Below are 72,089 nucleotides of genomic sequence, written 5' to 3' on the forward strand. Positions count from 1 at the left end.
TATATGACCAATTATGTCCGTCCTATACTCCTATTAGTCGAGAGGCACTACCAAAAATGTCTTACGCTAGCTCTTACCAACTTAAAGAGACCAATTAATTCCATTCATCAGTGAAAATTTACTAATTGAGATAAATCTCTAATTAAAGTAAACCTCTACGTTCTTCATATTCGAACAGGGTTTGTACGTAGGAACAACCAAATTCAAAGAACAAAAAACTTGGGGCAAGTTAATTAGTATATCTGTATATAAGCTAGTAATATAACCAACAATATCCAAGACACGTACAAAGCAGTTCAGACCATTCTTGGCTTCTTGCAGCTAGCATCACCTCATTCACCATGGAAAGCCAAACTTAATTTAGATCATGATTTGGAGGTTAATTATCAGAAGATCGAGTTCATTTTATTAGAAATAGCCAGCATTAACCACCAGCTATAGGGCTAATACGAGGCCAGGTACAGACTTATTATCAGAGAGCTTACTCTCCCAAACACTCTGGCAACTACCTGACTGTGATGTAGTTTTCGGTGACGATAACTTGGTAATAGTGACCGAGGTATTGTAGTACTCCCTCACGTGGGTAATTATCCCATCAGTGACGGTCCACGCATGCACCCACGACACGGAATGAACCTCGTCGTATCCCTCAGCCACCACCATTGATTTAAATGCAGCACTCGTCAGTGGAACGAATTTGAACGACGAGTCGTAGGGCGGTGCACCGGTGAGGAGGCGGTTCAAATGCTGGTGAGTTCGGGGGCCGTGGAACCACCACTCTAGGTAGGGCGCGAGAAGGAGGTGAACGACGTCAACGTCTTTGGAGATGAAGGCGTCGTAGAGAACCTTGACAGCTCTCTTGTTTCGAGACTCCAAGTCTCCATTTTCTTGAGGGTTTGCCAGTTCTGGAGCTCGATCTGAGTTGGAGAGGCTTTGTGTTCTGGAAATGGTGGCGCTCAATGTGGAGGCTGGATGGTGTGGAGTTTATATAGAGTAGAAATGCATGTAAGATACCATCATTACCATGTGTGGAATTCGGACGGTTGCATGCAATAATGTATAATTTTATAATGCCAAACCCGAAAGTAACAATTGCAAAGACGAATTGAACTCGGTGGAAATCGACCATAGATTAAATTTTCAATTAAAAGTTGTCTATCAATGTATGTACATGTGTTTTCTTCTCAATTTCTTATCATACACCTTAGCTTATTTTACCAACATGAACTTAATAATCCTCACATATTTGGTTAGCATGCCATCAAGAATTGTTGTCACTCCTCATTTGATATAATCTCATCAAGGGTTCTTATCAGAAAAGGAAAATGTAATATAACGACAGATTTATTAGCGTCATAATCTGACGTGGCATGACATATTAATTGGCAATGTCAATAATTAAAATAATCATAAAATATTATTTTTAATGAAAAAAATAATATTATCCTCGTTAATCTAAAGGCTATGAAATATCATAATAAATATATTTTTGTGATTTTTATGACAATTTATTATATTTTATGGGACATGGAATGTAACATTTGTTATATTCTATGTATACTCTAATCTTAATTAATATCTTATGTTACAATTTTTTTAGGGTAAAAAGTTCATTCGTTAGTACAACCAATTCATATATAGGCATCAGTAGCTCATTACAAGATACTTCCGCTTGCATTTAAGCAAGCCTAATACAAACATCAGCTCTCATCTCTCTAAGATGACAAAAACAACTATACTATCACCCCTCGAAAACACATAATTTTGGCACAAGCAACAATACAGACACACCTCAAAAACATGAACCTACGCATGCATCAGACTTGAGAATTAAAAAAGACTAATTCAAAAACACTGCTAACTCCTCCCCTTTCGGGTTGGAGTTAGGGCTCTCAATACCTGGTGCATCTTCCAGCTGAGATATCAGGTTCTTCCGAGCACCTTGCTTCTTTTTATTTGCTGCCGATTTGATACCCTTCTGTTTCCCAGTACCAGCCATGCCATATGGAAGCGTGTTGCTACCACTGGATCGGCCTCTCTTCTTTGGGCTCGGCTTGTGAGGTTGGGGAGGCAACAATCCCATAGTACGAGCATCAACATTGTGGCATCCTATGTCTAAACTCAATCTAGGCCGTTTCGGAGAGGTCTGCATAGGGGATGTAGAATTTTCCCTCCCCTTCTCTTCCCCGTCAGAGGGGATGATACTTCAACTGGTGCCTCGATCTCACGAATCACCACTTGTTTCCTTTTCTTTTGGGGTACAAGCGGGTTCGATGGGGCTGCAAATTGTGCAAAGCCAGGGATAGGTTTCCGAAGAATTTGGGCAGTAAACACTAGACCAGGGCTTCTAGTGTTCTGAGGGGCGTAGAAGAGCTAGCAATGAGAGCTGCTAGTGCCAGGCCGATATTCATGGCCGCCCTCAGTGCCTGGGGTAGTGACTTCAACGTTCAAAGGTGGGTCAGTGCAAGGGATGCCAACATGAGTAATCAGTCCACATGAAAAGCAACGCCCAAAAATCTTCATACTTGAAAGCTTTCATCTTCTCCACCCCATCATCAAGGCAGAACAACCTTTCATTCAATAAGGGTTAAGCAAACTCGATCTCCACCCTAATCTTCAAAATACCACGGTTGAAACAAGGATGATCATACTCCTTCATCTCTCCCAAAGTGCTACCCACCATACGCATAAGTCGGATAAATCCATACGCCGGCGGAACTTTCAACAAGGTGATCTAATACGAGGACTTCGTCAAGGGAACGTCCTCAATAGCCTCAATTCCATCATACTTTACTAGTGCAATCGGGGCCCGATTAAAACCCCACGGACCACCACGCCAAACCCTAAACCGGTCACTTGGATCCGAAAAAGTGAGCAGAACTCGGTTCCCTTCTTCCGCCTCCACCCTGAAGTTACCATTAAGATTCCATGCCGACCTGAACATGCCCATGAAAGATGATGATTGTACTCACGAGCGGTGAGTAGTTTGCCGACCATGAAAACCTCTTCTTGGTGGAGACCTTTTCCCTGAGAAGGACGGAGATCCACCGCCGTCTTGTTACCACTCGCAAGCGACAGGGTGGAGGCTAGCCTCGCTGCCATTGCATCAACATCTGCCATCGAGAAAGTCGGAAGAATTCTACTCGCCGTTTTGAAAAAGACCCTAAGAAGGTAGGGTTTGAGAGAAGCTGCGCTTTGACAAGTCGATTTCTAATATATCTTATGTTACAACGGTAATAAAAGAAAATTTCCACATTTCTGCTAAGGGAAATTATGTAAACGGTATCTAACATTTGTCAAAATATGCATTTTACTATCTCACGTTCCAAAAACTTTAAAATGGTATCTCAAGTTTCACTTCTCATCCAACATCAATACCTTGGTCCGTTAACTCCATAACGACAGTTTTATTTTGACCTGAAATTTACTAATACACTCTTTACTTTTCTTCAGTCTTCAGTTTCTTAAAATTAAAAAACAAATCAAAATTTATTTTATCCTTATTACGATGACATCAATCCTAGATCGATCATTCTGTAAATTTATCCATGGTAGAGAATCACCACCACCCAAACGTTAGGTGGATCTTAAGAAAACCTTGCATATCAAATTTGATCCAGATTAAAACCATTCATCTAAATCTTGCAATCAATTCCATCAAAAACAAAATGAATATATCTGGAACATTTTCCATAGAGCTCAATCAATCTGCCCTTATTCTAGTTCTTGATCAATATGAATTGAAGAGACTTTGTTAAGTACATTGAGATAACAACTTCACTCGTACAACATGCATTTGAAGATTCTCTTACTTCACTGTGAATTTGTCATTGCTTCTCATCACAATACTACTCCCCCAACTTCTCCCTCTCATGACGACCCCTCCATAGATCGGACCTCGTTTTAGAGCACAATTATCTTCGATTTCGAAGGATCTCAGAGTCGGATCTGGGGAGCTAGTATCGTGCTTGTAACTGGTTGGCAACTCTGAAATTCGGGTGGTGGATATTCATGGAATGAACTTCCATAATTGAATAAACATTGGAATGATTGAATTCGATCCTCATAAAGTGGGATTCCAGGAAAAGCTCAGGCATACATTGAGGAGTTAACAATCTAGGTATTGATGTTGGATTAGAAGTGAAACTTGAGATACTATTTTGAAGTTTTTAAAACGTGGATACCAAATTGCATATTTTGACAAATGTTGGATACTGTTTACATAAATTTCCCTTATGCTAAATATGTTAAGAACTTTTTAAAATTTCATTCATCAGTTTTTCAGTTTTTAAATTTTATTTACATTTTCAAATTATATTAATGGTTATAATTAATGACTATAATTATCGTATATTCTATATCGAATTATTAATTAAATTACAAAAAAATGAAAAAAATATCTTAAAAAATTTATTTAGAACGAAATAGTTTTAATTTGAAATATTTTTCCCACACACACATATATATAGAACGTCTCTGCTACGGACGTTCAAACAGTCTGCACTGTGTGGATTCGATGATTTCGGCCATTGGCGACGCGCAACGATGGCGCCAACCAGCACAGTGCACTCCCATCCTCCCGGTGCTCCTGTCTGTGCTGCAGCTCCGGCCAACGGCGGCCGATATCTTGAAAATTCAAATTTTTCTGGGCACCATGCAGAGATTTCGAAATTCTGGCAGCCGTGGGTAGGTGTTGTAGCTCCGACCAGCACAGACAAGAGCGCCGGGAGGAGGGGAGTGCGATTCTACTGGTCAGCGTCGTCGTTATGCGTTGTCAGTGGCCGGAATCGCCGAATCCGCACTGTGCAGATGTCCGCATCTGAGAATTTATATATATATATATATACACACACATATATATACGTCATTCCACTAAGGGATCCTTTTTTTGGTCTTTTAAAGGGATATGTTACTTGACCAACTTCTCGATCACATTTTCATATTTCTATCGTTAAACATTTGGAGTCTAATTTGTAGGTCAACTCTGTAAAATTTCAGCCAAAATGGAGGTGTTTAAGGCATTCAAACTAGGGATTTAAACTTATAAATATGAACGGTTCATGTTTGACAGATTTGGTGCGTCCATTGTTTTCACAGAGTTTGATACGTTAACGATCACTATTTTGGCTGAAATTTTGCATAAGTGATCTAGACCCTAAAAGTTGAGTGGTGGAGATGTGAAAATGTAATTGAAAAGTTGGTTAATGAGTTATCCCTTTAAAATACCCAAAAAAAGATCCCTCATTAGAAGAGGGTTGTATATATACATATACATATATTTTCTTGGCTGCGGAGGTCCGCACCAATGGTTTTGGTGCGGATTTCCATTTTTGCATAACTTTTCGATCAAATTTCCTCATTTCTACTATCGTATCTAGGTAATAATATGTAGATCATCTCTACAAATTTCAGTCAATTTGGTGATCGTTAAGCCTCTCAAAATTGAAAAACAAATGGACGGATTGAATTCTGTCAAACATGAACAGTTCATGTTTTTAATAGAAAAACGCAATTTTGAGAGCATTAACGATTACCAAATTGGCTGAAATTTTATAGAGATAATATACACAATAATATTATCTAGATACTAGAAGGTGGAGATGAGGAAATTCGATCAAAAAGTTGTGCAAAAATGGAAATTCACATTAAAACCATTGGTGCGGACCTCCGCACCTAAGAAAATATGTATATATATATATATATTAATATATTTCACGCACACACAGTATATATATCAAACATACTTTAATAAATATCAATTTTTAATTATATTTTAGAAGCCTTTATGGTGATGAAAAATGAAATGATTTCAAATATATATTTTAATCTAGAGGCGTTGGATTAATAATAATTTAATTATCTTTTCATTTTAAATTGACATATATGTTGATGAAGGATGAGATTATGGCTAGTCGGCTTGGTAGGTTCTTGTTGGATATGGTTCAGGCCATGTTCGCGGAGCTAATAATGCCAATTAACCAATCATGGTGCAGCTCCTAGCTTTTTGGAGTTCCGCTAGAGGTGTTCATGGAGCTAAATGGTTCGCCTAGCGGCAAAGTGGAGACTTTGGCACCTTGTTTAACGTACCGTTGGTCCTCTTAGAGGAAATGCTGCAATGGTCCAATATCATGAGGTGGACTAAATGTTGGGCCAAAAAACAGATCCACCGGTGATAAATTACCCCAAGCTAAGGATGAGACCTACGTGGGGCCTACCAACCCAGACAAATACATGGGTCAATCCTTGGACCATGAATTAGGTTGGGGTGAGAAATTTGTGGGGCAAATTTAATTGCATGTGCAATATGACCATGCTCACCAAGAAGAAAATTCTCAATTAAGATCTAAATCAATGGTCAAAATGTAAATGTGAATTGTAATTAATCATCGGATTGATCCCATTAGTGTATTGTTAGATAGAGGATTGAGAACTGATTTGGGTAAATAGTGGATTAATCCGAGTTGAGAATTAATCAAACCCACCTAAAATGAATGCTCTTTATGGGTTTGAAGGTTTTAGCTGCTCTTTCTCTAGCTAAAAAGGTGGAGGGTCTCTGTCCATCTATTTGGTTACCGTGTTTCAAATATAAATTTTGTTGTTACTTTTTATTTGGGCTTATAGACTTTTCCGGCACCGGAAAAAGTGAAACTTAAAGTGCTTCAATATATTGAAAATGTGGGTGTACTTTTAGTTCGTGAGTTTAAATTAAATTAGATTTTTGAGTCGTAAATTATTTATCAGGCATTTTTGTGGGTCGTCCTTGTACTATTTGCTGAACTTGTTAATCTTCGTTTCCGATATAGCTACCTTTTTTAGTGTCTTTTCATTTACGTCTATTTGTTTCCTATTGGAACTTCATTAGGTCCAAAGGACAATGGTCATCCTGACTAATACCTGAATTATTATAGTTGATTGTTAATTGCAAAGATAGAATTGAGATGACCTAATGGTACGTTTTTGAAAATAAATAAAATACAGTAATGTCGAGGTCTCAAGTTCTATTCTTAGAAACATGCATGTTTTTAAGAAGAATAAAGTATTAGGAATACACATACAGTAAATCGTTAGAAGCTTACATATTTTTAAAAGACCATTATTCGATATTACAAATTATATATTTGTAGTATGTAGCTGAGAAATTTTTCAGTGCTATCGTAAAACCACGTGATAATGCATAATGGTCTACCTTTTTAATCATAATTTGATACGTAAGATTTAATTAAAAAACTTATATTTCAATTATTTTGTTAAAGACTATTTTAGAAAGAACTAAAACCATATATCTTACACTCTAATACTCTAAACCTTAAAACCCTACACCATAAACTCTAAATCTAAAATCTTATTTCAAAATTATCAATACCCATAAAGGTCATTTCACAAATAATAAAAATATGTTAAATTATAATTTTGATGTAATAAATTTACGTGTTAAAATATAACAGGTCAAGAGTACCACTATACATTGTCGAGTGTTACTATGGTAGCATATATATGAAGTATCTAATAAAGTAATACTACTAGCTATTAATTACAAAGATGTTGTACCAAGTATCCTGAGTTGCCTCTCTTATAACGCACTAATAGTTGATCGCTATCTTCTTGCGATATATAGTTTTGATCGACCACTTCTTTTACTTATGAACATCGATAGTTGATCGCCCTTTCTTTAATCTGTTTAGGGAGGGCCGGGAACTATTGTTATGGATGTGGGATGGAAAACCAGAAGCTATCTCGAACCCACTATAAATGATAATGGTGATTGCACTCCTTCAATGGAATCATATATATTATTTACTTATATAAAGTTAAGTATTAATTAACCATCGGTTAATCTTAGGGTGAGTACTATATATGAACAAAATATATACATTACACACCACTAATTTGTCATTGTCTCCCATTTTCTTCATCTTACATGCAGCTTAATTACTTTTTCCACACAAATCTGATGCACGCCTAAGCTTTGCGATTGTATTGTTTATATATTCGAATTTACTTAGATCTTATTATCTGCTGGATTTACCTGAGCTACTACTAATTAGTGGTAGCTAACGTCGATTAGTCCTACCCCCCTTGTATATATATTTTTTGAAAGGCCCTTTTGTATATTTATGTTAGCAAATGACAACCAACGAAGACTTAACTGAATCTTTGTCAATTTGCGCCACGCTAAAGGGGCATAAACAATCACCCCATCTTCCTAAAATGGAACAATTAGTATATGGTGTAATCCACCGGTCACATTTATGAACTTCGAAGCTATACATGTTCTCACTGTGGGTGAAACAAATGACCCAAAACAACACAAGGACCCCTATAGACCAAATCATTACACATAAAACAAACAAAAAATTTGTTACAACTAAAAGGTGCTAGATAGCAGCTTATTGTTGCACGCTTTACCCTCCGATCACGAAACAACGTTTAACAAAATTTTATATGTTTGTAGACGTCATAATATAAAATTAAACACGAAGTAATGTGTTACATACGTACTAGATTAAAATAAAGAAACAACTATACATTGAGACTCTTATAAGAATTGAAACCTTGCTATCCTGACTTCCGACTCGGATCACACACACCTCATTATATTAGAGACATCGTCCCTCCTACAAGAGCACCACTTATAAAGTAATTAAGTGTAATACAAATATGCTACTTATCGTTGTCTCTTTCCCCAAGATTTACAGTACATAGGCCCAATCGAACTGGGCCACAATAACAGGCAGCAAAATACAGGTGTACCGCAGATCCAATTTCAAAACTCAAATAGAGGCCCAAACTATTTTACGAAATTCCATTTCTACCCCTCTCTCTGCAGCTAATTCGGTAGCCTCTCTTCTCCTCCCCAAAAACCCAGTGAGAGAGAGTGAAGAGAGAGAGAGAGAGAGAGAGAGAGAGAGAGAGAGAGAGAGAGAGAGATGTTGCGCGCGATTCTCGGGAGGGCAATAGCGACGGGCCCAAGGTCCGGCGGCCCATGGAGGCTGACGTCGGCGGGGAGCTACTCGTCGTCCAAGGATACCAAGTCGACGACAAAGAGGGTCAGGAAGATCACCAGAACCACAAAAGTCGAGACCGCCTCCTCCGCCAACGCAGACGACGAGTCGTACGACGGCCCCGACGCGGATTCCTTTGACGACAAAGACCGCGCTCGGCGGCTCCAGGCCGATGAATGCGATCCCTCGCTGGATGTGGGGCCCAATGGCCGGCCATTGTTCACTTCCACTCCGACGCTGGCTCAGCTCACCGCCATGGACACCTGCTCCTACTTCAAGTTCAAGTACAAACTCTAAACCCTAAACCCTAATTAGCGATGATTAGATGTGCTTGGATTTTGAAAACTGTGTGTTTTTATTTAAAGGAAGGAGGAATTGAACAAGGTGCTGCCGGAGGGTTTGCCGTCGGGGATGAAGAAGGAGTTCCAGGATGCAATGCAGAGCGCCGTGCTTGTTCGCCAGAGCTTTCTCGATCTCCGGGATAATTTCCGGCGAGTTGTGGACCCGCCGTTGGGATCAGCTAGTAGCAAAGGTGTGTGGATTTTCGGTTTGCTTAGTTGAAATGTGGCTCGATATTTAAATTGCATATATATGAAATGTATCATTTTTTTTTCATTGTAGTTTCGAGTATATTTGAATATCATCATGGAAGGTGTAGATGTCTATTAATCACTGATAATTATCATGGTGCTAAGCTAGAAAGCTAGAAATGAATGTGTTGATCCCCGGCCGCTGGCTATGTTTTCTACTTATATAAGTTCATTGGGGCCATAGTTGCCTTCAATTAACTCATAATTGGTAACTTTACATTTTTTATTTTACAATTATTGAATCATACTCCAACTGGACCTTGCTTGTGTTCGTTATTCTTTGTAGGAATGCTATTGGACGAATATATGATGGGTCACATGTAAAATGCATTATCCTTGATTTCATTTTTTACAGGATCGAAAGTTAAAAAACAGATTCTCTTAGATGGTCCAGTAAGCTGTGGAAAGAGTACGGCTCTTGCGATGCTAGTTCAATGGGCTCGTGAGGAAGGTTGGTTGGTTCTGTATGTTTCCAGAGGCAAGGACTGGACTCATGGTGGTTTTTTCTATAAAAACCCACAAACAGGTCTCTGGGATACACCTGTTCAAGCTGAAAATATTCTCCAGGCAAGATTTTAAAGCTTTTCTCAATTATCTGTAATGTACTATTGACTTAAATTTGGATCAATAATCCGTGTGGCATTGACTTCATGAACTCTGTCTGTGTGAAAAAAAGAGTCACTGTCTACATGGTTGTATAATAATCAATAAACCTCCGTCTATCAAACTGTTCTTGAATCATGTGCTCCTCAACATTTCCGTGGATTTATATTTATCTTGTGTCATTTCATTCCAGGATTTCCTCAAATTTAATGAATCCCATTTGAAACAATTGTGGTGCCAAATATCTGATCCTATTCAATTGGGAGAGGGAGCTGGTGTTGGATGGATGAAAGATGGAATTGATTCCATGGCAATGCCTGAAGGTTCAAGTCTGTATGACCTGGTTGATACTGGCATCAAGAACACTCATGCAGCTGTTGGAGTGGTAGTTCGTTTGAGGAAGGAGTTATCTCTAGTGAAGGACATTCCTGTTCTTATTGCAATTGATCAGGTGAGAAACATTACCAGGTCAAATAATGCCTAGTTCGTTGTCTAAATTTGTTTCTAGAGCTTTATCATAACTTTATGTTCCTTATCTGCAGTTTAATAACTGGTTTACGTTCAGTGAGTATGAAGAGGCAGTCACTGTCCGTTCGACACGACCAATACATGCCAAAGAACTCGCTACAGTATGATCCCTCTGTTTGTCTCAGGATTATGTTAACACTTGTAATTCTTAACTTTTAAACTGAAAAAGAATATACATGAATAGTTAAGCTTATGGTAAGGTTAGGATTATGTCTTCAAAAATCTCTTGCCTTGAAACACTGGTCTTATCTGGTTACTTTAAATTTGAGTACACAAGTTGGTAATTAGTTCAGGTGAAGGCACATGTTCATTTGAGACTTATGTAACACACATGTGATGAAATTCAAGTTTTACATTGTAAGGTTAGGATTATGTCTTCAATAATCTCTATTTCCTTGAAACTCTGGTCTTATCTCGGTACTTTAAATTATGAGTGTAAAAGTTGATATTTAGTTCGGATGAAGGTGTTCATTTTAAGTTTTATAGTAAGGTTAGGATTATCTCTCTTGCCTTGAGATGCTGGTCTTATCTCGTTACTTTTAATTTTTTGAGCTACAAGTTGGTATTTAGTTAGGCTTAAGTTGCATGTTCATCTGAGACTTATGCACACATATGATAAAATTTTGCAGGTGAAGGCTTTTAGATCTATGATTCATGATGACATGATGGTTGGTGCCTTTTCTCATTCAACAGCAGTAGGAAAACTTCGTCAAGACTTGCCAGATGTGCCCTCCGATTGTCGCATGAACTTTCCTCGTTACACTTTAGATGAAGCAGCAGCTGTTTGCCATTACTACCTCAGGTATGTTACCGACTACTCGCCTATTTTGCAATGCAATGTCACTGGTATATCAGATAAGGGCTTATCTTACATGATTAATAGTGGATTCTAGATGAGCACTTCGTTAGCTTAAAGCAATCTTCTTTGAATCTCTTGCCTACCGGTTTTTTCCCCATTGTTATACTGTGTCATGCAAATTTATGGGAAAAACGTTAGCATAGGAAGCCAGCAACGACATAGAATAATGAACCAATCTTTGGTCAGTACTTTCATAGTTTCTCTAATTCCTGGTGTCAGTAGACTTCCAGATAATCATTTTTATCGTCTGCTTTTTGTTATGGCAGACGAAGGCTTATATGCCGTGAAGCTTTCTCAGATGAGAATTGTAAGAGAATATACTACTTGTCTAATGGAAATGGAGCAGAAATGAGATGGCTAGCCACTTTCATGCGAGAACAGTGACATGTAGAAGAAATTCTGTAACACAGTATCAGAAGAAGACTACAGTTGAAGAGCTGCTTGATTGCCTCATTGCCTCTTGATTTTGATCTCATTCAGTCCTATCGTCACTGTCTGTCCTTGAGTTTATCCACTAGGATCATACCAGAATCACCTGTTTTTCGTCTTTGAACTTGTAGTTAGATCCATTTTCATAGAGGCCAAGAAGATAAGTTTCTGAAGACATTGTACCATAAGGCATAACTAGATCAGGTCACATTTTTGTATTTTTCGTTGTGGAAGAAACTCCAACACTGTATGAAAGGTTTTTTGTGCCAAGAAGATAAGTTTCTGAAGACATTGTACCATAAGGCATAACTAGATCAGGTCACATTTTTGTATTTTTCGTTGTGGAAGAAACTCCAACACTGTATGAAAGGTTTTTTGTGCCTCTTGCACGGTTTCACTTTTGATATGGTATTGGCATTTTTCATTCAGATGTTTGAATCTGAGCAACTAAAAAAAAACAGCGTGATATCTTAAAAAATATATGCACCCTTTTTTTGCAGAAATGAAACTGGCTCGGTATGGCATTATAAATTCATGGGCTGGTTCGTTAAAAATATAATTTTATATTATTTATATAAATATTTAAATAATTATAATATTGAGAATGAAATATTAGACATTTTAAATATAAAATTTTTGATTAATTACATTATTTTAATCATAGTATTTGACATATATAATATTTTAGAAATAAGATTATTAAATGTGTTGTAATATTTTATTTATTTTATTATTCTAAACAGTTATATAAAACAAATATTATAATTACACAATTTTAATATGTTAATTGTCTTATAATACTAATAGGCCAGGCCAGCCCGCTTCTTGGCTTGGCACGAGAGACCTGACATGGACTTGGACCGTGGGCCGAGCTTGATATTTAAGTAAATAGGCGGTCTGAACATTACACGGACAAGATTTTGGCCCGCTTAAAATGAGTTGGGCCGGTCCAGTCCGTTTGTCACCTCTGTATCAGAGTATCTCCGGTTAAATTTAGCAATCCCTTACATGAGCTATCTTTTAGTAAGAATTGCTAATATATTAATAAAAATAAAAATATTAAAAAAAAATTGGCTTTAGTTAAACCTAGGAGAGAGAATTGACAAATTTATCAACTCTGCTAGAAATGCTCATTGACTCAATCGATCAAATATTTTTGGACATCATAAACCAATCAGCAATAAGAACCAGCAATAAAATTATACGAGTTCGTCTCATTTTTAATGTCAAGCTCTCAAACTTTGAGGACATAAAACATAAGAGATCAACATTGAATTATTGATAGCGAAAACTAGGAATTAGTGATTACTAATACTTAATTTATACAAGAGCAGTTCACCAGTGAGATCGTTTAGGATGCCGACATCATTCCATTCTATTGATATGTAGTTCTTAACTAAAAGCTCTAAACTAATATTAGCATGTTAGTGAGAATCTTTTAAATCTCAAAAATTTCAGACTATTTGTATCATCAGACCTCTGAAGCTGAGACACCCCTCATTGCTTTCAAAATTTTGCTGCACTTGGTAGCGAACATTCAAAAGAGTGAAGACTTTCTCCAAACAAATTGTCAGAGTTGGCTACTGATGATGATCAAAACCTATTAACATTTTCTGCACGACAATAGACGTCTGAAATCTGGTGGTATCTCTTACTATGACTATCCTTTCCCTCAAGTGAATATGCTTCTAGCCTACTACAGATTTGATTCCCCTGGTTAAAATGGAGACTGGCACAATGGGCAAGTTGATTTGTGAGAAGTTGAGAACCACTTATATAGGCAGGCCGAATGGAACTTGTGCTTGCAGGTCTTGCATGCAAGACGAGGAAGGGCGTGGTTGACAGTATGGATGACACTGTAACATATAGGACACTCCTCAACACCTTCAAATTCCTTGTCAAAGTTGCGCTTCCATATCCTAATAGCTTCTGCTAAGGCTCCATTCTGCATTTAATCAAATACGAGATTATCCACATTGTCATTTTATTCCTTCACAGCAAACCAATAACCATGTCATTTTATTTCTCATCCTATGCTTAAGGAAATAACATGATCATCCATTGCTCCTTCCCCAAACACCCAAACCCTCCATAAAAAATCGTTGAAACAAATTTAAAATACTTCAAATTAATCAGCCCATGGCCATTGCTGCTCTTGTCTACATATATTCTTATCACAAATATATTTCACATAAGCATGAAAGAGATACTAGTTTTTTTACCTTCTGAAGTCGAGCAAAAAATGGACACTGACCAATAAAGATAAAGATTAAATTTCATTTACCTGATTCCGGACGAATAATGTCATAGACATTGACCATTTTCTCTGCTTCGCTTCACTAATACCTAAACTCCTTGTACAGTCAACATCAACGGGACGTAATGGGTAAGATGAAGGAAGACGGATTACTAGATTCATTGCAGTTTCATCCTTTGTATAAGTAGCAACAACCTCATTTGCCGATCTGCTTACAGCAATGGTGAAGTTTTCATCGGCGATTTCATCCTTTTTAATCTGCACCAGAATATTGAAATTCTGGGTTAAATTAACATCTTAATGATTACAGTATTGTTCAGAAAAGAAAGTGTAAATAGGATTGTATTATAGTTTATGATGGTGGGTACTTAATAGCTTCAGCATCTCAGAAACAACGCAGAATTGCTGATGCAAACGCGTCCGTATTAGGCTACACATACCTGGCTTAATTCACCGGCGATGAGATGTGGGCTGCACCATGCCCTGGTGAAAGATTCAATTCCTGATAATATAGAGCGGTCACGTAAATCGTTGGACCATTGTCTAACATAGGCGGGAAGAATGTGGAGCATCCGACCAAAAATCGCTCCAGCAAGCGAAGACATTCTCAGCGGTTCAACAGGCCAGAGAGATTGTATAGAAAACAATAGTGAACCAGTTCTGATGGAACGTGTTGCTGAAGCTGCAGCTTCTGCTATACCAGCAGGAGTCTCTTCGTCTTTCTTCTTGAGAATCCACTGTTCCAGAGAAATGTGCTGGAAGAGGCAATCCAATATTACGGAATTAGCAGAATCTTGTAGATACTGGACCAGTCTCCCCCTTGCAGGTGATGATGATGGTAATGACCCTAAATGTGATAACAACAAGGACCATGCAAGGAAAACATGTACCTGAAATTTTGAAAATGAATTAATTTCCAACTATGAGAAGTAAATACCAAACAACAGATATAATAGAATAAAATGCAAGCAGGAACCAATAATTTTCGTTACTAATTGAAAAAACATTTACCCTTTGATCTGCCAGCAAATCCATCTCAAGAACATTACTAGGTAACTTTTCGATCATGCAAGATATTTCAGCTCTCAAATGAATATCTGTTTCTGTTGACATGTCAAGAGGGGATGAAACCTCTTCATTGTTATTGACACCATCCAAGTAACTTTTGTCTTTTTCAACAATAGCCAGGCGCAAAACAAGTTCAGTTGAAAGAATAAAGTAAGCAGCAAACTGCAACAACGGAACTGATTTGGCAGAAAACAGGATAGCATATAAAGAGCTAATGGGTCCTTTGCTTAGCCCCCAGAATTCTACTGACTTCACAGCTCTATCTATGGCATCTGTTGATGAGTTGACAACACTTGAGGCCACCAACTCCCAGAAATAGGAATGTTCAAATCGGGAAGAGGATATAATCAATGCAGCCTCATGACAATAGGAGCTTGCAATGGCTTCGGCAATACCCGTACAGAAAAACAATCGAAGGATGCCTTCTAAAATTCTATTTTTGATGGGGTCCCATCTTTCTGTTCTAACAGGATTCAAGTTATCAGCATCCTCTGCCTGTTGGCGACCAAAAGGACCACATGACAGAGAAAATGATAAAAGGGCATTTTTGGCAATATCCAGAGGAAAGGTATCCAAAATGAAAGCAATTTTGCCAAGGCCATTAATGACAGCATCCAAATTATCAGAGGTAGAGCTGTTAGTGATAGTTTCGTTGACATTTTCAGCAATTTCCTCCATCATTACAACAACAGTCTGCAGCCAGCGTCTTATCTGAGATAACACAAACTCCCAGTCGTCTTCATTAAATTCTTTCCAGCAATAACCAACTGAAACGACCATAAGCTTTGATAGCAAAACTTGCACAACTGGAAGCTGATTAATCACAGCTGATGATCCAACACCATGTCTCTGCTTCCGGAATAATTCAAGTAGGAGCTTTCTCTCTACCAAGCTAATCTTTCTCTCCAACTTTGGTGTTTGTATGTTTTGCACTGCACTAAAGGGATAACAAGAGATAACCAGCTGCATCCAATCTCCCATATCTACAAGAAATCGAAAGATATTAATACAGCAAAAATCACAACCCCAATCACTCTATAAACAAGTATGTGGGCCCCTACCATTTGATGCCCGAGATCCGGTACTGTTTATAAAAAATTTATATCTTTTTTTTTTTAACTTAACAAACCGCTCAAATAATAACCTTGCAACTCCAAAACTAAAAGGTTTAACAGAAATAATTCCTAATTAATGAAATTATAATTACATCCATTTACCTTCTCCTGTTTTCCACATGATCAAAGGCAGAAATGTTTGAGCTTTTTTAAGCCAGCCTTCAATAACGTCTTGTACATGATCTCCCCCAGAAGAATCATGTTGAGCATCTCCAGAAAAGTCATTATATCTGATGCTTCTTTGACTTAATGGTTGAATAAGTACATTAACAATCACTGGAAGAATCCTCAAACAATTCACATTTGTTGCTTCTCCAAGATAAAGCTTATTTACAAGCAGTGCAAACAGCTCCATAGCTTTCTCGGAACCCCATATTTTAGCATTGAACAAAGCTAAAAGAAAAGCTACAAGAGCTCTTAAGAATGGTTCTTCAATATCCTCCACTTCATCACTTGAAGCAGGATTTAAATAGACAAAATTCTGTGCAGCACATCCTCCTTGAACAAGTGTGCCATCTAGTAGAATGTTAAAAATAGAATCTAGCAGGCTGTCCTGAGAAGAGAAATTTTTACTCTGGGCATACGCAATTAATGAAGGTAAGAAAGAAGCTACAGCACTTCCTCCTGGCCACTTCCACGAGCATAATATTTCGGCAGCAAGCCAGGATCGAGTCAGGTTTTCATTTCTTGCTTCCTCAGGCAGAGGGAGCGTATACCTAACATAACTGGCAATAACTCTATCAATCCCAATTTCTGATATCATCTTGTCAATAAATGAAATAAACTTCTGATGTCCGAAGTCCTGCATTTTGTCATATATTTGTAATGTGTAAGCCTCACTACAAATCCACTGAAGATCATATAATCCATCAAAATTTGATGAAACAATTCTAACACAATTTCAAGTGCACTCTTTGAATAAACATGACAAAAAAGCTATCTCACTGTCAGCAATAAAGCATCAACTAGTCTCAATCGTAAGTTAGTGGGCTAACTTTTCTGAACCTGTCTGGTGTATATTTTTACCACATTTATCATAAAACTTTTCTCAGCAGTGGCCTGGTTGTGAATTGTACATATACATGCATATTATTTTAGGGTTACTTAAAATCTCTCATTTCTTACTGTGCACCTAGGAAGCCCAGAGTTTGGGATGAAACAATGATCACCATGCGTGCAAGGTACGCATCAACACAAATAGCATTAGAAGAGCACGGACACCGACATCGACACCGACACGGTGAGACACGGAAAATCTAAAAAACCTAGATTCTGACACGGCGTCGACACGGCAACTTATATATAATTTAATATATTTATTAATGTATAAAAGAAATATATAACACATGAAATAATGTCAAATTAAATATTCAAGTTCATTCCATTGCATAACAATTCAAAAGAAATAAATCTAAGGAAAGAAGAAAGGGAAAACGATGGGGCCGAAACAAAACTTGGGTTATTTCTGTTTTTTTTTTAGTTTTTTTTTTAATCTAAAATGATGATGTGGTGTGTCAGAGAAGTGTCGGGGAGTGTCGGACACTTCGACACTCCAGCCTTAGAAATGTCGGAGCTACATTTAGAACAGACCCTAACCAAAAAAGAGTGGACATCAAGCTAACATTTCTTTCCTTATTGTGCCCCAAATTTCTCCTTGGGTTGGGGTTATTCAATAATCTAATGTGTGCACAAGAGTTATTAGTAGAAGTAGAAGCGATCATATTTAACAAAGTAAAGCGAGTGAACATTCAGCTGACCAACTATAACCCAACAAGCCACGAGAGATACAGACATGAAAACATGAACCAGAGACACAACAATGCCAATTTGATATTACCAGTTTACCACTCACCTGGATAGAGCAGTCCTTAGAAACTATTCTCCCTGCCCTGCTAAAATCTGGAACTATCCACAAGGGCCATTTTTCACCTTGGCAGAGAAGTTGGTCCAGCAGATTTTGTTCCTCATAGGGATCCTGAGAGAGACAGTCAAGAATTTCAAGCATCCACAAGCAGCACAGTGATGTGAACTTCTCTGTGTCTAATTCCTCTTCATTGAAGATGGCAGATCTCATGCACTGAATCAAATTTTTTCCAAGTGCCTTTCGATTGTGTAAGCTGAGCGTTTTCCAGAATTGATTACCTATCTTACACCTAAATGCATGAAAAGATTCCCCAAATCCCAGCCTGGCTTTCAATTTTTCCTTTGATTTATCATGCGCCTCATCTATCATTGTCAGTTCCAGAAACTCCCAATCAATCAGAAAAATTGCAGCTAAAATAGCTGATGTCAGCCCACTTTGTTCACCAAGTGTCTTCAATGAATATAAGCTGCCATCAAGTACTTCAAGAGCAAATTTAGCCATCTGGGACATGCTCATTGAATTTTCAAATTTTGATCCAATAGTGTTTGGCCCAGCAGTCAATAGATTGGGTGTCAATAGAGAACCTGCATAGCCAACCCAAGTAAAAGAGGATGCCAGAATAAAAGAAAGTAACTTCTTGAAAATCTCTTCAAATATCAGGACCAGTGTATTCCTTGACACCAGGGAATTTTGATTGCTCTTTGTTGAACCACCAACAACAGAACTGCAGGTAAGAAAAAAAGGAGGACATGAACACAATACTTAGGTTGAAAGCATTCAAATGTACATTTCTGTCTGTTATATGAAATAACCTAAATAACCAATTGACTTCTCCCAGTCCATAGAAGGCAGCGGCCTTGGAATCTCATAATTTGAAATACATAGAAATCAACTTCATTATGTTGTCCAGATAATAGTTAGCTGCCCAATCATAGTATATAGTCAACCCAATAGAAGCACAGACTAATTAACTAGATTTAAATAGGAAAAAACTCGGACAGAAACTACAAATTTCATTCATACCACAAGAATTGAGGACTAGAAGCTCCGAAAGGAGGAGAGGATTGAGCAACAGCAACAGCAGTTGATTCTAGAAGCTCGTGATGCCAATAATCAGGGTTGCCCATTTTTGTGCATATAGAAAGTCCTACCTTTGCTTTTGTGATTTTATCTCTTGCTTTCTCCACAAGCATTGCTAAGATAGTTATCCAGTCACAGTCTAAAGAGCAGGGTGCAGAACCAGAATGCTCCCGGATAGTAGCATATCTGATAACACTGTCCCACTGCTCAGAGAAATATTCATCATCAAGCAAGGCAAGTAACAAGTCAAGACGGGCACTTAAAGAGATACTGTTCCCAGTGAGACACCATGGAACAAAAGTTTCCTTGAACATTTGCAGGAATGTGTTATCCTCTAATGCTGTATCACCCTGATGTGGAGAAGTATTATGAATAAGTTCCTGCACTATCTTGTGTGGCCCAAAAACAGAAACAGCCACTGCTAGAATCTTGACACAGCTTGGTGAATCCTGGTATTAAGAAAATAAAAATTGAAGGCCAAATATCAAACGTCACAAAAACACTGTAGACAAATTTGCAAGTATATAGTACATTCTTTGTTGGCTAAACAGGTAAATTAAGGAAGTTCACATTTGGTTAACTTCAACACCTCTTTATTTTTCTATTTGCCATTATGAGCTCTTGCTGTTTGACAGGGAAATGAAACTATTAAAAAAGTATATTCAACCAGTTCCAGGCAGACATAGCAGTGGAAGTTGATGGCATTTAGTTGTTAGAAAATGGAGAGATCCCATGTAATTCTATTACTCCAAAGGCCCACACTCATAACTGAACCAATCAGAATATAGTCCGATGCCACAGATACATGCATCAATTACCGTAACAATTGAATGATCTCCAAGAAACATTAAAATCCCCAGAGATAACAGCACTGAAATATAGTTCTATATCAAAACCAATAGACATTTTCATGGCAACTTACACGTGATCTCATCAGTGCAAAGGAATTAGCCAACATTGGTCCAACTAGCAAAGCCAAAGGCCAATCTCCACCATTCTGCATAGAATGTTCTGCAAGTAATGATATAAACTGAATAACTCGCTCTGCAAACTCACTCTCTCTTTCCAGGTTACTAGCATGCTGAACGAAATTCTGACAGTTCTCCTGAAATTCTGCAGCGAAAGCTGAGAGCAAATCCTGCTCCAGCAAATGAATGCCTGAAAGAGCCCCAACAATGCAGTTTGCCAACTCACTAAAGTAGCTCATTGGGTACATGATATTCAAAGATTCAACTGTCTTCTTGTTGGATGCTAAATCACTTTCACGTGAATCTACTGATGATCCAGGGGACATTTTTTCCTTCTTTCTTGAGCTACTAGAGGAAATGTAGTCTTGCCACAAAAGCTTTACCAGAACATTTTTTACAAGAGTTGCTCGAAAAACACTGATGGAATCCACCCCATTGCAATATCTGGTACCAAAAAGAGAGAGATTTATAACCAGCTACATTAAAAACATCAAAGCCACATCAGCTGAAAATCTACAGAACAGAAAAGCAGCTGAGTACAAAAGAGTATAGTGAACCATGACAAAAGTAAACTTAAACTCACCTTGAGGCATTATGCAATGCCCAAAGAAAGCATTCTTGAAACGCATGGAAAAATGCTTCTCTATCTGCATTTAAGGAATGGGAAGGATTCCTTCCTGCCCAGAGGTTCTTGAAAAATTCAAGAAAAAATGTTTCTGCAACTATTGCTTTAGATGGCACAGTGTGTAAGAATAGAACCAAAGATGGATAAGAAACCCGTTGAGATCCAAAGCACCTATTTCTAAGGAAATCCCAAAGCCGATTCAGTACAGTTTTCTGTACATTGACAAAAGTCCAACTTTCAGGAAATTTATTAGAAAACAGTAAAATTGCATCCCACATTGATGAATGACAAGCAGGATCCTTCTCCTGAAATCCACCTAATAGTGCAGCAGCAAGAGTTTTCAGATTTCCTTCATTAAAGGCTTGAGAGACATTTTTTATATAACTACTCAATACAGAATATGTGGCTGAACGGATAGCAGGACTTGGGGATTTCAAGAAGTCTAAGAAATATCTATGAGCAGTAAACAACTTGTCAGCACATGATATAGCAGTTTCCCTAGCCTTCAAAGCATGTTTTGGTTGAGCAACTATGTTATCGGTGCCTGAACTTTCTACTTGTAAGCAAACCAAGACATCAAGAAGTGTGGCCAATGCTAGCAATGATGACGATATCACCTGCAAGCAAATGTGATGGAATAAACATTAAATTTGAGAGGTGCACATGTCAAATATATGGCTATTTGAGGTTTACAACGATGATGTAGATGAAGTGACATATTCTAAATCGTTACCTGCTGATGCATCTCTTGTAATTCATCCAGAGCAGTTCCTTTATCGGACATACTTTGTGGTGTAAGCCTCAGATTTTCTTCCAGATATATAAAAACCTCGGCCGTGCATAAGATTAAAGCATCTAATCTCTTTTCTGGAGCTGAAAAGACAGCCTGTTGAAAGTCAAAACATGAGTTCATATGAAAATGCGAAGGTGAAAAGGAGTTAAATCATAGAATAATCAAAAATAGTTTTTGAACTTACAAAAAGAAGAACATAACAATTGTGAAGATAAACTATTATAAAAATGCTAGCAATATTCAAAATTCAAGCCCCCAGCATACTGAAGCTTAACCCCCCCCCCCCCCCCCCCCCCCCGGGTGGGTTGTTTTACTACTACATTTTGAGGATAATGGGTTCCATTCAATATAATGCCAGACACTTATGGATTCTGACCTTTTTATCATGAGCTACACTCACGTTTCTGTTCTTTTGTTGAGATAGGGACAAGATTTCACAAGTTTCTGAAATTAAAGTTGGTGTGGGAATGTATAGACTTACTAAGGCCAGTTTCTGATATTCAGTACTGTAATTAGTATAAGAATGTACTTGCACACAAACCTGGAAAGATCGCTTTGCAGCTTGAGAAACTTCAGAGACTGGGTCAAATTGAGAAAACCACCATGGTCCCATCAAAGATTTGAGCTGTGGAGCTAAATCTCTCCTAAACAAATATAAATCAATGTCAGAGCATGTAGACTACACCAGAAAATGAATGTTCATATTCAGTTAACAATTAGCCTACATAGAGATTTGCCAGCCAAAACTAAAGAGTATAGATCGCCAATTAGGAATGGAATCTTATCACCCTTAGCCATGAGGAGATACAGAATCTAAATCAATTTTTGTTTCACAAACAAAGGATGATTTTATTAAAAAGAGAGCCGGAGTAACTTATCCAAGATACAAGTCGGCATATAAACCACAATAAATAAAAGCACATTAGAGAGTTTTCCTTTAAATTAATAGAATGACGGACAGCATGCCCAATAGAAAAATAAAACATATATGTGAGAGTACACAAGAGTTCAAACCCAACAGCGGTGACAAGACTGCTCATTGTGTCATGTGTTGCTCGCCGCACATCCCTATTGTAGTCCACCACAAGCCTTTTGTATTCAAATCCCTACAGAAGAAAGAGCTGCATGAGTCTCAAATAACTGAAACAAGTGTGATGACATCAAAATATGTTATTTTCAAGCAATCAAGAAAAGAGAAGAAGAAGAAAAACAAAGAGAGACGAAAAATTCTCTTGCATTATCATTATGAGATGAGAAACAATACCCATTGTGGGATGGCTGGAATTATGTCCTTTGTGGACTTTTCCTTCAGCAGTGCGGATAGAGATGCCAGAGCTTTAAGCTATTAACCAATGCAAATTTAGTGAATATTACAATTGCACATGATGGAGCCTGATGTCAAGAACCTTTTTTCAGGCACAAGTGTTTACCTTGGTGGTAGGATCTTTCCTTGCAAGCCTCTTCAAATGTAGAGCCAGATCACTATCCACCTCCTGCACGACCCACACGCGAAGATTCCTAAGGTCAAGAAGCTAACTTTGCACCGACTCCTTTTAACAAAAACTATGAAATTCAGTATCATTGGTGATTGCTGGATATTTGTTTTAAAACTTGTGTACAACAAACTATGAGCACTTCAAACAACAATTCAAATACAGTCACTGCCCTAGCAATTTATTCTAAAATATTTTCACTGTTTACTTAGATTACTTTTTAACTTGTTGCATTGTTGGTGAATCCACCACCTTTCCCAAATGATTCCACAGAAACCTGAGCCAATTCTCACCAAATCGGTAATCGCTAATCCTCAATTAAACTCTATATACAATCAGTATGAGCTAAAATTCCAACCACACTGTAAAGGAAACCTCATTTAACACAAAAGACTAGAGCAACTACAAAGCACATTCATCACTAGTAAAGCAACACCATAACATAAACCCTAGCAATTGATTCGAAATCAAACTCTGGTCCCTTCCATTCACATACATCAAAACCCTGGCCAAAATCCAACACTCTCCTCAAAGCCAAAAATCGAAAGCTTTAAAAGAAATGGAAAACCCTACCAAATAAGGCCTAGAATCATCACCGCCGGAGGGAGAAGCGTCGAGGCGGGAGCCGCCGACGTAGCCACCGAAGCCAACCGAGGCAGTAGAACCGGACGGCAACAGCGACGCCGCCAAACTACATGAGAGTTGCTCCACAATCAGAGACGTCCAAAACGACGCAGTATCGTGAAGACAATTAAGATGGAGAGACGAGAATCAGTACCTGCTACTGGAAGGACGGGCCTTGCTCCTAGCTCCTTCTCCCTTCTGCTTCCCCATGTTGTTCGAGAAAATCGAAACGACGTAGTTTTGGAGGAGCGAGTTGCAGAGCAGAGAGCGAGAGAGAGAGAGAGGTTTTCTTCTTCTTTTGAACGGAAGCTGACGGAGTTGATCGTCTTTCTTACAATCGGATAATCTGGTGGGGGAGGGTGTACGATATGTGAGGGGGTTGCGCGCGTAGATGAATGGTAACTGGAGGGTATTTTTATGTCAAATGCGACCGCCTTTGAAGCTGCGTGGCACAGCATGAATGGGAGTTTTGTAAATGTAACTTTTACTACAGATTCTAACCACAGCACAAATCAAGCAAGCAAGCAACCTCAGTAAAATTCACCTCTAACTTCTTAAAAGAATGAGTCAAGTAAAGTGAAGTGAGGTCGATTATAAACCATCAACAAGGTTTATACAAACAATTACACGCTCAAATGCAAGTCAATATATTACCCAACGCAGACAGAAGCTGAGTAATTGAAGACGAAGAGGGAGCGGCGCTGCCTTTGAAGATTTGAGCCGAGGTTCCTCTTTCTCTTTTCTATTTCTCGGCTTTTATACCTTACATATGGGTATAAAATGTCTTTTCCCAATGTTGTCAGAGCGTATTCACTTGCTTCCGGTGCGTTTTTGACCGGTTTTGACACGCTTCTTGACGTTTTCTTCTGTCCATATGAAGGAACATTTCAAGATGTGGAGGTGACTATGCTGGATATGCCGGAAGACCTGCCGGTGGTGATCAAGTACATTATAGAAAAGACAATATTGCCCCTCTATTTTCAGTTGAAATTGTTTTAAGCCGGGTAGGCAAAACCCAGTTGCTTATATTTTACCGTTCTGATTCGAATGATGGTAATTCTGACGCTTTAGTCGTATATTGTGAGTTGTGAGAGAACATTACGCATAGGTAGTTACAATGGTCTAAATATCGTTTTCGGTATCGTATCGGTTGAGAGGTAAAACGATATATCGGGGGATATATCGGTTTTATCGGATTTGCTTATTTTCAATAAAATTTATAAAATTATACTTCAATATGTACCAAATAAACTAAAAAAACGGTACTAAGTAAACTAAAGAAAATAAATACTTGCTTTAATGACAATTAAAGTACACGAACGACATCTAATAATAAAAATAGGTATTTAAGAATGATTATTTAGACTTGAAATTCATCATATATATTTTAAAATTTATATAAATTAAAAATATATATGAAAAAATGAAAAAAAAAATATAAGTTTTTTTAAAAAGAGGAAATAAATATTAAAAAATTAAATAAAAATTAAAAAAATAATAAAAAATCAAAGTTTGACCGATATTTGACCGTTGACCATCATTTTTGCGTTGACCGATAAATTTTGACCGATATGCTCTTATCGTATCGGATTCGAAATATCGGCGATATCGCCGATATTTCGAACATAGGGTAGTTATGTATGCACGTTTTCGGCTTACAATGGCTTTTCCAAATTGGCAATTGCCATTCCAAAATTCCAAATTGAATGCACTTATGAGAACATTACGCGTACGTAGTTATATAGAGAGAGTGAGAGATGCATGAGAGCACAACAAATGCAGCCCGCCTACTCCCCGCATAGTGTCCGCATAAATCCCGCCCAGCTCCCAACTAGTATACCATCAAACCCGCCTAGATCCCGCCGCCTTGCCCTATCTAGCGTCCGCGTGCCAAACCGGTTTATTTGAATATGTTACGTGACACTGATCTAACCAAAGCACGGTGAGCCATTAAGCTAAGTGAAGGTATTGGAGTCGCAGTTACATGTTTAACCTATTATTCTATCAGTAACCACTATAGGTGGTTGAATTGGCAATAGATTATTTTATTTTAGGTTTAGAAATCTCATGTCCAGGTTTAGATATGCTGATGCGCTGATTGAAGTTCAATTCTCAATTTAATCTTGGTGGTTAAGAAAGAGGGATTGGTCAGCTCTTTGTTGATTGAAGTTCAATTCTTAATTTAATCTTGGTGGTTTAGATATCCTTTCTATCAATTAAGTTGTACATAATTAAACCCGTCATCCTCAACTTTAAGGAATGCTAGCTGCTCCTCTCTTCCTGATTATTGATAATTTTAAGATTTAGAACAACTTTCATTTGATTCCAAAACTGTTCGATCTTTCATTGAGTCTTAATCAATATTGAATACCTAAATGCCTTTGGTACGTTTGAATATTTGGGATCCGGGAGTTATTGGCTGTGTTTGGTAAAGCTTTTTACCTCCGGTGATTATAAATTAAGCTAAGAAAAGTGTTTGGTAAATCAGCTTCTCACTTGCTGTTTTTAAAAGCCAGTGCTTTTTAGTTCGAAAAGTAGAAGCTGCCCTTATCCTCCTTTTAGAAGCAGAAGCCGCGGTGCCTACTGTAGCGGAGGACACTGTAGTTTAATGAAATTTTCGTAATCCCGATGGGTACCCTCATCTCTTTCAACCAATTACAACGAATTACCACAGAAACCTTTCAATCCTCTCACCCAAGCCTGCTCTCACTTTGTTCGTCAATCTCCCCATCTCTCTCTCTCTCTCTCTCTCTCTCTCTCACACACTTTGAACAACATCTCAGCCCTCTCCCTTATGTTCATCAAGCAATATCGGTATGGCATTGAGGATCCAAGAATCAGTAACACATCTTTGATTTGGGGTAAGTCTATTAACAATTTCAGTTTCAGATTTCTGCAATTTTGTTGTAAATATGGTTTCAAATTTATTCTGGGTGGCTCCAATTTTGTTTATGATTCGTATCAGAACATGGTTCAAATCTCATACCTAGATATGTTTGATTATACACATGGACATCTTATTTTTAATCACTCCTTTTAGATATTATGTGGCTCAAACCCAAAAGGGAGTATCATGATTTGGGTAAATGTTATTTTTTGTTCATAGTATCAGTTTGATTATTCTGCAAATGTTTAGGACATGAAGTTCATAACTAGCTATATGGAATTCAAGACTAAAGTTTACTACCTCTAGTAAACTTCTACTGGGGGTATTAAACTTGAAAAACAGTATTTCTAAAGGCCATAACACACCTTAAAATGGAGAAAAATCACCTTAGATGCAAAAAAATAAAATTTACTGGGGGTAGTAAAAATTTACTAAAGTTTACTATCTCTAGTAAACTTCTACTGGGGGTATTAAACTTGAAAAACAGTATTTCTAAAGGCCATAACACACCTTAAAACTGAGAAAAATCAACTTAGATGCAAAAAAATAAAGTTTACTGGGGGTAGTAAAAATTTTACTAAAGTTTACTAGAGGTAGTAAACTTCTACTGGGGGTATTAAACTTGAAAAACAGTATTTCTAAAGGCCATAACACACCTTAAAACAGAAAAAAATCAACTTAGATGCAAAAAAATAAAATTTATTGGGGGTAGTAAAAATTTTACTAAAGTTTACTAGAGGTAGTAAACTTCTACTGGAGTTGCTCTTATATCAACAACTATTCCAATTTACTTTTACTTACCCACATTAACTAGTAACTGACACATCATGTGACTGTATTTCATGTCACTTCCTTTTGCTATCTCATTAGCAATTTACCCTGATGCCTGCATCTGTAGTATTGATTTAGGCCTTACATAATAAAAGGTATGAAACTACTTGATGAATGCTTTCCATGATTGTCACCTTCTTGCTGTGGCCACCACAACACTTCCAACAATATCATGGCCGAGAACCAAGAAATAAAAGAGAACTATTTAACCAAGCACACTCTTCACTTAGAGGAGTTATAGAACGCTCATTTGGAGTTTGGAAAAAAAAATGGAAGATTTTAAAAGACATGCAAGGATATTCATTCGAGAAACAAGTAAAGATTGTCATCGCTACTATGACACTTCATAATTATATCCGAAGATATGCACATCGTGATAGACATTTTGTCCGAGGCGAAGAAAGGGAAGGTGGTGGAGATGAAGAAGAAGAAGAAGATGATGATGATGAACAAAATCATCATGGCGCACAAGAAATTGATATATTAAGAGACATGATTGCTCAAAGTTTGATGAATGCACGTGATTGAGTATTTATGTATTGACATGATCATAATCAAAACCAAATTATCAATATCAGAGTATATTGGTTTAAGATAATTTTAAAATTATCCAATATTAATATGCCATATATTTTCAGGCATTGTTTTAAACTAAAATTAACTAAAAATTATCTTAAATGTCCAAATTAGTCATTTAACAATTAAAAGCATAAGCCAGCTTGAGTTTACCAAACGTTCTGCCACTACTTCTGCCACTAAAAGTCACTTATAAAAGCCAGTTTACCAAACACTTAGCTACTTTACTTATCAGCTACTTATTTTCAGAAATAAGTATAAGTCAGCTTATCTAATAAGCTCAGCTGCACCAAACACAGCCATTAGTTGTTAAATTCAAATCATATACGAGTAGTTCTAATGTGTACTTGGGAGGCAAAATTTTACCACTTATTACGGCAAAGAGATCAGTTGAGGGATTAACGACTCATGAAGGAAATCGGATTTAAGACGGATAGGCCGGTATATGAGCATGCTCCCTAACTTGGAATTGGCTCCTATTAGCCAAAAAAGCATCTTGCATGTCTAAATTATAATGTTCCTCAAATTTTATATTATTTTTTTGTAAAAATTAACCCACATATATGTGCATCGTATTCTCTAACTAATTCAACAAACTTCTTCTCGATCAGAATCATGAAATTTACGTTTTATAAGAATCTGGCAAAAAAGATAATAATAATGTACATTTTGGATCATCGGTTGACAGTGCCATCTTCCAAGACCAATTAAGAAGTGGAATTCTAACTTGTGATGGTAGTCATCCAAGACAATTTGATAGCATTAAGTTTGAACGCTTCGATACATTTTCTACTCATTTTTTCTCCAAGTAAGAATGTTTCGTAAAACTAGCACAAATCTCTATACGATTTATTTTATATACTAGTCGTCTTGGCGTGTGTGGAAAGGCTGTGTTCGTGCGTCTTTTTTTTCTTTTTCGATTGTCATAATTCACATAGAGGTTCGAGAAACTTGTTCCATGTTTGAATAGTGATTAGGATTTAGGAGTAAGGATTTAGGAGTAAGGATTTAGATGTGGACTTTCGGTATTCAATCAACTTATCTGAGCAAAATTTTCACTACCCCTCCAATTCTATCAAACAAATTGGCTTGATTTGATGAAATAGCTAGGGGACCCTTGTTATTTACAGTATAGCTATCCTCTCTTTCAATGCATTGCACAGCTTGGGCAAACTTTTGTGTGCCGATTCACGAATGAGGTCTCGCTCTTTCTTTTAAATTCTAATTTGATAGGCAGGAGGATTATCTCTTTTATCTTTCATTTTTTCAATTTTGGTGAATGTTGTTTATTAATTGTTTCTGATGTAAGATGGGAGCACTCCATTTTACTGCATTTTTTTCCATCTATGGCTACACCCCTAAACCTAATTGTTGATCTGGATTTGGGTCAAACTTTGGTGTATCGTACATTTACCTCTAGTCCAGAAGTATTTATTCCCATTCTTTCAACATTGAAGTAGAATAATGGGATTCATGTTTCTGTTTTCTTTGTGGCATGATAAATGGAATGGGAAAAGCTAATTGAATAGAGCTAATTTTGTAACGACCCCAAAATTTCAAGCTTAAAAACTCAAAATTTTAAAGTCGTTAAACACAAAACAATTTCAATGAAATCGAAATCATTTAAAATGCACAGCGGATCATTACTGAGTTCTCAATATAACTCAAAAAACCAATTATCACAACCCAAATTTATAAGTCAACATTACATAAAATGGAAATGTAATAATCCTCATAACTCTCACAAAACTCACAAATCGAACCACACCAATTTTCCCACAAAATTCCACGCAAGAAACCTCACCACAAGCTGGATACGAACAACTTCGAGTCTCCGGAGTCGTCACTCAAACTCCCCTAATCAACACCTGCGGAATTATCCCCTACACCATTGGATTGGTGCACCGGGATTGTAAACACAAACCCGGTAAGCTTATAGCTCGTACGAGTAAAATCAAAATATAATTCGCATATCAAAATATACGAAAAATCACAATCAACAAATATAAATGCCCTCATGAGTTAATGGACAGCCCATCTGGTTGTCCCAAAGAAATATGAAATGAAACGCTCATGAGAAAATTAAGTAGCCCTTCTGGTTACCCAAATGCATTTATAATACGGGTACCAAGAACGCTGGTACACATCTGTTACCCCTCTCGTAATACACCGCCGATATTGGATAGTCACCCGCTACCCAACATCCAAAACAATCTGAGTACCCATGAGCAGATAATCACCCGTTACCTCACATGCAGTACTAAGGCAGACAGACTAGAGCTCTAACTGTATCGTAACTTTCGCCCGGCCAAAGGCTAGGTTTCGACTTGCCAAACACGTACAATAATCTCACATCATATTGTACCAAACATCAGGTCCGAAGACAATTCACATTTTAACAATCTCAATGTTAAAAATCACGTACAATAATCTCACATCATATTGTACAAATCAAAATCACAATAAAATCATAACAATATATTATATAGCAAACTATATATATATACGTATTTATTTACCATTTGTACGATATATATATATAATTCATTATATCTTATACATGTCATAATTTATAAACACGTCCGAAGACAAAACGTTTAACAATCTCAATATTAAACTCACATGCTTGTCATCGAAATGACCTATTTCAAATGAATTCAATACAGTATATAATATAGCAAATTATATATATATATACTTTTTACCATTTATACAATATATATATATTCCACTATATTGTATACTTGTCGTATTTCAATATTTAAAACTCTTGCAAAAATCTTAAAATCACCGCAAGGGTGGATTCATAAATATGTGAGATTTTACTCACCTTATCGAGTCGAGCGTAATCCCACAATTTTCTGAAGATAATTCATTTTCTCGCTTTATAGATCACCTTGAAAAGATAAGAAAAGAATTTAGAAACGTTTCGTAAACCTTTAAATGCCGAAACAGTAATAATCGGTTACTGTTCAGCAATTTTCGGTTTTACGAATTTATTGTTCACAGTTACTATTCATGATTACTATTCACTATCACTATTCACAGTACTATTCACGTATTAATGTACAAATACATAATCAATACGTATCGTTGTACGAGTACATACTGTTTACGTATTTCTGTACGTATAATTACTATTCAGAAATACATTCTGTCTCAGTAACTAATAATTACTGATTTATCCTTCTGAATTTACTTTTTACATTTACTGAATGTAATTTATATTTACATTTACCGTACGTAAATAAAATTTACTTTTACATTTACCGTACGTAAAAATAAATTACAAAATTACCCTTCTCGGAATCACTGTTCACGCCGCCACACGTGGCGGCGCGTGGGGCACACGCGCCGTCACCAATCAAGGCGCGTATGACGCCACCACCGCCCCAAAAGTCTCCCTCATCTCGTCCTCCTCCTTCCTACGGTCGCAGACCACCTCCTACTCCTCCCACGCTCCCCCGACGGCATCTCCCCCAAATCCTCTCTCATCCGATCCCTCCAAATTGAAACCAAACCACCACAAATCAACAACAAGGCATCACAATAACCTAATTAAGCTAACCCTCACCTTAATCACGCTTTTGAATCGTCGGATTGTCACCGGTGAGCTCGAGAAGTCGTCGGTGGAATCGCTGGATCTTGGCGTCGTTGGTGGAGCTCCGGCGCTACGTGGTTGGGCGTGTTGACCTCGGGGTCGACTAAGGAGGGCCGTGCGGTGCTCCAGGGACCGGCGGTGAGGAAAACGGCGGCTCGGAGGCGGAGCTCGTGGTGCGAAGCAGAGGGAGGCTCGGGGAGAGAGGAGGAGGTCTCGGTGGCGAGCTAGCACGTCGCAAGCTCGGGGGTAGGAGAGGAAGGTCACGCGATCCTTCTGGGCATGGCGGTGCAGGCCACGGAGGGCTGGCGGGCAAGATCACCGACTAGGTAGTTCGGAGGGAGAGAGAGCTCGAAAGAGGAGAGAGAGCTCGAGGGAGGCGCGTGGGTGAGGGAGAGAGAATAGGGTTTCTGAAAATGGAAACCCTATTCTGATTAATTTCCTTTTTATACCCCTTTCTAAATCGGAAACTAACTTCTATCGTTAATAACTTCCACGCCCGATGTCCGATTAGAACGCGTCACATACTCACGAACTCGTATCGATGAGCTCTACAACTTTCGTGAAGAAAGTTGTCGCAACCGAGCGACGAAATAAAAGTCGATATATACATTGCGGTAACGTTACGTTTTTTAAAATAAACGTTCTGAGAACGTTTCCGTTTCCGTTTTGTAACATCGCAAACAATCCCATTCGATTTAATTGAATTTCACAAAATCAATCAAATATCGTTTTGAAAATTAGGGTTATTACAATTTTTTTTTCATGGAGCTTTTAAAATTGCGTATTAGCACTGAAAATGTAGCCTTTCCACTGTTAACTAATGGGTTGGAGAAGACAAATAGTAAAGTCTTTAGCCGTTAACATTGTTGGGTTGGAGATGGCATGAGAAACCATTTTGCACAAACTCAAACCAAAACCAAATGAGCTGACAATCACCTTAATATTTGCTGAAATCATCTCGTCTGGGATCTCTGTTGCTAATATCAAATTAAACTTTTAATGGTGTTATCTTTGATAACAAGACTGTTGTTGGTTTTATTACAGTAGCTTCTAAAAATCTTGGTAAAACTAATGTTTTATGTGATGAGGCTTTTGTATTCATGGTCGTTAAAAGATACAAGTAGATGGAGATTCTAAGTCTAATGAGTGGTTCTATCCTATGTATGTATAATTTCAAAAAAAAAAAATTCTATGTATGTATAAATTTACCCATATTGGGTAATTGGGCTGGATCTCTAGTTCATTTGGTCCAAAAAATCAAGAAGCTAGTCCCAGATTTACTGAAGAAAAAAACTTAATATATAACCCCGAGACTTGTTAGGGTAAATAATAAACAAGACAAAATGGCAACCGCCGAGAAAGTCGAACAAGAACTACCTGGGAGATCATCCGCGAGATTCTAGCCTGGCTGCCGGTCAAGTCCTTATGCCGATTCAGGTGTGTCCAGAAGTCTTGGAATTATTTAACCTACGACCCTCGCTTTATCAAATTTCACTATGACAAAGCCACCGAGCACGACAATGTGCTCTGCCAAAGACGAAGAGTCTTCGTTTGTAATATGTGGATGCTTTGCTCTGTTAATCTTGATGAGGGTCTCAAGCATATTAATCTCGATGACCATTCTGGGTATCGGTTTTTAGTAGACAGTACATATCTTCGGGATTTCATGGGTTTGGCGATTCATTGCAATGGCTTGTTGTTCGGCTGGTCTTGCTATCATGAGTTTATGTTGTTTAACCCTGTTATCAATCAGACCAAGATTTTGCCTATGCCTCCGACGTATGATAGTTTGACTCTTGAGCTGTGTGGGTTTGGATTTGATGTGTCTGCAATGGATTACAAGGTGGTTCATGGGCATTTCTGTGATGATGGACTTAGGTTCAGTCTTTATTCATTGATATCAGGTTCTTGGCGAGTCATTGAAACAATGTATCCTTACATACATCGAACACCGGCTGTGGAGGGGAGAATAGTGAATGGAGGAGTACATTGGATGGTTGGAAATGTGAAAGATGGATCATCATCCATGGTTATTATATCTTTTGGTTTAGCGGATGAGGATGTTAGTGAGATTTTAATGCCGCCGGATTTTAATGTTTATGAAGATGAAGAGGAGTATTATCTCAGTGTCTTTGAAGGATGCATATGTGTGGGCAAAAGGGATGCCCTGGCTTTTTGGGTCATGAGAGAGTATGGAGTGGTCAATTCCTGGACTAAAATAAGAATGAACATACCATTTTATGAGGGGTTACATTCCGGTTTTGTGAAGAAAAATCATCATCTGTTGCTGTTTCAAGTGGGTTCGCAACTGCAGTTGGTCATGTACAATTTTGATAAGAAAAGATCTCGCAATCTATCCGTTCATGGAGTTCGCGAGGTTTGTTCTGCTGGAATTTACTTGGAGAGCCTTGTGTCACCCAATAAATATAGCATCACTCAATAATTTAGCATTGCAGCTGCAATGCAGCTGGAATAGGTAAGACACAAATCCACTGAAGCTCTTTCTAGAGATGATTACTTTTATTTATTGAGATTTTGCTAGAAATCCTTTTTGTTTATTGAATATCCTTGTATTGCAGGAGCAAGTATATTTCTACCCGAGGACATCTTTAGCTGTAGTGATGCGAGCATGTGAAAGGCTTTTCTCATGTTTTGGTTCAAATTCAGGTGCACCTGAACTTCAGTTGTCATCTTTTGGTTTATAGCTAGAGTCTAGCTCTAAAAAACAATTTTTCTAACTTAGTTACCAAGTGCTACTCTAAGTACTAGTTTAGTTCATCATTGAACCTTTATCTTAAAAAAAATGGTCATGTTGCTGTTGCATTTAGAAATACCATTAGTATTTAAAAGTTTCTTTCAGTGCTTAAATTCCCTTGTTTAGATTTAGAGTTGCTTTGTTAGTTTCTGAGTTGTTGGATATGCTAGCAGCAAAGTATTTTTGAGTATTATGATGGTATGTATTCACAGATGTATATAGTAATGCTTTTAATAGATATTCCACTGCCTAAGTTGATTTGATTTATCCTTAAATCGGATTTTATATTTGCTTGGGATTTATCCTTTAATGTCAAGCTATGAAGCAAGTGGATCCTAGTGGAATTGTGATCCAGTACACTTGTGCTCTGTTTGGATAGGGTGGTTTGGAGTAAGGATTTTCATTTAACCATTCTGTATCCAAATTTGCTTTTTTTTTAAAAAAGAGTTAAATAAGGGTTCTGTAGTCATTTCAAATTTCAGCATCCTCTCTTTTCAGAACTGAGAATCTTGGTCTCTTTCCTCATCTACCCTAAATCCTAAACTTGAGCAAACTTTTCTGCCCCTATTCATGGAGTTTTTTTCACTCTTCTTTCAATCTGATCGGCAGGATAATTTCTATCTCCTTTATCTTTTCAATTTTGGTATATTTCTTGTTTATTCATTGTTTCTGATTTAGAAGATGGGAGTATTCCGCTGTGACCATATTTCTTTCATCTATGGCTACAGGCCTAAACCCAAATGTTGGCCTGGATTTGGCTGGTGTATCGTATATCTAGCTCTCGTCAAGTTTACAATACTCTAGTCTGGGAATGAATATTGTGATATGAGTTTCTAGTTAGTGATATTTGATCCTTTCAACACTCACGGTGACATATTGAATTTGAAAAGCTAATCGAATGATATTGAACGGATGTATTCAGTGGTTGATCGTCCATGGTTATCATATCTGTTGTTTTAGCAGAGGTTACAGTACGTTGTTTATGTATGAATATGGTATCACTTGATTCACTTCTGCATTCTGCTCATTTAAGCAGTTTCGTAGGAGTCATTTGACTGTTGGATTGAATGGAAATAATGTCATTGTTCCTGATTTGAATACATCAACAATTGGTTTGTAATTGTTTCTTGACAATTAAGAAACATTTTTGCACAAGCTGGATTAATAGCAAATGAACTGAACATGATCACCTTCGTATTCCCTCCAACTCGGCTCATTTGTCTCCCTATTCCTCCCCTTTCCTCTCTCTCTCTCTCTCTCTCTCTCCTCGATGCCTTCTAGAATAGAACAACAGAAGGCCAATTTCGATCCGTCGAAATGAATTTGCTGCTCCTTATCAATCATATCATCACTTCTCAAGGTTTTGGTATGCGCCGTACAAGAAGAATAATGGTTTTGGAAAAGGCCATTAGACATAGTCATAGGTACAGGTGGCAAACGGGCCGGCCCGATCTATTTTATGCGGACTAAAACCGTACTCGGGCCGACTCATTTATTTATCGTGCCGGGTTCGGACTGGTCCATTTGCTTAAATATCAAGCCTGACCCGGGCCATGACCCATGCCTATGTCGAGCCGGACCTGGGCCTGTGCCGGGCCAAAAAGCGGGCCGGCACGACCCATTAGTATTATAAGACACAATTACAATAAAAATATATTATGTAATTAGAATATTTATTTTATATAGCTATTTAAAATAGTAAAAATAAATAAAAATACTACAACATATTATATAATTTTTTTAAAACGTTATGTATGTCAAAACAATGACGTTTTCTTCACTATTTTGATAATATTTGTGAAATATTGTAGTTACAATAATAAAAAAAATCAAGAAATTTTAATTTAAAAGTTCTAATATTTAAATCTAATAATGATAATTGTTTAAATATATATAAATCATATAAATAATATAAAATTATGTGTTTAACGGGCCGTCCCATGAATTTATCGTGTCAGGACCGTGCCGGGCTCAAAATGGACAAGGTCCGGCCAATTACAATAACGGGTTCGTGCCGGGCTGACTTTTAACGGCCCGAGCTCGGGTTTTCGGCCCATTTGCCACCTCTAGTCGCAGGAAATAACACTGAATTTGAAAGAGGACCATGCTTCCTCCCAGACCAATGCGTTTCATGAAGCAAGGCCCATGAGTTTTCTTAGCTGAAATCCAAACCCGAGATTGGAATTTTGTGTTTTGTATATGAAGTCCAAGCAGATCATACGATTGCTTGTTGTAAATTTGTTAATAGAGAAGCCGAGTCCCTCTCTCTTTATTACCCTGACAGGGAACTTGAATGTAACAAATTTAAGGTTTCTGGTTGAAATCTAGTGTTACATGATGGAAAATTATGCTCGAATATTGGTGATGTACAACTTTTAATTTACTCTTTCCTTTATTTCAAAACTTTTAATTTATAGATCATTACTAAATCTGGTTTTGATAGCTGGGATATCTACTTGGAGATCGAGTTTCGTTTGTCTACTCATTGTCCATTTTCATGAGGCAGAGATAAAAGCAGGTGAGAATATCAGCTTTACAATTACTTCTTGTTTTAAATTTGATGGATACATTGGAAATTATAGGGAGGAATTGGAAATAATCATTTAGTCTGCTGCATGGACTAAATAAAGATATCAGATCTGATTTGTTTGCCTCTGTTGGCTGTAGCACGCCTCTGTCGCCTCACGGCTGTAAGCACGCCTCTAACGTATGTAGAATGCATGTTCATCTTTTCATTTGCTGATCCCAATTAATCAGCAAGTTTCTACAAATTAAGACACATCGATTTGTTTAATGGTCGATCATGAAAAATTATTCAATGAACCGAGATGCAAGTAAATCAAATCAATATGCAATCGCAGCTGCTTGTTTAATCACTAACTATTCGTATGACATTAATAATTGAGAGGATGAGTAAAGATGAAGTTGTAAAATTATAAATGAAAAGAAAAATAACAGATTCTACAATTTGAGCATGATATGCAACAATAGAAATTGCAAGATCACAAGGCCACAAATAAAAGGCGTCTACAAGACCTAACGACTAAGGCGTCAAAAAACACTAATGAGGTTGAAATATTAACAACGTACATGACTGACACGCTATTATTAGTGCAAGTGCATTTTAATGTTTGGAATTCGCTCTCTTATTTTATAATTTCCTTATATATAACAATCTCAGAACTGAGATATCTTCAATCATTAATTATATTTTCAAAGGTGAAATCCATGCCTTCGCACCTATGGATTGAATCTCAGTTTTGAGATTTTTCATTAAATATATTTGCAGAATTGCAGTAGATCACGCAGCATCATAGAATCGGTATTGTGTGTATCAAAATATGCCAGTCTATGGAAATAGAATGCAGTGTGAATATGCAAAGCATTAGAATAAGTCGTGAGGGATAACTGTACTAAACTACACCTCATGAATCTGCCAAATCAGCTCATTTTCTTTAGCTTATAAATGACCACAGACTCTAGAGTCAGACCTATAAGGATCATTAAAATTGACAAGCACAAATAGTATAAGATTATATGGCAGCTGATTGTTATGGTTACCTGTATTTTTATATCTAAGGTACCTGTTTGTAGCTACTTTCAGGTTTATAATGTTGTAGAAATTGGCAAGAAGCAAACTCTACCACTAATTATCCCGAAGAAAAATACCTTCATACATGGCCATGCCAATATCCACCAAACGAGGTTGGTTGGGGCTACTTAGGCCAGCTTTCCCCAACTCGATCGATAAGCTTTAACCTAGGGCGCGCAGTAGATTTGAAATCTGCATTTCTCGATCGTAATGACATGATTAAAATCATTATCTATATTTCTATATGTCCGTTGTCATAAGATTCCTTAATTATATCCGTAGTATCGATCTCTTATGACATGTAAATTATAATCAAAACATATCTCACAAAAAGTCATAAACAAGAATCATACAGCATGAGTTGTGATTAGGGGTGAGCATCTTCGTCCATGAAGATCCTCTTAGAATAACTTGAACCGTATGTCCGTATCTCATGAAAGGAAGAGTACCATGCCACTCTTGAACTTGTAGTGTTTCTATCTATACTCCACTCTTCAGATTGTATTTCTATCTTATGACATACAAACGATAATCATCATTTGACTTAATATCAAAATATGGGGACTAAAAGAGAGTACTAAAGAAATTTCATACACCATAATTCCTGAATAGGCATGAGGAGTGCCATGAATGGCAAACTATTTTATAATAACATGTATTGTACATGTCATTATATCATGAAAGAAATGTAGGTTTTAACATATGTTTCTCATATGTAGTTATTAACATATCTTGGTCTTAAAGGAAATTGGTGTTGTACGTCATGAAATAAAATGCATACTGTTTAATTTGTTACGTGGTATGTAATTATGCATGCGTCATGACTCATGAGTATGAACCATAATATCGCATGAACCTAACTTCAGAAAGGTAATTAACTTATGACCATGAATAGGTTACATAGGTCATAGGCGGCCCCGCATGCATTCGTGGTCGTAAGCAGTTCGAACTTCCTGATAACAAGAGCCATTTCCAAGTTATGTGAGACAACGTACAATTACTTCTGGCTCAGAAATTCTATGAAAAAATTACATGCATACGGCCGGAAAAGGTTTTAGGTATCACTGTGGCAAAATGTAATGTACTCAACGTGGGTGATTTCTCGATGCCAAATTATCAATATGTCTTCCAAATTTTGAAATATTGAATCGACTCACGCAACTAAATTTGTATCGTGGATGAGATCAGATGACTAACACCAACATAACATCATATTTCATCTCCATTTGATCAAGATCAGAGGGATGAGGTCATATATATAAATATAAATATATATATATATATATATATATATATTTCAATGAACATACATGCATTAACATGGGCAAGCTATATCTTTTTCCATCTGTCTTTATTAATCGATTATCAGATCATTCAGAATTTCAGATGGTCCTAGAGTGTGAGTATACATAATACAAGCAATCTAGCTTGCATATGAAATCTATGGTATATATAGCTCTGAGATATAGGCTCTGAGGTTGGCCTTGCTCTAATTCATTCATTATTTTTATTACCTCATAAGTCGTATATAAAAGACTCCTTGCCCTGAAGGAAGAGATAATCGCAAAGCCACTAGTTTGTTACACGGCGTATTCTAAAGCCGTATACAATATTCTTAATTGTCCATAATATCCATGCCATCTTAAACTCCCAATCAATTTCAAAGACCATAGTGGAAAAAGGAGCACATTAATCAACTACTTAGCATCTAATGACATCAGAACATTGAATTTCAATAATATCAGTTGCATAAAGGCGATTTGATGTAATTGTGGTGGTGTATATAGAACCACATTGTATATGCACAACCACTACAATCTACATATATGGGATGGGAACATGCAAACTCAGTTGTTGCAAATGACAATTTATTGCAGTTTTTGGAAGAAAATTACTGATGATACTATACCTCGAATTTTCGGCTTCGAATCGTATAAATTCTTATAAATTATTAAACTTAGAAAATTTAATAAATCGCATTTTTCCGCTTTCTCGACGATGTCAAACGAAACCAAACCATCTTCGGAAATTTAAATTGGAAAAACGTTACGTTTTTGTGACGTGAGAATTGACTTTTATTTCGTCGCTCATCTCCGAAAACTTCATTCACGAAAGTTGTAGAGCTTGTCGATACGAATTCGTGGATACGTCACGCGTTCTAATCAGACGTCGTATGCAGAAGTTATTATCGACAGAAGTTGGTTTCTGAATTTGGAAATTGTATAAAAGGGAAGTTTTTGGAAACCCTAGTTTCTAAATTTAGAAACCGGCTCTTCTCTCTCTCTCACACCCCGCATCCTTCTCTCCTCTCCCCCGATTCTCTCCCATCGCCTCACCTCTCTCAATGGCGATCTCCCTCCACCGGCCACCGTGCACGACACCTCCGGTGTCGTTGGAACCGCACGTCCATGACGCGTCGACCGGTGGTGACGGCGACTCACCCCAGGCGGAGCTCCAGCAGCGCCCGAAGAAGCACAACGTCGGCTCCGTCGATCTCGACATCGCCTGCGTCGCAGGAACTCGGGGTCACGACTGCAAGTCCTCCCTCCTCCTCCTCGACACGATTCCACCGGCGGTGAGGCTCGAATCGAGCTGCAGCAGCTCTGATCTCCTCTCCTTGATCTGAGACCTTGCGGCAGTTTCCGGCCAGTTTTGGACGAGCTGAGGTACGGTTGTGATCTCCTCCTCATGCTCTTCACTTTTCATGTTGGATGTTTGTTGTTTTGTTAGGTTTTGGCCGGAGGTGGTGGAGTGGCGCGTGTCGCCGTCTGTGGCGGCGCGTGAGAGAGTTTGGAGTGGTGCAGAGGCGGCATTAGGCCGTGGAAGGGAGGAGGAGAGGAGAGGAGTGGGTTTGGGTGGTCATAGGTAGGCCACACGCGCGATTGGAGGTGGCGCGTGAACAATAAAATTTGTATAAGTAATTTATGTACAGTAAATAGTAAAAGTAATTTATGTACAGTAAAAATGTAAAAGTAATTTTTGTATAGTAAAATGTAAAAGTAATTTCTGTACAGTAAATTGTAAAAGTGATTTCTGAGCAGCAATTATAAAAGTAATTTTCTGTTTAGTAAATTGGTGATTAGTATTTACATGAACAGTAATACGTGAACAATATTTGCGTGAACAGTAATCCATGAACAGTATGTATATGAACAATATTTACGTAAACTATGGGCGGCGCGTGGCTGCCGGAGGGAGGCGCGTGAACCCCACGCGCCGCCACGTAAATTATAAAAGTAATTTCTAAGCGGTAAATTATAAAAGTAATTTATGAACGGTAACTCGTAAAAGTAATTTCTGATTAATAAATCGGTGAATAGTATTTATGTGAACAGTAATTACGTAAAAACCGTAATTTGCTGAACAAAAACATTGGTACTGATTCGACATATGAGGTTTTACGTAACGTTTCTAACCAGTTTATTGTACAATGAGGTGACCGACAAAACAAGTGAAAGATTTGCTTTCGGTATTGTGGAAATTACGCTCAGGAAAAATAAGGTGAGTAAATCTCACTATGACGAGTCTACCCTTGGTAGTGATTCATATTTACATTTTATTTAAAAGACCGAACTATGACATGTATATGATATAGTGGGTTGTGTATGTGTATAAATGGTAAATACGATACATATATATGTGTTGCTATATTATATACTGTCACATTCTTATTTCCAAATGAGTTTTATTATAGCACCAATATTTATTTTATTGAGCAAGAGTCGCTTGGTTGTTGTACAATAACATGTGAGGATTGTATTGTACGTGGTTTTAACTTTGAGTCATGTCAAAACGTTTTTCTGTCTTCGGACGTGTTGGCAGTATCGGAACCAAGCCTTAGTCGGGTGACAATTACGATTCAGTTAGAGCTCTAGTCTGTCTGCCGGTGTACTGCATGAGGGGTAACAAATGGGTTACTTGGGTCTCATAAGTACCCATATTTTTGTGATATTGGGTAACATATGAGTTGCCTAGTATCTGACGGCGTACTGCATGAGGGGTAACAGATGAGTACCTGGGTCTCATGAGTACCCGATTATAAATGTAATTTGGGTAAACAGATGGGTTGCCCAATGTCTCATGAATACACATATTTTCAGATATTATTGGACATCCAGATGGGCTGTCATGTGTCTTATAAGTGCATTTATATTTAAATGTCATATGTATCTTCTTTTGTTCACTATCTGTGTTATACTGTTGATTTACTCATACGAGCTGCAAAGCTTACCAAGTTTGTGTTTACAATTCCGGTGCACATATTCGATGGTGTAGGGGATAGTTCTGCAGGTGTGGATTAGCAGAATTGGAGGGTTTCTCTGAAGATTTTCGAAGATATTATTCTATTTGTGGTGAGGATTGAGAGGATTTTACATTTCCATTTATTATAATGCTTGAATTATAAACTGGTTTTGTAATAATCAAATCGACTGAGAAGTACTATGAACTCAGTTACGATACGCTGTAACTATAAGATAATTTTAATATATTTGAGATTGTTTTAGAGTTTTTCATGGCTTCGATTTCGAGTTTATCAGTTGAAATTTCGAAGTTGTGACAAATACATTAGGTTGAATATCAAAACGTTAAGCATATAAGAAGTATTGGTAATTTCAGCAATTGTTCAAATATTATGGGAAGTAATGTTGGCTTGAACCAAAGAGAAAATGCTTTACGTTCCTAGGTAATTGCTCATGATATAAAACAACCCCCTTAATTAGTTCTGGTAGAGAAAGGAAACCAACCACCTTAGTTACATGTCACTTTAACTCGGAAGGATCAATAGTGAGATATACATTAACGATCTTGTGGTGATTGTCTCTTTCTGCTTTTGCCAGCATTTCAGACCTTGTACTCATTTCACACAACACTCCACGCACTCCTAAACCTTATATATACACCTACCTTTCCATTGCAGATACTACAACACAAACAAATCAATTTTTGGCTCCTAGTTTAGGAACCAACCTTGGCTTCTAGTTTACCATGTCTTCCTCATCAAAATCTTTCCAATGGTTGAGCCTTGTGGGCATCATATGGCTTCAATCCATAAACGGAACAAACACCACCTTCCCTGCTTACTCATCCCAACTCAAGAACACTCTCTCATTGTCCCAACTACAAATCAACAATCTCGTCTTCGCCTCCGACGCAGGGAAACTCTTTGGTTGGTTTTCCGGCATTGCTGCTTTTTACCTTCCCCTTTGGCTAGTCCTCATGATCGGCTCACTTCTGGGGTTGATTGGCTACGGCATCCAGTTTCTGTTCGTAACAGGCCAAATCGCATCTCCAGCATATTGGCAAATATTCCTGCTCACCATGGTGGCCGGAAATAGTGTTTGTTGGATCAACACCGTTTGCTATGTTGTTTGCATTCGAAACTTTCCATTTCACCAACAAGTTGCTGTGGGACTAACAACAAGTTACCAAGGGCTGAGTGCAAAAATCTACACAGATATAGTTAGTGCTGCTTTTTCTTCTTCACCTCATAAGAGAGTTCAGGCCTATCTCCTTCTAAACTCTCTCATGCCTTTACTAGCCTGTGTTGTAGTGGCACCATTGGTGACAGAAATTGATGTGCTTACAGGGAAGTCAAGAAACATAGCAACGGGGTTCAACTTGATGTTCCTTATAACCATCGCCACCGGAATCTATGCCGTCATCACCAGTTTAGGATCAATGATCGGCCTAGACAGAATGATAGGTACCGGGGTGTTCCTACTCATCCCCTTGGTAATCCCAATTGTGGAAATCATCAAAGAAATTATATCAAGACGGTGGAGCCTAGACAGAGAGAAAAGAGTGTACAATGTCAGCATAGATGATCATAAAGGCCTTGAGAGCATAGAAAGTGGTGTGGTGAAAGTCGAAGAAGGAGAGGAAAATACTCAAATTAGTACGGTGCAGGTACTTAATGAGGTCGATGAAGTACCAGTTCAGCAAGTGTTTGGTGTTAGAGAGGAGATTGGAGTGAAGTTGATGGTGAGAAGGATAGATTTCTGGTTATATTTCCTAGTGTACTTTTTCAGTGCAACAATTGGGCTTGTGTTCCTAAACACCTTGGGACAGATAGCAGAGTCAAGAGGTTCATCCAAAACTTCTTCCCTGGTTTCTTTATCTTCTTCATTCGGGTTCTTTGGTCGTCTCATGCCTTCACTTCTGGATTATTTCTTCTCTAGGTAACAATTCCAGTCCCTATTTTCAGCAAAAAAAAAAAAATTTAGTTTACATTTTTGAGTCTTGGAAAGTGTGTGTGTGTGTGTGTGTGTGTGTGTGTATTGTCGTGCATACTAGAGTGGAATGAACCACATACTTTGCTTGCTAGATAAATTGTTTGAAACTAGTTACTTATCACTTTCTCCTTTCTCCTCCTTACAGAAGCAAGTATATGATTTCAAGGCCCGCATTCATGGCTACATTAGCTGCACCGATAGCAGGAGTTTTCTTCTTGCTTCTCGACCCAGCTAACGTCTCGCTTATCATCAGCACTGCTATCATAGGAGTGTGCACTGGAGCAATCACTTCTATTGCCGTCTCCATAACCACAGAGTTGTTCGGTACCAAGAAGTTCTCAATAAATCACAATGTGGTGGTTTCAAATATTTCAATCGGGTCGTTTGTTTTTGGCTACACATCTGCTCTTCTTTATCGCAAGGAAGGCAATGAAGGTGGTAGGTGTGTGGGAATGGCTTGTTACAGAAGCACCTTCATTATCTGGGGTAGTCTTTGTACGTTGGGGACTGTTCTAGCTTTAATGCTATATGCTAGAACAAGAAAGTTCTACTCCAAAAGATCATAGAAGAGTGGAGTATTTATTTATTTTGGGTCGAGGAGAGTTGAGTACGTACAGTGTTTTTTTCCCCATCTGTTTCAAAAGAGCTTATAGATGTAGGTATTGTTGCAATCAATCAAGAAAGGGAGTATACATTATACATGGTAGTTATGGTATAGAAGAGTGACTTGTTAGTGGATCATTGATCTTGTTCCTTGAGTCATACGGTAGGTATATACTAAAACACCATTACTTTTTACGAAATAAATTTTGCACCAGCTCTTTTTCCATATTATTTTCTCAACAATTTATATTTGTGTTATTTCCTAATTAATGATAATCATCAACTGTATTTTCTCTTTTCAATTAGGTTGATTGTACTTAATTCATATATGCTCAAGGGTCATCTTGCCCCTTTAAGAACATAAAAATTTTGAAGTTTTAATTTCCAAGACATATTATATGTACGTAGGTTGGTACTTATTTATAACACGAAAGATGTATGTGAATACTATGATTCACAGTCGATTTCATACTTCGAACGGGCGTGATCATGAAAAGAGGATGCCTGCTTGATCTTCAGTATTAACGATTTTCCCCCAACCAGATCAACATCTTCATGCACGCCAATGATAGACACAAACCTTTTCAACTTCTGCCCATATTGCATAAAAATGTATACACTTAGGTTTTGGGTCTTTAAAACTTAGGGGGAATACAGTTCGTATCCTACGTACCAGAAATGCACATACCGTATCCAGCTATATATCCAATATATGAGGAAAAGATGCATGGAACTCTATCTACCAAGTTATGCATGTGTTCAAATTTCTTGATGCTCACTCAACACTCAAACAAAACAAACAAGAAAAGATGCACGAAATTTCTTTCTTCTAGAAAATTGAAAGGTTAATTTCCAACATATTCTCTTGAAATTTAACTTATAATTACATGTATTTCTTTTGAAAACAAATTTGCCATCCAGCTTTAATATGTCTACCATGTGCTCACCTCCTATCTTGATGTCACATGACAATTTATTTCTCTTCTCTAACCATGGTTAACCCTTTTATATTTTACCTTTGCAATTTTTTATTTCAATTTTATAAAGAAAATGAGTTAGCCACAACTTGGTTTCAATTTTTAGTTTGCTTAATTTTTCATCATTTCAATCAGTCTTCTTCAGTAACAAATCATGAAATTGTGTAGTTAAACAATACTTTAACAAGTTTTGGTTGCTTAAATCAGTCCTTAATTCCTTATGCATGGGTTCGACTTGGTTTTGTCATGCATGTTTTCTAGATGGACAAATTCATACGTGATGCAATTCTGTTTTGATATATTCTACTACACAATACGTACATTTTGTTTGGTCTTTCTGTCTTCCATTTTCTGCTAGCCTAACTTTTTTTATTTGTCGGGTGAGTACATGTCTCGACAGATAAATTTAAATTACTTAGAATTTTTGTACGTATCGGAGTATGGTTCAATTCTAAGGTTCTTGGTTGGAAATCCCAAAAGGGGTAAAAAAACAAGGAGAGAGAGAGATGACAATGCCGCTGCATCTCAGAAATGACTGAGTATACTCAAGTACAATATTGGCATCATAAACTTCTACCGACAAATCGCCAATGCATTAATCTGAACTTTGAATCACGACTCACGATCGGCACGTGTGCCATATGTTCTTGCCTGCGATTTGACCCATCTTCCTGGACATAGCGAAAGCAATGCAATACTAATAACTAAGCTATCTATTTCAATAGATTTAGTTGAGCATCAATGCATGCACATACTACACTATTCGTTTACTCAAAGCTACACTTCCAGTGGGATCCATTCAAGATGTAAACGTATTGACAACATCAGCATTTGATCATATATATTGCTTTCACTCTGAGAATTTGAGGTTGAAATTTTCCGCTATTAATTTCTTTAATTATTCTCTTAGTTTTCTTTAGTGGTGATCCCTACGTTTAACTGACATGTGATGACATATTTTTACGTGCGTACTGTTGCGGGTATCGTTAGTACTTAATTATAACCCCATCTCATAAATCTTTGATAATTTCACACATGTATATATCTACTGGAAGAAACAAAGTGCATGCAGTTATAATGATTCGATCAGACGATCGGTAATGATAAACAGTTAAACACACATGAAAAAAATGGAAATTAGGAAGTTAACAGGAGGGAGAGGGAAGAACGTACAGCATAAGTCAGTAACGAAACCCTAGCATATCCGAACATTTGGAGAGTAGCAATTCCATTCGATCGCCGAAAAGTGAAATTAACAATTGGTCCTCAGACCTGAAATTAAGCATGTAGCACGCGAGATGAGGACGTGTAGTCCAAGACCGTTTCATTCCATGCTCCTCATAAAATCATGATGACCACTCTCCTCTTTCCTGATCAAAGACTCGCGATATAATTTATACTAACAAAAGTTATCTTCATTATCACCAAAATTATCAATTTGTCAATACACGGTTGAAAATTGAATCAAGATCGAAAGAACCAGGGGTATGTACGTAGATGAACAGAGATTCTATAACTCGATATGATTATAAGACATTTGGTAGATCGAGCACATCTTCATTCAAGCATCATCATATTAGAAAGCGCACACTCACAAATTAAGGAGAGAATATTCCATGGCTTTACTACACACCTGAATCGGCATACATACATCACCGGCAACCATGAAGACTCTGACCGGCCCGATGATCTCCTTCGGAACATTTGGTCGCCTCTCAGTGTCATGATCTGAAAATTTCGAGTATGAAACTCTAATTTCGAAATCATGAAAAACGCTAAAACAAATCTCAATAAATCGAAATCGTTTTAATGTCACAGTGGATCATTACTGAGTTCACAATACAACTCAGACAAACCAATTATTACAAACCAAATTTATAATTCAACATTACATCAAATAGAAATGTAATAATCCTCACAAATTCTCACACAAATCCACAATAAATCCTCACCACAAGATGGAAAATGAACGACTTCGAATCTTCAGAGTTGTCCTTCGATTTCCACTAATCGACACCTGCGGAATTATCCCCTACACCATCGAATAGGTGCACCGGGATTGTAAACACAAACCCGATAAGCTTTACAACTCGTATGAGTAAAATAACAAATACCACTCGCATATCAACATATACGAAAACCACAAATCAACAAAGTATAAATGCACTCATGACAAATTAGACGGCCCATCTGGTTGTCTAATAATGTGAAAATATATGAACTCATGAGAATTGGGCAACCCCTCTGTTTACCCAAATGCATTTATAATACAGGTACTCATGAGCGCTGGTACACCTCTGTTACCCCTCATGTAGTACACCGCCGATATTGGACAACCATCTGTCATCCAATATCAAAAATATATGGGTACTCATAAGCCGATAACCCATATGTTACCTCATATGCAGTACCCCGGCAAACAGACTAGAGCTCTAACTGTATCCTAACTTTCGCCCGGCCAAAGGCTAGGTTCCGACATGCCAAACACGTCTGAAGACAAAACTCGTCCGAAGACATTAATTACGTCCGAAGACATAAATCCCGTCCTAAGACAAAAACTCGTCCGAAGACAAAACACGTCCGTAGACAAAATCACGTCCGAAGACAAATCACGTCCGAAGACAAAAACGTTTTAACAATCTCCATGTTAAAACCACACACAATAATCATCATGTCATATTGTACAAATCAAATCACATGCTCGATATATAATCTCGTCATCAAAATGACATATTCACAACGAAATCATAACCGTACATAATATAAAAAACTATATATATGTACCTATTTACCATTTATACAAATATATATATTCCACTATATCATATACATGTCATATTTCATTCTTTAAAATTCTGCATAATCTTGAATCTCCGCAAGGGTAGATTCGTAAATATGTGAGATTTTACTCACCTTATAAGCTTGAGCGTAATTCCACAATTCCGAATGTAAATCATTTTTTTGAATTGTTGATCACCTTGAAAGGATAAGAAAAGAGTTTAGAATCGTTACGTAAACCTTAAATGCCGAAACAGTAATAATGTGTTATAGTTCAGCAATTTATGGTTTTACAGAAGTACTGTTCACAGAGTTACTATTCACGTATTTACTGTACAAATACACAGCATTACGTATTCATGTACGTACACATACTGTTCACGTATTTTTGTACGTATGCATACTATTCAAATGTAAATACTGTCTCAGTAAATAATAATTACTGATTTACCCTTCTGAATTTACTTTTTACATTTACTGAAAATAAATTACATTTGTATTTACCGTACGTAAAATAAATTTACACTTACAGTACGTAAATCCATTTTTACATTCACCGTCGTAAAAATAAATTTTTACAAATTTACTGTTTCAAAAACAGTGTTCACGTGCCGCCGCCGCCCCAAAACCCCTCATTTCTTCCCCCTCTTCCTCTCCACGGTCTCACGCCGCCCCTAACCACCTCCACGCGTCCACACGCGCCGCCTAAGGCGGCGGTAACCCCTCTCATCCAATCCTCCTCCGATCTCCAAAAATCCAACCCAAATTCATCCAAAATCAACACACAAGTGACACAACATCAATCGCATCAATTTCATACCTAGATGTCACGGCGGAGCCCTTGAATCATCGTTGGAGGTGTTTGAGGTGCCGGCGGCGTCGATTGAGCAGCGGTGAAGGCGCGCGGCGAATCGAGGCTCAACCCTTGTCGTTGAGGCTCCAGAGATGAGGAGGGGTGGAGGCGAGCTTGCCTCGAGCACGACGGAGGAATTCTTCGAGCATCGATCTGTCGCGTGGGAGGTTGCGACGGCGAGGTGAGGTGCACCGGGCTCGGGGTCGACTGCGGAGGTCCCTATGGTGCTCTGGAAGCTGGCGGTGAGAGGCACGGCGGCCTGGAGGCGGAGATCGCCGGCGTGGTTTCGAGAGTGAGGGAGAGAGACAATCGGGGAGAGCGAACGAGAGAGGAGAGATAGAGAGAGAGAAAAGGGGGCGGGTGAAGGGTTTCCAGAAATGGAAACCATAATCCCTAAAATTTTCTATTTATACTCTTTTCCAAAATCGGAAACTACTTCCGTCATTAATAACTTTCACGTACGACGTTCGATTCGAACGCGTGACGCGTCCGCGAACTCGTATCGACGCGCTCTACAACTTTCGTGAAGGAAATTTTCACAAACGATCGACGGTGTAAACGTTCCGAGAACGTAACGTTTTCCTAAATAAACGTTCCGAGAACGTTTTAAACTGTCGTGAACCACCAATTGTCGTGTTAAATGAATTTCACAAACTTTATAAATTGAAATCAACTCGATAAATGGTTCCGAAAAGTTTGGATTATTACACTCGGTGTCCTTTGTTCCGCCATACTCCAAAACCTAGCAGGATCAAATTATTATAAAATTTGTGCGGATCGTAGGGTTCGAGTCCAACTTAAGCCCAAGACTTGGTATTGGTCCAGCTTTATAAATTGATTTTTTTTTGCCGGTAAGTTGCCAACTTCAATTAGTTCAATAGAAGATATTCAGGTTAATCGTTGCATCGACGAACACGGCGTCGCCGGCGACACAGGAGCTCGGGGCCACGACGACGAGTCTACCTCCTTCCCCCTAGGCACGATTCCACCGGCGGTGAGGTTCGGATCGAGCCGCTTCAGCTCCGATCTCCTTTCCCCGATCCGAGATCTTGCAGCGGCGATTGCGACGGTTTCCGGTCGGCTTTGGACATGCTGAAGGTATGGTTGTGTCTCTCTCCTTGTGATCTACATTTTTCATGTTGAAAGTTTGTTGATTTGAGGAGCTTTGGTCGGAGGTGGTGGTGGAGTGCGTGCCACCGTCTGTGGCGGCGCGTGGGAGTAGCAGAGGGTGGCAGGGGACCGGTTAACGACTGTGGGCAGTGTAGGAAGTGAAATGTGGGAGTTTTGAGGGCTTCGTGTGAGGTCACACTCACCAGTTTGGGCAGCGTTTTAACGGTAATAAGTCGACGTCGGTGAATTTTACGTATCATTTTTCTAAGCAGTTTATCATGCTATTAGGTGACCGACAAAACGAGTGAGTGAATTACTTTCAGTGTCGTGGAAGTTACACGCATGAGATAAGGTGAGTAATCTCACTATGACGAGTCTACCCTTGACGGTGATTCATATTTACGTTTTCTTAAAAAGATTGAACTATGACATGTATATAATACAGTGGGTTGTGTATTTGCATAAAATGGTAAATACGGTACATGTATATGGGTTGCTGTATTATATATTATTACGTTTTTATTTCCAAATGAGTTTGTACTGTGGCAACTATATTTATATTGTTGAGCAAGAGTGGATTGGTTGTTGTACAATAAACATGTGTTGATTGTTATATTGTACACGGTTTTAACATTGAGTCTTGTTAAAACGTTTTCTGGTCTTCGGACGTTGTTGGCAGTAATTGGAACTGAGCCTTGGCCGGGTGTCGTTTACGATGCAGTTAGAGCTCTAGTCTGTCTGCTGGCGTACTGCATGAGGGGTAACAGATGGGTTGCATGGGTCTCATGAGTATCCATGTTTTTTGTTGATATTGGGTAACATATGGGTTGCCTAGTATCTGTCGGTGTACTACATGAGATGTAACAAATGAGTAACTGGGTCTCATGAGTACCTGTTTTTTAAATGTAATTTGGGTAAACAGATGGGTTGCCCAATGTTTCATGAGTACACATATTTTCCGATATTATTGGACGACCAGATTGGCCGTCAGTGTCTTATGAGTACAAATATCTTTAAATGTCATCAGTCAATTCTTTGTATGCGATGTGTGTTATACTGTTGGTTTACTCATACGAGTTACAAAGCTTACCGGGTTTGTGTTTACAATCTCGGTGCACATATTCGATGGTGTAGGGGATAGTTCTGCAGGTGTGGATTAACAGAATTGGAGGGCTTACTCTGAAGATTGTTGAAGTTTATTTCTTTTATTTGTAGTGAGGATTGTGAGAATTTTACATTTCTATTTATTATAATACTTGAATTATAAACTGGTTATGTATTAATCAAGTCGGCTGAGTCGTACAATGAACTCAGTTTCGATACGCTGTTACTATAAGATGATTTCAATATATTTAAAATTGTTTTAGAGTTTTCACGACTTCGATTTTCGAGTTTTATTATTCGAAATTTCGGGGCTGTAACAGATGGACACAAGAAACACAGTACATGCAATTCCTACACTGCATACTAACTGTCCACCTCGAACATCAAATAAGTAAGCCATTTCTAATTCAGGGAGAGAACCTAATTAAAATTTCTGCAAACTAACAATCTGGGATATCTACAAAGACGTTATACAGTTCTGAAATTTCAATGTCCAACTGGCTGCATTTCGTCATATCAAAGATGAACAGAACAATGAAAAGACTGATGAATACAACAAGAGCAGCAAATTCTTGTCGTGAAGCAAATTTCCTCCCCTGTACAAAGATAGAAAATGAGACAACAATTAATCTTCCTCAGTCAATTCCATTGTCGGCATAAGCAAGAACACAAGAAAGGAGTCATGCACATAGAAATGTAACAAATCATCTAGCTAGTTTGGATGCAAATGTTATCCTTTTTTTTTTTGAAGGAAAGCAAATATTATCCTTAATGATGAACAAAAATATGATTACACTTTTATTAGGAAAGGACATAATACAGGAGAGAAAAAACACACCTACCATTTCCTTAACAAATTAATTAGAGAATGAATGTATCACTCACAATTTATCAGTGGAAACGAAGCACAAAACCAAAGAAAAATCCCAGTTATGACTTAATTGGGACTCTATAAAGTCCTTACAAAGCCAATGTCACAATCAAAAGCACCCAAAATCAGATATTGTATGATACAACCAGAAAACGAATGCAAAAAATACTTAATTTTGAAACTCATATAGTATTCTTTCCATCCTAAATTGATATTATCTGTCATGGAAACAGCAGAACAGAACAACAAATGAGACCAAAGAAAAAGACTAACAGACCATGAGGGAAGTATACCGGTGCGACTCTATCACCGTGAATCCGCTCAAGCTGACTTGATGCAGAACTATGTGGTTGGAGCATGCAGCTTCCTCTGATCAGGTTCTACCTGATCGAACAACTCATCACCATATCCCTGTTGGTGGAATAATTTTTGACCATCTTCACCCTGGTCAGAAAACCCATTGGAAAATGACATTTGAGACCACTTTTCCAGAACGCCTTTCTTCCTTATATGGTCATCACTATGACGCCGTATGTCCGAAGAAGTATCGCCCACTGCACACAAGTCATCTTTATACACCAAACTATGTGTCTTGTACAAGGAACGACAAAACTCTCCACTAACAACGTCTTACGATCGATTCGTAAGTTTCTACTTCCCATCACTAATAAACTGGTGGAAACCTTATATGTCAAGAGCACTTGCAGACAGTATGTTGACACGTAGATCAGGAATGTGTCTCACATCCTTCAATGTCATATGGTAAGCTAGATTAGTCTCGATGTAAATATCTCTTATTCCTGAAATCTTGGAGTAGCTTGTATTGTCCATCTTTAACATCTCAAAGCCGCGTGCCTTGTATGTACAAAAGAGCTTCAAGTTGGAACTAACATAACAACTTACACCCGTATCCACGAACCAATCATGACTCTTGTGACCCACATGTAGACATTCTTTTAAAGTAAGAAGCTCATCCGAAACATTTGAAATACAAGCAGTATAGCCATTATCTTCATCTTGGTACTTGCATTTCTTCTTATTTTATTTCCACTTTCGACACACCGCTTCATGTGGCATTTCTCGCCACAATAGTGACAATCGACACTAAACTTTTGACCCGAATTCTTGCCTTTACCCTTCACATAATGGGCCCTTGCATGCTCATTGTTTGTACCAACACTTTTCCTTCTTTGTTATTTGTTAAGCATGTTATCCTTAACGGTATCCATAGACAATACACCATTAGACGCAAAATTACTCAAGGTCACTACGAAAGTTATCAAATATTCGGCAAAGTTCCTAGCAGCATCAATGCGAGTAGCTCATCATCAACCTTCATACCCATTGTCGACAACTGGTTGGTCAATCACATTCTGGAAATTGTTCAAGTGCACAACCACACTAGTACCATCATTAAACTTTATGTTGACCATCTCTTTGATAAGGAATGCTTTCTTCGCTGCGGTCTTCTTCTAAAAAAAATGACTCTAATAGCTTCTAGAGTGCTTCCGCGTCAGTTTCTTTCGACACATAGTGAAAGACGTTATCATCAACTCATTGCCTTATTGTACCAACTTTCGCCACTTCTCATTAGTCATATTGGTTGGCTTTGCAGCCATACCCTCTATGGCCTCATGTATATCCCTACAATACATGATATCCTCCATTTTTGGCTTCCAAGTCACCCAATTCTTGTGGGTGAGTTTGACCATTGTGCCTTTCCCATCATCATCCATTCTGACAACAATGATTTCAGCTTAACCCAACCTTCAACCAGGCTCTGATCCCACTTGTTGTGAATCGGTCAACAAGTTAGTCAGAGAAACAGAACAAGCACAACAAACCAAGAGAAACAACTACAAAGAAAACCAGTTTATAATTCAAGCATTATAACAAATGGAAATATAAAATCCTCTCAATCCTCACCACAAATAGAAATAATAATCTTCGAAAATCTTCAGAGAAGCCCTCCAATTCTGTTAATCCACACCTACAGAACTATCACTTACACCATCGAATAGGTGCACCGGGATTGTAAACACAAACCCGGTAAGCATTGCAGCTCGTTTGAGTAAATCAATAGTATAACACACATAGTGAACAAAAGAAGATACATATGATATTTAAATATAAATGCACTTATAAGACACATGATGGCCTATCTGGATGTTCAATAATATTTGAAAATATGTGTACTCATGAGACATTGGGCAACTCATCTGTTTACCCAAATTACATTTATAATACGGGTACTCATGAGACCCAAGTACTCATCTATTACCCTTCATGCAGTACGCCGTCTGATACTGGGTAACCCATATGTTACCTAATATCACAAAAGTGTGGGTACTCATGACACCCAGATAACCCACATATTACCCCTCATGCAGTCAATGGTCTAAATAGCGGTTATCGGCATCATATCGGTTTTGTAAAATAAGGATATAACGGGGATATATCGAGATATAATATATCGGATTATATCGGATTTATCGTTTTTGTTAATTTTTGATTTAAATTTAATATATTTATAAACATATACTTCAAAATATTCAAAATATACCAAATAATATTAACTACTAAGTACTAATTGAACAAAAATAAATGCACAAAAGATTGATTGAGATATTGATTATGTATTCATGCATTATAAACTCTCTCATCATCAGAATCAAAATCAAACTCATATTCTCCATTATCTTCATCCTCATTTTCTAAGATAAAATCATCTTCATAAATCACCTTCTGCCTATTTACGTTGAAATTCCTTAAAACGACATCGTCTTTTTAAAAAAAAATCACCGAAAAAAAAGTAACAAGAAAAAAAAGTCAAACTGAATAAAAAGGTCAACAAAAAAATTATCGAAAAAAAAGTCACCGAAAAAAAGTCCATCGAAAAAAAAAGTCTACCGAAATATCGGGTCAAACCGATATATTGACCGATATATCGTATGTTGACCCGATATTTTGAGTTGACCGATATATTGAGGCGATATGACATTTATCTTATCGGTTTCTAAATATCACTGATATATCGCCGATATATCCCGATATTTAGAACACTGCATGCAGTACACCGACAGACAGACTAGAGCTCTAACTGCATCATAACTGTCACCCGACCAAGGCCTAGTTCCGATACTGCCATCACGTCCGAAGACAGAATTTTTTTTATATGACTCAAAGTTAAAACCACGTACAATACAATCCGCACATGTTATTGTACAACAACCAAGAGACTCTTGCTTAAATAAAATAAATATTGGTGCTATAATAAAACTCATTTGGAAATAAAAACGTGACAGTATATACTATATAATATAACAACTCATATATATATATATATATATATATATCGTATTTACCATTTATACACATAAACAACTCACTATATCATATACGTGTCATAGTTCGGTCTTTTAAATAAAACGTAAATATGAATCACCGCCAATGGTAGACTCGTCATAGTGAGATTTACTCACCTTATTTTTCTTGAGCATAATTTCCACAATATCGAAAGCAAATCCTTCACTTGTTTTGTCGATCACCTAGTTGTATAATAAACTGGTTAGAAACGTTGCGTAAAACCTCAGATGCCGAATCAGTACCACTGTTTATTGTTCAGAAATTACTGTTCACGTAAATATTGTTACGTATTACTGTTCATATAAATACTAATCATCGATTTATTAAACAGAAATGACTTTTACATTTACTCCTCAGAAATCACTTTTACAATTTACTGTACATAAATTACTTTTACATTTTATTGTACACAAATGACTTTTACAATTTACTGTACAGAAATTAATTTTACATTTTACTGTCATAAATTACTTTTACTATTGTACTGTACATAAAATTATTTTTACCATTTTACTGTACATAAATTACTTTTACAAAATTAATGTTCAAATTTTACTGTTCACATGGCGGCGTGTGGGGTTCACGCGCCACCCTCTGGTAGCTGCGCGTGGCGCTCACGAACTGTCGTGGGTGCGAGTGGTGCTCACGCGCTACCTCAAATCGAGTGCGTCGCTTGCCCACGGCCACCCAAATCCCACTCCTCTCCTCTCCTTCTCCCGTCCATGGCCTAATGCCGCCTCTGCACCACCCTAATCGCCCTCACGCGCCGCCCTAGGCGACGACACGAGCTCTCTCTCCTCCTTCTCTAAAACTCCTCAAATCACCAAACAATCTACACACAACATGTACATCACACGATTTAAAACATTTCCATACCTATATTGGACCCTAGAACTGCCGGGAAGTCGCCGGAGAAGCTTGAGATGCCGACGGCGGTCAAATTTGTGAAGGATGAGGTGGCGGTGCGATTTGAGCTCCAAATTGCTTGCAGATGACACCAGTGGTGAGGATCGGCGATGATGAGCTAGCCCCGTGCTCTGGTCTCACCAGCGAATAAGCTTGGACGACAGTGGAATTTGCAGGATCTTTGGATCGTCGATCGAGTCCCTGGGTTGGTGTTCAGACCGTGCGGTGCCTTTGGGGCCGGCGGTGAAGGCCACAGTGGCTGAAGACGAGAGATCGCCTGAGGCGATTTTGAGAGAGAGAAGGGTCAGGGTCGAGTGGGAAGAGACAGAGAGAGAGAGAGAGAGAATGTTTCTGTTTTTGGAAACTAGGGTTTCCAAAAATCTCCTTTTATACCATTTTTCAAAATCGGAAACTAACTTCTGTCGACAATAACTTCCACATACGACGTCCGATTAAGGTGCATGATGTGTCCACAAACTCGTATCGATGAGCTCTACAACTTTTGTGAAGGAAGTTTTCGAAGACGAGCGACGGAGTAAAAGTCGACTACCGTGTCGCGGAAACGTAATGTTTTAAATTTTAAATTTCCGAAGACGGTTCCGTGTCGTGTGACATCGTCGAGAAGGCGAAAAATGCGATTTATTCAATTTTCCAAGTTTAATAATTTCCATGAATTCATACAATTCGAACCCGAAAATTCGGGATATTACATCAATGATGCCAAAATAATTGCGCGAAACAAGGCTCTCCAAGTAGATCGCAGCATAACCAACTTTCTGAACTCCACTAATTGAGAGATCGCGGAAGGTGTCCTCATCAAAATTGAGCAGAATCAACTTGTTTTCAGTCGATGCTTCCAAATGCAATAGATCATAATGCTTCTTCCTGAAACCCAAGTGTACCCATTGACAAGGCCGGATGGAGATCCTTATTTTAGTCCAAGACTCTCTAACACCATATTCATCCATGACCCAAACCTCTCGCCCACCATATTCCTCCGGATCCATGAATAGAACCTCAACATTTTTCCTCAGTATAATACACAGGCAGTCTCTGAAGATACTAAAAAAAACAAGATTCTACCCTTTGGATATTTAAATAAGGCGGTAATGGAATCTCCCGCACTTCCTCATCTTCCAAGACAAAGGATAACAGAACCATAGAGGACAGATCTCTATGGTTTCTATAAACTAACCAATGAATACCTCCATTCAAAACTCTCCCCTTTTTATCAAACGTTAATCTTTGATAGGGATATCCCTTCTCAATTACTCGCCAAGAACCCGTTTTCAATAAATTGACACTAAACATAAGTTCCTCGTTAGAGCAAACGATCGGCCGTCCGGGTCATAATTCAGCCAAAAGTCTAATTTTAGGTATTGAGCCCAAGCTCAGTTTTAAGTATAGAGCCCAAGCTAAGTTTATCGGATTAAAATCATTATATTTAACTTTGCATGATCAAAACATAAATAATATACAAATCAAACATATATGATTCTACACTAATTTAGTCTCCTTTATAGGGAGTGACTAAGTATTTGTTGAACCATTTATAAGCTCGGTCCCTACACACTCCCTTCACCATTTTATTAAGAATCTAGTCCCATAGAGTTTAGAGAGAGAGAGAGATAGAGTTGTGTATAAGACTTGAGTTTGGGATCAATGGCCTCTTCTGCAAATTTGTTGACTTTTCTTAAGATCTCTATTACTATGTTACATGTTTATATTGTTGTATGTTGTGTCTATATTTCTTGTATGTTCAGTTGATATAAATCAAATGATCCTATTGTACTAAGATGGAATTTACGACCCAACATTTTCTTTTAGTTGCCAACAAAATCAAAATAGATAAATTCAGACTTTCAGGTATGAACATCTTGGCACGTGGTGGTTCGCAATTAAACTAGTGTTAAACAGCGACAAATGTGGCTCGTGGAGTTAACTAACTGTACTGATAATGTCACAACTTAGCCACGTCATAGGTGTTGGGTTTTAATAACAAAATGTCTCATTACAATTATGTATTATCCACACACTTATAAACTCTATTTTATTTTTCACTTCTTACATGTGAGATCTATCCAATAATTGATATGGTAGAAATTCGGTAGAGGCCCCCGAATTTGTGGCAAGAAGGCTTCAGCCTGCTTCGAAATTGAATTTGAAAGAGGCCATTCTGGATTGTGTTTTGGAAATGAGTATAAGTTATACTGTACCTGGTACAAATATGTCTTCTTGGACAATATATATGGATTCCAAATATTCATGATCAGGGTGTAAATGAGTCGAAGGACGTATACGTTCCTCAGTTTATTCATTAGTGAGCTATCTCTCCTGGTGTTTGTGAAAGATGTTCAACTACCACAGTAGCACTAGTTATATAATTCTTGCACATAGAAAGATCGATGATCAGTTCTTGAAGGCCGGCAGTTCCAAAAATCAGTGGCACGCCTAAAACGGCTGCTTCAATTGGCACCCATGAGGCCAAGACTCGTTAGGCCACCAGTACCTGTCATGCTTCAATCATATACTATTCATGTATAGCTAAATGGCCAACCAAAGTTCTTGTTTTTGGTGTTTATCTTATACGTTGGAACTAATTCTTTGAATACATAAAAAATTGTACGCAGTGCATTTCCCTTGCGCGTAACTTTATGCATGTTGTTAATTTATTACGCATCGCATATTTGCATGTGAATGTACTTTCCCCCTTATATATATATATATATATATATATATATATATATATATATACATCTTAATACAGTCTCTATCTAGAGTGAAACTTCATTCTGGAATTTCAGAGTGAAGTTTCAATTTTGACACACTTTTCGGTCAAATGTTTTCACCATAAGAGATTCAATATTTAGATATGCTATTCAAGATTATCTCTATAAAGTTTCATCCAATTTGATAATAATTTGAGTTTTCAAAATTGAGATTTACACGAACGGTTCACGTTGAACAGTTTTAATTCATTCATTGATTTAATCTAATTTCAATACCTTAACGATGTCCGAATTAAATGAAATGTTGTAGAGATGATCTTGAATAGCATACCTAAATATTGAATCGCTTATGCTGAAAAACGTTGACCGAAAAGTGTGACAAAATTGGAACTTCACTCTGAAATTTCAGAGTGAAGCTTCACTCTGAATAAGGACTGTACTTTAATATATATATATATATATATATATATATATATATATATATACGGGGTTTTTCAGGTAAGGAGACCCTTATCTTAGCTTAAGGTACGGATTTTCATTTTTGACCAACTTTTCGATCGCGTTTTCACATCTCCATCGTCCATTATCTAGGCTATAACGTATAGATCATCTCCACAAAATTTCACCTGATTCCATCACCATTTAGGTACTCATAATTATGATTTCCTACTCAAAATATGAACGGTTCAGGTTCGAAAAATTCAATACGTCCATTGGTTTTGATTAGTTTGATACCTTAGCGATCATGAAATCAGCTGAAATTTTGTGGAGATGATCTATACATTATAACCTAGATATTGGACGGTGGAGATGTGAAAACCCGATCGAAAAGTTGATAAAGAATGAAAATCCGTACCTTAGCTTAAGGTACGGACCTCCGCACCTGAAAAGCTCCGTCATCTTCAATGAGACGTCTTCTGGGATGCTCATGGCCTTAATCCGGAAAGAGGAACACAGCCGTCGGCACTGGATACGGTTGAGAAGCAAGATATCCGCACTTTTTCTAGTTTACAAACCTCCGCTTCTAAACCTCCCTCTATATATAAATATATAGTTCACTTCCAGAGCGGAGGTCTGCTTTGAAATTAAAGAGTGGATTTCCCTATTTGGCCAATTTTTTGATCATATTTTCACATCTCTAGCATATAAATCTTAGAACCTAATGTGTAGATCACTTTTGCAAAATTATTTAAATTTATACAAATGGTTCATGTTGAACAATTTTTGTGTGTTCATTGATTTAGTACAATTTCGATATCTTAACGATCACCAAATCGTCTGAAATTTTGTATAAATTATCTTGTCATACATACTTAAATACTAAACGGTGGAGATATGAAAATGTGACCGAAAAATTGGCCAAGTAGGGAAATCCGCTCTTTAATTTCAAAATGGACCTCCTCTCTGGAAGGGAACTATATGTATATGATTTTTCTCAAGTAAGAACGTTTGCATCAAAGATTTTGGTGAGGATTTTCATTTTTACACCAGTTTTCGATCGAATTTTTTTATCTCCATCGTCCAGTATCTAGATAAAAATTATAATTTGGTGTAATAAATTCATGTGTCAAAATATAACAGATGAGAAAGATCACTAGACATTGTCACGTGGTTCTCCGGGAATACTAAAAACATTTTCCTCTGGATCACGTATATTATTGAACATATTTTTTTTAAGGAAAATCATTAATAATTTTATATCATCAAAAACCAGAATAGTCATTACATACTCATCCGCTAACAGTATCGATAGACATGAGGTCATGAGAGAATTCATACTTGGTACATAGCATAAGTCTATCTACTAGTGATCTGAATTGCCATGGTTGAAAAAATAAAATATCTATTCCACAACAAACAAATTATAAAACAAACATGTATACTAGTCTAAAAATCAAGCCCACGACCTAGGCCCAAACCCCCAGCCCAGATCCGATTCCAACACACTGCGATCCATCAACGTGGTCGCCATCAGATCTGGTGGAGATCTCGCCGACCCAACACCCTCACAGACGCATAACCAGCACAGTCATTTGTCATATCAGACGCCAAGCTTCGATCTAGGAACCATCGGCTCTGCCTCCAAAAACCAGAAGCCATCAAGCAAAAATCCGGCAAAGGACCTTGCCCCAAGTGTGGCATAGTTCCGATTACCGACAAGACCATCATCCAACAGTTGGAGAATCCCTCCATAGTCATCACACGAACGCTGCCGAGAAGCCTCTGCACCGCCGCTATTGAAACAGCATGATCGCCCCTCTCTAAACTCTAAAGAGAAACGCCGCCATGGTACCTAGGGTTTTGATCGGGAGGTCTCCGTGAAACACGGAGCTCCATAAATACTTAAGTTTGTGGCCAATGAGTGATATATTATTGAACAAATTAATGCCAGATTAAGAGATTATATAAATTAATCAGGAGCATGCATATATATTAAACTTTTTTTTTGGTTAAAGATATTAAACCTATTTAACATATATTTTAGGCTTTTAGCTAGGGTTATAGTACGTTGTACAGCTGCTATACTGGGAAGGAATAACATTAAATTATTGAATGTACCTGGGAATATGAAGAGCAACTTGTCCAGAACCTCCCAAAAGGAATTTCACAATCTATATTTTATGGATGTCACGAGCAAAGCAAGAATATAAGTTTGGAATCGGGATTGCTAAGTATATGAGTATTAGACAATTTTATACTTCTATTCATCACCGTGAAAACCTAGTTAATGAAAAGGGAAACCTAACCCCTTGATTTGTAGATTATCTGTTATGCTGATATGAGACACTTACAGCTCAGCATAGCACTGGAAGTTCACCTATTTAAGTTTGTTTCTACTAATTGAAAATTTTGGGTATGTTAATGTGTGGTGATGTTTGGGAAGACAATACCGTACTTGTTTTCCTGTTTACAATTTTTTGTAGCTTTGTCTCGATCAAGTTAAAATAGTGTCTATCATTCCATGATGATAAGCATAAATCGCCCTCTCGATATATATATATATAGGTATATGATTGACATACTGTATTTACAATATGATGGAATGTTGAGATGTTGATATGAAAATGACTCGTATAATTAAGTATTCCCGCTCACTCTTGTTCTATTTATAACTTCCATTGTCTATATAAAAGAAATGGAGACAATAGTACATGTATAAATGTTCCAATGTCTCATTGGAAATTAAATATCTGGATTTGATGCATTAACAGAAACAAAGAAATGAAAAAATCAAAGATTTATAAATAAAACCTAGCTAAAATTACAATTCATCGTACACAATATGCTATTTTATATATGGTTTGAAAATTCTCTCGACCAGTATTTTTATTTTTGATCAAGTAAACCTGCTGGAAACTTTAATGCCTATATATTGGGATAAATTAATTAACAGTATTGACCTGACAGTGTTCTAATTATGAGGAAACAATAGAATTGAATTCCTTGTCCAATTATGCATGAAAAGAGACAAAGGGAAGGCAACTGTGAATTCGGGGTATAATTGTTTGGTTGTAATGATTAATGGGCAGATCAGTACTCACATATCATGTGATGACTAGACGGCTATTGTTTATGTTGAATGTAGTTGCAAACTTGCAGACAAGTTTAATCCAATTGTCCTACCCGGTAGTGCTCCCAAAGCTACACAGCTAATACATACATGACTCGTGAGAAAATGGATGGTGCTTGTCCTGTGGAGCATATAACTAGCGAGAACCAACTCAACCAAGAACCATGACATCTACCAGACACTTCTGAAGTTCTGACATGTTTTACTGAATTAGATTAGAGGGATATGTACTGATCTACATCGGTCTTTTTATTGAGCAGCGACCGATCAGTAAAATATTGGATGCATTAACCACGAACTCCAAAGGTGATAATCACAACTACTGTTGATCAATTAGTGGCATGGCACGGTGGTGCCAAAATCATATATATAGGCCGATTGAGAGCCGACGTCCGCAGTGCATCAAAAGTGCGATCGTCGTCGCTTTTTCACTGGAATCCAACCACCTCAATGACGTTTCGCTTGTTGAACCAAGCCCAGGACCATCCCCAACGATGTCACCAAGAAGATGAGGGGCAAAGAAATTGAGCTCAAAGGTCTGAGGAGCTATAACTCACCAGAAAATTCATATTCGATCAACGTTGATTGCAAATTGGCAACCGATGACTCTACTAACAAGCAGAAGCTCCAAATCGTGACTCTACCGGTGAAAAGCATAAACATCCACACTTTTAGGGGGTGCATATGTCTTTTCTCAATCGTTTTCGTGTATATATATATATATATATATATATATATATATATATAGGCTGTTTCAAGTGTGGATTCATCCGTTTCGGCGACCAGCGACACGCAACGACATCGTGAATGGTACCGACCGTGCTCCTCCCTGCCGACACTCCTATCTGTGTTGGTCGGAGCTTCAGCGCCAACACCCAGCAACCATAATCTTAAAATTTTTGAAAATTTCAAGTTTATGTACAAATTTCGGAGATTTCCGAATTCCAGCCGCCATAGACCGGTGCTAGAGCTCTGGCCGGCACAGACATGAGCGCCAAGAGGGGGGGAGCACAACCGACACCATCCACGTTATCGTTGCACATCGTCGGTCGCCGGAACAAACGAATTCTCAAGGTGTGGACGTTCGCACCTGATAACCATTATATATTTGTGTGTGTGGACTCAGCAATATATGGTTGATTTCTTGCTGTCTATAGCTAGGGCATTCCAGGCCATTTCCGGTAGATATATGCCACGCTTTGGTCCCCAACACTTAAGTGGATGCCAGGTGCATAAATAATTAAATATATCTAATTGGTTTGGTGTTTCGATCGTTATTCGTAAGGCCAATGAAAGAGGGCTTCAGTTATAGTGCAAGGCTGCAGGCTATAATTCAAGATGAAACCAAAGAGATCTATCATTCTTGATACGACATATTATTGACATGTTTTGTGGAATTTTAAAAATAAAGTAAATAACAAGCATGCAGCACAAAATGGCTCGCAAATGGGGTCGTGGAGAGAGATGACCAATTCCCGTGAGAAAGATTTGGAAGCATTCTGGGCAAGCCAGGGAACACAGAAGCTGATAAACGATATGAATCGAGCATTATGTGCTTTGACGCTTTCCTGTGCTACTTTCGATAATCATCGGGTGTCCAGATCACGAGGAGATTCCCTAGTTCAATTCCTGTGCCCACACCGTTCTTAGTTTGCTATCATATCTCTTCATCTGATCATCGAGCTTCCTTGCCATGCAAAATGCAGTGTCAAATATGAATTGTCCCGCACCATATGGTCTATTCCCACCTTCCATGTCCGTATCATCATTACCTCTAATTATAGTGAAGGTCGGGTAAGGGCCTAATTCGATACCATGATGCAGTCCCCACGTACGTACATGCATTTCTAATATATATTTTCAAGTACTAACTAGCTAGGCCAAGGCAAATTAACCATGATCCACTAATTATGAGTTCGAGCATATGACATCTTAGAGTATATGGGTTTAAACTTTGTAGTTATGTAGTACGTAGTGAACTTACTCGCGAGTTAATCCTTAATTAGGGTTTTAGATCCCGAATGAATGAGTTTGCAACAACCAGTAAGAATATTAATTACTCAAAGGCAATGCGCCACCGAGCCGAATCATATTGCAGTAGAACAAGTCTTCCGATACAAAGCATTGTGAAGTAACGAAAACGCACAAAGGGAAAAAAAGTAGTGCTAGAGACACCAAAAGCTCATACCAAATTTTAATCCCAAATGATGTGGCACTTGCCACCTTGTCCATAGTATTATGGCAATTAAGTTTTATTTAATTCTACACTATTTAGTTGTAAAAATATTATTGTTCTTGAAAAAAAAAAGTGAGATGATGCGTTAAATTTTAGATGGTTTTCTACAATTATTGGGTTTATTCATATACCGCTAGTCTTCACCGTCTCCATCTCATACCACACTAAAAACTAGAAACATTGAGATGAAAAAACAACCTGGCGGGGATTGAAATTAACAAAACAGAAGAAAATTTATGGGCATGAAATTTATTAATTAATGGAGAAGATCATTATAAGGTCAACCACACGCAACGGACACATTGTTTTCGTAAATCAATGAACACCATGGGGGATCATGATGAAAAAGCATACTCATTTGATGAAGATATGAGTTTGTGATCTTGTTTGATTATAAGAGAGCACATATAATTCACTAAGTGATGGATGAATGAAAGCGGTGGCTGCGAAGTTTTGGATATATACATTAGGTTTTCATCAAGACATGAATTTGGGATCTCGTGTAAACTAACCGAGCGATCTCGTTTGATTGATTAACTACATTTAATTTTCTATTTTCTCAAATCATAAAATGATGGATATATTAATACATAAAATTAAATATAAGAATAAAAAAAAATGCCAGCTTAAATATTTGGAAGTTCATTAAGGCTGATGTGGTCAATGCCATGTCATTTGGGATAATTTTTTGATATAAAATTTTGGGATCCCTAGCATTTTACAAAAGGAAATAGAACAATTAATTAAAGAAAAGACATGAAGCTTTTTTTTTAAATGGATTTTTAATCCATAAAAAATATTGAGAGATATACCAGCTAGTTAGCTAGCTAGGGCATGCACATTAATCAGATCCAGCATGAGTCTTTTTTTATTTTTATCAAATAACATGAGTTAGATAATTATAGTAATTATATACTAGCTAGCCTTCTTGCATGCCAGTGTGTGCGTGCGAAAGAGCGGTTCTCGTGAGTAAAAATTAATATTTTCTCTATTAGTGTACATGAATTCGCTCTCTCACTTTCTTGTTGTTTCTTCTTACATGGAAAGAACAAATTCTTTTTGGTTATGAATTTATTTTAGTAATTTGGAAAAAAAATAAAATTGATTCAGATGAAGTTATTCAATTTTCTTCTATTTTTCTTTTTCTTTGTCTTTTACCAAATTGTTCATGCAATAAGTCTTCCTTTTATCAAAACAGGTTTTCAAAGAAGGGTTTCAGTAATAATGTCTATTGGCAGTTCCATATGTTAAATTGCTTTAATATATATAGATTGCTGAAGTTAAAGTGTAATAATAGTAAGGAGTATTAATTACTAAATTTTCTTTGTTTGTTTCCCTGCAACTCTTGCTATCATTCTCTATATATAATGAGAGTCATGCATCAGCGAGAGAGAGAGAGAGAGAGAGAGAGAGAGAGAGAGAGAGAGAGAGAGAGAGAGAGAGAGAGAGAGAGAGAGAGAGAGAGAGAGAGAGAGAGAGAGAGAGAGAGAGAGAGAGAGAGAGAGAGAGAGAGAGAGAGAGAGAGAGAGAGAGAGTGTAATAACCCCAATTGTTCAAACAATATTTGAGATGAAATAATTCTACAAGTTTTGAAATTCATTTAAATTGAATTTGATTTGTTTGCGTTGTTTTGAAACGAAAAACGGAAACGTTTTCGGAACGTTTATTAAGAAAAACGTTACGTTTCCGAACGGAATTATCGACTTTTATTCCGTCGCTCGGTTGTGAAAACTTTCTTCACGGAAGTTGTAGAGCTCGTCAATACGAGTTCGTGAGTATGTGACGCGTTCGAATCGGACGTCGGATGTAAAAGTTATTAACGTCGGAAGTTAGTTTCCGATTTGGAAACTAGTATAAATAGATGATTATGGAATTAGGGTTTCCATAATCAGAAACCCTTCTCTCTCTCTTCATTTCCGCCGCTCTCAACTCTCTCTCTCCCCGATTTCTTCTCTCCTCCTTCTCCGAAAATCCTCCTCTTCGATTCGCCGTCCCTGGGCCTCCGTGTCGTGCACCGCCACTTCCTACGGCATCACGAGGCCCTCCGCACCAGACCCTGAGCTCGCGCCGCCTTGTGTCGCCGCCGAGAGTCTTCCCTCCCTCTCCAAGCCTTCTGCATCTCGTCGCAACCATCGTCTCCAAGCCGTCGCGTTCCTCGTGATCGATCCCTGGAGCACCGTGTGACCTCTGCATCAACCCTCAGGCGCACCGCAGCTCGAGTCGACGTCGCCGGCTTCCCACGCATCATCGACGACAAATCAAGCTTCTATCGTTCGAATTAGGTAAAAAACTATTGTATTTGAACTGTTGTTGTGTGTGATTGGATGTGATGGGTTTGATTTGGGAGTTTGGATCGATTGGAGGGTGGTGGAGGAGAATCGGTGGTGAAGGGTGAGCACCGCTGCCTTAGGCAGCGCGTGTGAGAGAGTGGGTTAGTGTAGGGGCGGTCATGGCCGTGGGGAGGGCAGAGGGGGAGAAAAGAGGGAATTTTGGGCCGGCGGTGGCGTCACACGCGCCGTGGGTGGCTTCGGCGAGTGAGCCCCACGCGCCGCCTGCCGGCGGGTGGCGCGTGTGCCCCACGCGCCGCCACGTGCGGCGGTGTGAAAATATTTTCCGATAGGGGTATTTTGGTAATTTACTGTGTAATGGTAAATGTAAAAGTAAATTTTATTTACTACGGTAAATGTAATTAATTTTTACCTTCGGTAAATGTAATTATAAATTACTTTCGGTAAATGTAAAAAGTAATTTGTAAAAGGTAATTAGTAAATTTTATTTACTGAGATTGTATTTACCTTTAAACAGAAATACGTATTTAATATTTATACGTACAGAAATACGTATATAATATTTATACGTACAGAAATACGTATTAATAATTATACGTACAGAAATACGTACTAATATATATATACGTACAGAAATACGTATTAATATTTATACGTACATGAATACGTATTAATATTTATACGTACAGAAATACGTATAAATCGTATATTTGTACAGTAACCGTGAATAGTGAACCATGAACAGTAACTTCGTATAAACCAAAATTGCTGAACAGTAACCGTATATTACTGTTTTGGCATTTAAAGGTTTACGAAACGATTCTAAATTCTTTTCTTATTCTTTTAAGGTGATCGTTAAATCGAGGAAAGGAATTAGCATCACGAATTGTGGAATTACGCTCAAGTCAATAAGGTGAGTAAAATCTCACTGAATTACGAATCTACCCTCGTGGTGATTCAACATTTTTACAAGTGTGTTTATCAGATGAATTACAACATGTATATAATTTTGTGGACTACATATATACAGTATAATGGTAATAAGTACATATATATATATAGTTCATTAAATTACGTACTGTTATTAATTCATTAAAAATAGTCATTTCGGTGACAGAAAAATTGTGCATGTGTGTGATTTAAATGGTACGATATGATGTGAGATTATCGTACGTAATTTTCAGGTGTTTATGAAATATGACATGTATAGGATATAGTGGACTATGTATATATTGTATAAATGGTAAATAAGTACGAATATATATAGTTTGCTATATAATATACTGTTATGATTTTTATTGTGGATATATCGTGAAAGTTTTAAAATGTACAATATGATGTGTGATTATTGTACATGATTGATCACGGAAAATGTGAAATATTGTGATTTGTCTTCGGACGTGATGTGTGGTACAATATGATGTGAGATTATTGTACATGTGAGGCAAGTCGGAACCTAGCCTTTGGCCGGGCAAAGGTTACGATACAGTTAGAGCTCTAGTCTGTCTGCCATAGTACTGCATGAGGTAACGGGTGGTTATCTGATCATGGGTACTCAGCTTGTTTTGGATGTTGGGTGGCGGGTGGTTACCCAACATCAGCGGTATACTAAGTGAGGGGTAACAGATGTGTACCAGCGCTCATTAGTTACCATTTTGTGAAAGTATTAGAGTAACCAGATGGGTTGCTCGTTTTCTCATGATTTTCATTATACTGTGTTGATGTGGAGTTGTGTCTTTTATGAGACGAGAGTTATTTTCATATTTTACTCATACGAGCTGTAAAGCTTACCGGGTTTGTGTTGCAATCCCGGTGCACCAATTTCAATGGTGTAGGGGATACTTCCGCAGGTGCTGAGTAGTGGTGATTGAGTGACGACTCCGAAGACTCGAAGTCGATCGCATCCAGTCGTGGTGAGGTTCCAGCGTGGATTTTGTGTGATTTTATTTGTGAGGTTGTTGTGAGGATTATACAATTCCATTTGTTATATGTTGAATTATCATTTGGGTTTGTAATAATCGGCTTGACTGAGTTATATTTTAAACTCAGATGTGATCCGCTGCGACATTAAAATGATTTCGAATTCATTGAGATTATTTTGTGTTTAACGATTTTAAGATTTTGAGTTTTGAAGCTCGAAATTTTAGGGTCGTTACAGTTGGTATCAGAGCCTAAGTGCGTATTTGGCGATTATCAATATCATCCGGGAGCGATGATCCGACTGCAGGCGGGCCCCCATCACATGCTCCTCGGTATTGATATGTCGTCGGGTACGCGAGAGTGTTTTAGGAGCCATACCTAATGGTTTGGTCCTCCGAGATGTATCGTGATGATACTTCGATGATTCATCATATCCTGAAATTCCATGTTAATACCTATTGAATCTGTTTTAGTTGAATTCGAGATTTCACAAGTATTGACTAAGTGTTTCGTTGTTTGAAGGTGATGAACGGTGACAAGGGCCGAGGACAGGGCCGAGGACGGGCGAGAGGACGTGGTCGAGGTAGGACCACGGGCCGAGTCCGCAACGTGGAGAACCTTTATGAGGAGGCTGCTCCACAGGTAGAGCGGGTAGGCCGAGGTCGAGCTAGGGCCACAGGTCGAGTCCGCAACGTGGAGAACCTCTATGAGGAGGCTGCTCCGCAGGAGGAGCAGGATGAGCCAGCTCCTGCGGTTAGAGATGACGGTCGAGTGTTGAAGTTGATCAAGGATATTAGTGCACTGTCAGCCCCGACATTTCATGGGGGACTAGATCATATGGTAGCTGACCATTGGATCGAGGGTATGGAGACTTATTTTGAGATGATAGAGTGCACAGAGATTGAGAAGAGGAAGATAGCTACATTCTTTCTCAAGGGTGAGGCTCTAGATTGGTGGAAGAGCATGAGACAGATTGTGGATGTGTCTACATTCACATGGGGAGATTTCACCACCATATTCCAGGAGAAGTATTTCCCAGCCTCAGTACAGGAGGACTTAGAGTTGGAGTTTCTGGCATTGGTACAGGGAGACATGACCATTAGAGAGTATGATGCTCGATTCTCGCAATTGTATCGGTATGTCAGGCCTATGGGTGCGACTGCTTTAGCTCAGAAGTATCTACGTGGGCTGAAGCAAGAGTACAAGACCATGATATCAGTCCTTTGCCTGACTTCACGGGAGCAGATATTTGAGAGTGCTATGAGTTTGGAGCAAGCAGAGAAGACTCGAGTGGGTGATGTGGGGAACAGAGATGCGAAGGGGAAAGGCAAGGCAGTCTATACAGGCAGCGAGCACTCAGGGCAGAGGGATAGGTCATGGAAGAGGCCAAGACCCCACTATCAGGCCCCGACAAGGGCACCACCCTTAGCTATCAGGGCAGCACCAGTCAGACCATTAGCAGCAGTGAGGTGTTATGGCTGCAATGAGATGGGACATTACGCCTCCGCATGTCCGAAACCGAAGAGAGGAGGGTGCCACCGGTGCGGGCAGGTGGGGCACATAGCTCGAGATTGTACCCGACCACTTCCGGGTAGACAGGAACGGCCACAGAGACAGCTACCAGCAGGCCAAGCTAGAGTGTTCGCAGTGGGTCAGCGAGACACAGGAGTGGAAGGTACATTATCACTTTTTGACTACCTTGCTAGAGTGTTGTTTGATACGGGAGCATCGCATTCATTCATTGCTAGTTCGGTAGTGGAGTTGCTAGGATTGATTCCTACACCTCTCGGGGACGCCTTATGTGTCACTTCACCCCTTGGAGTGTCACTTGAGTTAGAGACAATCTGCAAAGCTTGTCCTATATTGATTGGGAGTAGAGAGTTCTCTGCTTCGTTGATTGTGATTCCGGACCACACTTATGATGTGATCTTGGGAATTGATTGGTTGAGACCACAGCATGCTGTGATTGACTGTTTCGACATGGTAGTGTCCTTTCATAGACCTGGAGAGCCAGTGTTTCGTTATCGTTGCCTCAAGTCCGACAACGCCATGAGATCAGGAGTTTTGGCACATGTGGAGTCAGTGGATCAGGAAGTGACTATCACAGACATTGTGGTAGTATCGGAGTTTGGTGAAGTGTTCCAAGAGATACCGGGGCTACCTCCTCGAAGAGTGGTAGATTTCTGCATTGATGTAGTACCCGGTACAGCACCTGTGTCAAAGGCGCCATATAGAATGGGGCAGAATGAACTTAAGGAGCTGAAGGTGCAGATCGATGAGCTATTAGACCAAGGGTTCATTAGACCTAGTGTTTCACCTTGGGGAGCACCTGTTTTGTTCGTGAAGAAGAAAGATGGTTCTCTGCGGTTATGTGTGGACTACAGAGAACTGAACAAGGTGACCA

General features: G+C 38.1%; 5 protein-coding genes across 6 annotated transcripts; 3 read left to right on the forward strand and 2 right to left on the reverse strand.

Annotated features, from left to right (window-relative positions):
• Window positions 1–331: 331 nt before the first annotated feature.
• Window positions 332–2,152, reverse strand: LOC126787505 (uncharacterized). The gene is made up of 2 exons (XM_050513376.1): window positions 1,900–2,152; window positions 332–968 (listed from the first exon to the last, which is right to left on the reverse strand). The coding sequence occupies exons 1-2, from the start codon at window positions 2,150–2,152 to the stop codon at window positions 436–438; spliced, it is 786 nt and encodes a 261-aa protein (XP_050369333.1). The 3' UTR covers window positions 332–435.
• Window positions 2,153–8,895: 6,743 nt separating this feature from the next.
• Window positions 8,896–12,281, forward strand: LOC126786861 (uncharacterized). The gene is made up of 7 exons (XM_050512824.1): window positions 8,896–9,286; window positions 9,368–9,534; window positions 9,948–10,159; window positions 10,389–10,646; window positions 10,738–10,824; window positions 11,353–11,525; window positions 11,849–12,281. The coding sequence occupies exons 1-7, from the start codon at window positions 8,928–8,930 to the stop codon at window positions 11,964–11,966; spliced, it is 1,374 nt and encodes a 457-aa protein (XP_050368781.1). The 5' UTR covers window positions 8,896–8,927; the 3' UTR covers window positions 11,967–12,281.
• Window positions 12,282–13,303: 1,022 nt separating this feature from the next.
• LOC126786173 (E3 ubiquitin-protein ligase listerin) lies at window positions 13,304–24,182 on the reverse strand. Of its 2 annotated transcripts, XM_050511917.1 has the most exons (16): window positions 24,053–24,182; window positions 23,848–23,965; window positions 23,212–23,274; window positions 23,046–23,123; window positions 22,796–22,887; window positions 22,323–22,425; window positions 21,722–21,874; window positions 20,947–21,605; window positions 20,318–20,807; window positions 19,339–19,844; window positions 18,304–19,039; window positions 16,554–17,253; window positions 15,280–16,319; window positions 14,709–15,158; window positions 14,296–14,526; window positions 13,304–13,956 (listed from the first exon to the last, which is right to left on the reverse strand). In XM_050511917.1, the coding sequence occupies exons 1-16, from the start codon at window positions 24,106–24,108 to the stop codon at window positions 13,729–13,731; spliced, it is 5,703 nt and encodes a 1,900-aa protein (XP_050367874.1). In that variant the 5' UTR covers window positions 24,109–24,182; the 3' UTR covers window positions 13,304–13,728. The 2 variants fall into 2 exon arrangements, with proteins under 2 accessions (XP_050367874.1, XP_050367875.1); XM_050511918.1 differs by lacking the exons at window positions 23,046–23,123; window positions 23,212–23,274; window positions 23,848–23,965; window positions 24,053–24,182 and having other exon boundaries at window positions 22,782–22,816.
• Window positions 24,183–24,678: 496 nt separating this feature from the next.
• LOC126787506 (F-box/kelch-repeat protein At3g06240-like) lies at window positions 24,679–34,541 on the forward strand. The gene is made up of 3 exons (XM_050513377.1): window positions 24,679–24,842; window positions 33,132–34,269; window positions 34,373–34,541. Exons 1-2 carry the CDS (start codon window positions 24,679–24,681, stop codon window positions 34,234–34,236), a joined length of 1,269 nt encoding a protein of 422 aa, XP_050369334.1. The 3' UTR covers window positions 34,237–34,269; window positions 34,373–34,541.
• An 8,585-nt stretch (window positions 34,542–43,126) lies between these two features.
• LOC126788766 (protein NUCLEAR FUSION DEFECTIVE 4) lies at window positions 43,127–44,939 on the forward strand. The gene is made up of 2 exons (XM_050514777.1): window positions 43,127–44,319; window positions 44,519–44,939. The coding sequence occupies exons 1-2, from the start codon at window positions 43,127–43,129 to the stop codon at window positions 44,937–44,939; spliced, it is 1,614 nt and encodes a 537-aa protein (XP_050370734.1).
• The last annotated feature ends 27,150 nt before the right edge of the window (window positions 44,940–72,089 follow it).

The sequence above is a fragment of the Argentina anserina genome, chromosome 3 (genome assembly GCF_933775445.1).
Source record: "Argentina anserina chromosome 3, drPotAnse1.1, whole genome shotgun sequence".
In the NCBI taxonomy this organism is placed as follows: domain Eukaryota; kingdom Viridiplantae; phylum Streptophyta; class Magnoliopsida; order Rosales; family Rosaceae; genus Argentina; species Argentina anserina.

Excerpts from the sequence above, each read along its gene's own strand:
- LOC126788766 (XM_050514777.1), top strand. The coding sequence starts at position 43,127 with ATGTCTTCCTCATCAAAATCTTTCCAATGGTTGAGCCTTGTGGGCATC. Across the intron at positions 44,320-44,518 it reads CTGGATTATTTCTTCTCTAG|AAGCAAGTATATGATTTCAA; the intron begins GTAACAATTCCA and ends TCCTCCTTACAG.
- LOC126786173 (XM_050511917.1), bottom strand. The coding sequence starts at position 24,108 with ATGGGGAAGCAGAAGGGAGAAGGAGCTAGGAGCAAGGCCCGTCCTTCC. Across the intron at positions 22,426-22,795 it reads AGTCTTGTCACCGCTGTTGG|GAGAGATTTAGCTCCACAGC; the intron begins GTTTGAACTCTT and ends ATATTTGTTTAG. Across the intron at positions 19,845-20,317 it reads TTGCACTGATGAGATCACGT|GATTCACCAAGCTGTGTCAA; the intron begins GTAAGTTGCCAT and ends TCTTAATACCAG.
- LOC126787506 (XM_050513377.1), top strand. The coding sequence starts at position 24,679 with ATGTCTTTTCCCAATGTTGTCAGAGCGTATTCACTTGCTTCCGGTGCG. Across the intron at positions 24,843-33,131 it reads GACCTGCCGGTGGTGATCAA|ACAAAATGGCAACCGCCGAG; the intron begins GTACATTATAGA and ends ATAATAAACAAG.
- LOC126787505 (XM_050513376.1), bottom strand. The coding sequence starts at position 2,152 with ATGCAGACCTCTCCGAAACGGCCTAGATTGAGTTTAGACATAGGATGC. Across the intron at positions 969-1,899 it reads TCAGCTGGAAGATGCACCAG|CCTCCACATTGAGCGCCACC; the intron begins GTATTGAGAGCC and ends CACACCATCCAG.
- LOC126786861 (XM_050512824.1), top strand. The coding sequence starts at position 8,928 with ATGTTGCGCGCGATTCTCGGGAGGGCAATAGCGACGGGCCCAAGGTCC. Across the intron at positions 9,535-9,947 it reads GGGATCAGCTAGTAGCAAAG|GATCGAAAGTTAAAAAACAG; the intron begins GTGTGTGGATTT and ends CATTTTTTACAG. Across the intron at positions 11,526-11,848 it reads GTTTGCCATTACTACCTCAG|ACGAAGGCTTATATGCCGTG; the intron begins GTATGTTACCGA and ends TTGTTATGGCAG.